At 65.0% G+C, this 66,398-nt stretch overlaps 2 protein-coding genes across 6 annotated transcripts; one reads left to right on the top strand and one right to left on the bottom strand.

Annotated features, from left to right (window-relative positions):
- Positions 1 to 7,091: 7,091 nt before the first annotated feature.
- Positions 7,092 to 34,919, bottom strand: FAM120B (family with sequence similarity 120B). 5 transcript variants are annotated; one of them, XM_037520720.2, is made up of 12 exons: positions 34,879 to 34,913; positions 33,695 to 33,899; positions 25,490 to 26,913; positions 24,822 to 25,002; positions 23,251 to 23,352; positions 21,582 to 21,754; positions 21,176 to 21,268; positions 18,245 to 18,451; positions 17,395 to 17,503; positions 16,349 to 16,441; positions 14,013 to 14,064; positions 7,092 to 7,144 (listed from the first exon to the last, which is right to left on the bottom strand). In XM_037520720.2, exons 3-12 carry the CDS (start codon positions 26,642 to 26,644, stop codon positions 7,132 to 7,134), a joined length of 2,178 nt encoding a protein of 725 aa, XP_037376617.1. In that variant the 5' UTR covers positions 26,645 to 26,913; positions 33,695 to 33,899; positions 34,879 to 34,913; the 3' UTR covers positions 7,092 to 7,131. The 5 variants fall into 5 exon arrangements, with proteins under 5 accessions (XP_037376617.1, XP_037376618.1, XP_037376619.1 ...); XM_037520721.2 differs by lacking the exon at positions 34,879 to 34,913 and adding an exon at positions 30,222 to 30,641 and having other exon boundaries at positions 33,695 to 34,043; XM_037520722.2 differs by lacking the exon at positions 33,695 to 33,899 and having other exon boundaries at positions 34,879 to 34,919.
- An 8,237-nt stretch (positions 34,920 to 43,156) lies between these two features.
- DLL1 (delta like canonical Notch ligand 1) lies at positions 43,157 to 50,608 on the top strand. The gene is made up of 12 exons (XM_037518810.2): positions 43,157 to 43,167; positions 44,020 to 44,656; positions 44,779 to 45,072; positions 45,502 to 45,562; positions 45,695 to 45,952; positions 47,428 to 47,488; positions 47,850 to 47,980; positions 48,086 to 48,255; positions 48,343 to 48,559; positions 49,101 to 49,896; positions 50,137 to 50,251; positions 50,318 to 50,608. Exons 1-12 carry the CDS (start codon positions 43,157 to 43,159, stop codon positions 50,321 to 50,323), a joined length of 2,757 nt encoding a protein of 918 aa, XP_037374707.1. The 3' UTR covers positions 50,324 to 50,608.
- The last annotated feature ends 15,790 nt before the right edge of the window (positions 50,609 to 66,398 follow it).

Here is a 66,398-nt window from a genome sequence, read left to right as displayed (position 1 = left end):
CCCTGTGGCATGGTGTTGGGGGCAAGGGACTCATGCCCACCCTCTGCTGGTGCAATTTGGCCCCTCACCGGCAACCCACGCTGACGGCTGCGGGGTCTCGTGCTCTCTAGCTGGGAAGTAGCAGCTGGCGGGGCCCGGGAGGCAGTCCTGAGCTCAGGGGCAGCCAGAGCCCCACAGATTCTCCCTGGGGAATGGTCTGAGCTGGGGCAGCCAAAGGCCTCTGCACCCCAAAGAATACATGTAGCCCCCCCAGGAGCGGCATGTAAAAGGGTCCCACAGAGGGAGGTCCGGGGGTACCCCTCCAGGAAGGGCAGGAGACCCCAGCTGGTGAGTGGGGTGCATCCCATTCTTCCCCAGCCACAACCCCGTCTGGTCATGGGGGGCACTGGACGGACCCCCACAGAAGGCTTCGGGGAGGCCAAAGAATGTCCCTGACACAGGACGTGAGGACCCAGGGCCCCTGCCCGCCCCACATGGGCCTGTGGGGATGCACGTGACCCAGGGACGTGACTAGGGGCACCCCACATGAGGCCTGGCTCTGAGGGCTGCCCTTTGGGCGTGGGGTGGGCTGGGAGGGGCCCCACTGTCCGCAACGTCCTCTACATCTGAGCGGTCCCAGACCACAGCCGCCCAGGGAGAGGCCGGTGCCCATCTCGAGCCTGGCGGCGGCGGTTCTCTGTGAGCCGGGGCGGCCCACCCGCCCACCTTAGGCTGCATCCGCCCACGGGGCAGCCTCTGTAGAGCCGAGCCAGTGTCCTGGGCAGGCACGAGCCCGGCCCGTCTGAGCTGCCGCAGGGCCACTCCCCCGTCCTCTGCAGTGCCCGGGCCCAGGTGCCTGGTGACCACGCAGGGGAGTGAAGACTTGACCGGCGCGTCGCTGGGCTGAAGACAGGCTTGGGTGGGCGCCGCTGAGATTCACGCAGGCCTGAAGTTCCCGGGAAGGGAGGCGGCTCGCGAGCTCCTGGAGGTGCAGGCCGCAGGGCAGCGGAGCTGAGGGGAATCAGGGAGGGGTGCAGGGCCGGGCAGCCCCGTCCCTCTGCCCAGCTGTCTCCCGTCCAGGTCCTGCTGGCCGTGTCTCTGCCCCCATCGCCCCCTGACCAGCTGCCCTTCTGGCCGTGGATAGATCCCAAAGCGCCCGACCTCGCAGGCGCAGGGGCCTGCCTCCATGGGGGATGTCCAGGCGCAAAGAGGGACAGTGCTGCTGAGCTTGGGGGCAGAGGCAGGGGCATAGGTGGGGGGCAAGCTCCCTCCAGAATCCCGGGGCTCAGCGCCCCCTGTGCCCGGGGAAGTATGTGAAGAAACCGAGTCTCGGGAGTTTCAGGTGCTCACCTGGGTTTGCTCAGCAGGACTGCCTCCAGGCCTCTGGGGGCGGGGCCGTTTGCGGAGGGGGGTCGGAAGTGCTGGGCCTGCGGTGGGAGGGCCTTGGCAGCCCGCAGGGAGGGGCAGGCGCTGGCCCAGGCTGGGTAGGAGGCGCCAGTGCAGGACCCCAGGGCTGCAGCCCAGCAGGTGCGCACAGGCCCCAGCGCCCCTAAGGGGCGGAGCCTGGACCAGGTGGCGGCCAGCAGGGGCCAGCAGGGGCAGGGCCCGCCGCGTGATCCACTTCCCATCCAGGTCCATCCTCAGCCGCCTGGAGGAGTTGCCATGGCGATGCCCAAAGTGATGCCCGTTGGGCTCTGCTTCAGGTAGCGGGGAGCTGGGCGTGGGGCCACCCCCCTCATGGGGTGCAGGGGCAGAGCTGCTGACCACGCGGGGGCGGGCAGCCACCCCACAGCCGGGGTGAGAACGGAGGCTCCCTGGGCAAAGCCCCCCCCTCTAGCACCGCCCCTACAGGGAGGAGGCCAAGGTCAGCTGAGAGCACAGCCCACAGGCCAGAAGGGGCCTGGACACGCGGCCCCGCACAGCTGCGGGCACCTGTGGCCGCCGCCTGCTCCCCTGGGCTGGCTCGTACCCGTCACTACGCAGCTGGGTCCACGGCTCCGGCACCTGCTGCTGTCACTGGGACACTTCCTCACAACCCGAGCCATGCTGCTCCTAAAACAGGTTTTTACAGGATCTGGACCTTAGGCCTCAGGGGCCTGCTTAGCTGGGGTTTGCTTGTTCCAGGGAAAGCGCTGACGGACAACAAAGCCGGGGCAGACGCCAGCGCCCAGGGCTGCTCTGCGAGCCAGGACCCAGTGGGCAGGCTGGCTGGGCTGGGCAGGGCCTGGCCTGGGCAGGGGCTGGGCTCCTGGCAGAGGCGGCTGCGCGGGCTGCAGTGAGTGCCCAGCCATCCACATCCCTGCGTGTGTTGTTGTTGGAGCAAAGTCAGAGAAGGGCCCCCGGGAGTGGGCGTCCAGGACCCCAGGGTCCAGCCCTGGGTGGCCTCGGAGTCTCTGGGAGCTTGGGTCAGCTGCGGACAGGCCTGGGCAGGACGGCCTCAGGATGCACGCCCTCCGGGAGGGGCCATCCCTTCATCCCTTTCATCCTGGGAAGTCCCCCTTGTCAAAGTTCATCCTTGCCGACCTTCTGGCCACTCTGCCCCAGGCCCCACACCCTGCAGGTGTGAGTTCCTGCCCCGGGGGTCTGGCCCCTTTGATCTCTGTGGCCTCCATCTGTGAGCGGAGGGGGAGGTGCGGAGGCCCCACTTCTCAGCCAGGTGTTGGTGGCCGCCCCTCCACACCTCCCTTCACAGGCTCCTGAGACCAAAGCCACACTGTGTCCACCACCCTGGTCCTGGCCTCCAATCAGGTGCCCTGGGCACCTGGGCAGGTCAAACCCAGAATAGGGGCCTGTCCACTGCTCTCTGACCAAACCAAGTCATTCACTGTTGCCCCAAAACCCGGCCCCACGAGCCCCTTCCCAGCTGTCCTAACCCACCATCCTCCACTTGACCCCACTACTGCGAGCACCTGGACGCGGGGTGACGGGCCTGGCCCGGGGGGCCATGGGGGGCTGCTGTGCACCCTTGGGTCTGGAAGGTGATCGGGGTCCAGCTGCACTAAGGTCAGGGAAGGAGTGTGTGCCCTGCGCCTGGGCCTGAATGTGTGTGTGAGGAGAGCGTGCGTGTGAGAAGAGTGTGGATGTGGGTGTCTAGGTGTGGCCAGGGGTGTGTGGGTGTGCATGTGTGGATGTGTGCGGGTGGGTGTGCATACAAGTGCACAGGCTCACGCATCTTGTCCTGTGCCCCTGACACCAGCCTGGGTGGGGCTGGGAGCGCCCAGCGGGGCTGCCTGTGTGTGTGTGTGTGGGGGGGGGTGGTGCCCATGGGGTTCAGGCGGCTTCCTGGAGACCCGCAGGTGGACGGACCACTGCTCACCCCACGCCGGGGGTTTCCTTTGCTCTGTGTATTTCCCTGTTTCAGGAGACGCGGCCCACCTTCGGGCTGCGGGAAATTGCCTGGCGCTGGCAGTGAGGGGGGCACCCCCTCTGCAGAGGCGGCAACAGTGACCAGCAGCAAAGCCAGGTCCCCTCTTATTAAAAATAAAGTGAAGCCTCCTCCCAGGGCCCATGGCAACGCCCTTTCAGTCTTGCTCGAAGCCAGCACCAGGGTCCACTGTGCCGCGGCGGCGGCCCTGCGCCTCAATGTCCCTCTGCATGGAGTTTCTGAGCCCTCTGGCCTCTCCTGCGCCCTGGGCCTGGGTGAGGCCCTCCAGAGGCCCTGGGGCCAGCCCCGTGTGCACTCTCTGGATTGCGCTTCTCTCCTGCCAGGGACTGCGTGCGCTTTGCAGTCCCGTCCACTCCACACTCAGTGGCGGCCTGGCTCTCTGGGAGGATGGCGCCCCCCTGCGGGAGCGGCTTATGGTTTGAGCGCCCTGATGCTGTGGACACTCTGGGGTAGGGCGACTGCACTGAGGCCTGAGGCCCTCTCTGCCTTCTGGTGCTCTGCTTAGCATTTGGCTGAGATGGGCTGCGCGGGGCCAGAGGCCGCAGTCAGGGGAGCCCAGCAGCGGGAAGACAAGTGTCTCCTCCCAGGTGACCCTGGAGCGTGGGCACAGCACCAGGCCAGGCGCCCCTGGCTGGCCCCACTTGGGGTCTGGGGGCCCAAGAGGTCCCCCGCGCCCAGGTGGCCCCTCTGCACCGATTGTGCCAGGCCACATGGGCACAGCGGCGGGGTGGGGGGGCTTCCCCTCGCTGAGTGGCCCCCACCAGCTTTCCATGCTCTGTGATGGCTCTGCCCTGCAGGGGCATCCAGTGAGGACCCTCGGCCTGAACCCCAGCGCAGGGGCTTCCTGTCCGGCGGACCACTGAGGGGAGGGGCGGGGAGAGGCTGTGGGCACTCCACAAGCCAGGACACCGATGGGCAGCATGGAGGGTAGGAAGGGCCAGAGAAACTCAGTCTGTTCGGGGAAAGGATGTCCTGAGTGAATTCCATAGGCTTCGTGGATGGCACCCCCACTCCATGAAGACACTGGGAACTACAAATGCCAGCATTCCCAAAGAGAAGTTGCGAGGACCTAAGGGCGGAATTAAGTGCCATTTTCTCTGTTTGTAAATTAAAACCAGCCATGTTAGTGGGGTGTCTCTCTCTCTCGCTCTCACTCTTGGTCTTGGCGGGTCATTTGGGGTTCCAGGTCAGCAGAACAGGTAAGACGCATTTAAGAATTTATCTCCCTTTTCTCCCTGAGTTGTACATTTCCTCATCCCCTTCCCTTGTAAATAAACCTGTTACCTTTGCGTGTGTGCCTGCAGTGTGAGTCCCTTTTAAGCACGTGGGTAAGGACCCACAGTCAGGCGACCCATTTTAGAACAGGGTTGCCCTGTAACAGGTCCAAACACCTACCCCACACACATGTGTCTCATGCCCTCGATGGGGGAAGAAAAGCGGGGGAAGCCACTGTGTGAAGAGCAGGAGGCTCTGGGCGTAGATGCGCACGATGCTGCCCCTCCAGCCACGCCCCGCAGGATGTCAGCAGGCACCGGGCCTTCAGCCAGGGCGCCTCCAGGTCCCTCGCTCGGCTGAGCCTGTCGGGCTGGAAGGGGCACCCATGGACAGGAGGCCCGGGCGGAGGCGGTGCGCCCAGAGGCGCCACCCTCCCCCAAGACGCCCTCTGAGCAAGGCCCCAGCTGTCTTGGGGGCACTGATTAAGAGGCACGGGTGGTTCTAGCAGCTCTGTCTGGACACTGTGTGGTCACTTTTGGGGTCACACAGCTGGTGGCAGCTCAGAAAGGCCTGGACTGGGAGAGTTTGTCCATGCAGCTCCTTGTCCCCATGGAACTCTCCAGGACATGGCGGAAGCACTAGGCAACCGTCCTCACACAGCAGAGCCTGATGCACCCCCCTTCCCTCCCCCCAGACAGTGCAACCTCCGGTGGGTCCCGGCTGGGCCCATCCCCAGGAGGGAGGCAGCTGCCTCCTCCCAGGGAGCAACAGCTCTGGCTTGGGGGGTGGCGCCACCGCCCCAGGATGCAGGAGCTCCACGACCACCAAGGCGTCCTGCGGTCTGCACCCGCGGGTACCACCCGCACCCCAGCCCCACCTGTACGGGGGACACCACCAGACCCATGTCAGGTGTGGCTCACCTGGCTCGGCTCCAAGAGAGCGCCACGGGGCCACCTGGGGGCACAGGGGTTAAAGACAGCACTGCAAAGCTGTCTCAGGGGGCCTCCCCAGCCTCCCGCTGCCCCCTCGGCAGTGGGTTCCAGTGGATCCACCTGTTCTGCTCCCCACTCTGTCTGGAGAGTCCTGTCACCCCCCAACCTCTGGCCTGCACCCCAGGCTCCTGTATGCATCAATCAATCAATCAATCTTTAAAAAAAAAAAGCGCCGCGGCTCAGTCTAGCCCGCTGGGCTTCAGGGGCGCTGGGGCTGGAACCCCAGGCCCGCCGGAGTCAGCGCCTGGAAGCAGCCCCTCGCCCGCGGGACGCCCGCCCGCCGGCCCGCGCCCCGCCCCGCCCCGCCCCCGGGGCCCGCCCCGCCCCGCCCCGGCCCCATTCCAGAGCACGATGAAAGCGAAACCCGAGCCGGGACGTTCGGGAGCCGCCGCCCATCGGGGCCGCGTTGCCGGGGCGACGGGGCTCCCGGCGCGGAGCAGATGGTCAGTGAGCAACAGGCGGCAGATGCGCCCTGGCCGCGCGGCCAGATGGAGGGTGGCGGGGGTGACCCGCGGGCCTGGCCGTGGGCGCGCGCCGTCGCCGGGGGCACTCGCCGCGCAGCGGCCCCGCGCGACCCGGTGTCCCCCGCGGGCATCTGCTCGCCGGCCCGGCCGGTCCCCGGCGCCCCCGCCCCCAGCCGGACCGCGAGCGGCCACCCGGGCCGGCGCCCGAGCCGGGGATCCCCGTCCACCCCGCGACGGCGCGGCCACGGGCAACGGCGCCGGCCCGGCCGTCCGGGAGGCCCCGCCCCTCGCGCCGCGGCCACGCACGTCCGACCCGGCCCCGGCGTCGAATCCCGCGCGCCGTGGCCAGTGACGTCACGGCCGCGACCCGGGATCGGCGCCTCCCGCCGGCCCGACCCCCACGCGCCCCGGCAGGCCGCGCCGCGCTTCCGCAGGAAACGGACACGCCCGGGCGCGGGCCACGCTGGTTTATTACCCCGGAGCCCGGCGGCCTCCGGGCAGGGCCCGGGCGGCGGAGGGAGGCCGCGGCGGCGGGGGGGGGGGGGGGGACCCCGGGTTCTCCGTGGCTCCGCACATCGGGGCTCGTCCCCCAGGAGGGGCACCCCCGGCTGCGCCGCGTCCGTGCGGGGGCGCACCGGGACACGGCGCTGACGAGGAGGCATTTCAGACCAGTTTAAACCAGGAAGCGACGCCCAAGGGGGCCTTGGCCACTGCAGGGGGAGGGACTTCGCCGCCATGAGGCTACCGCAGGGGCTGCCCTCAGAAGAGGCGGCACAGGCGCCCCCCTCCATCAGGAAGCAAGCTGGCAGGAGCTGGGCCGCTGCCCGCCTCGCTGACCACAGGGGGCTTTGGTGGTGGTCACCCAGCTTCCTCCTCTGTTCCCTTCCCGAAACACGTGCCCACCACCAGACCACGGGAGAGGAGCCAGTTGGACTTGGTGGCCTCCCCCAGCAGGGCGTGGGCTCTGCGGGTGGAGGCCTGACCTGCACCGTCCATCCTGTGTCTTGACTGCAGAATAAGCAAGACCCATGACTTCACCATCAAGGCCATGTCCTGAAGCGACCCGGTCCAGCAGGAAAGGTAGGCCCCGGCGGGCTCAGCTGGACCACCTGGAACACAAACAGCTGTCAGTCTCCTGCAGCCCCCGGGGCCATGGGCACCCACTCTTCCCACGGCAGCGGTCTTCCCTCCTAAGTGAAGGGCCGGCTGGTCTGGGTGTGGGAAGAAGACTGGGGCCCATAGGGGTGCCCTGGACAGATTGTACCCGTCCACTGCAGGATTCCACCCCCCCCCCCCCGCTACATGAGGCTGTAGCCCTGTCACCTCCCCACTGCTGGAGCCAAAGGCCACATCCGTCGTCGGGTTCACCTCACCTGAGCCGGCCGCAGGGCCCCAGGGGCAGCGCCGGGCTGTGTGGGCTGTCACCACAGCGGCCTGGTGGGGTGGACCCCTTCCCGATGAACTCCACCTGCTTCCCAGTCCTCCCAGCAGCTTCCTGAGGCTGCCCCTCTGAGGGTCTGTGGTGCTGGGGCCCAGAGGCTGCTCTTGGGCACACAGGGACGCTGTCCCTACCCAGCGGATGCTTCCAGGCTGCGGCGAGGGGGCGTGTGGTCTGACCACCAGGCCGTGTCACCATCCACCTCGGGGGTGGAGACAGCCAGCAGCAAACAGGCCCTGCCCAGGGGCACCAGTGCACTAAGCTCCATACCCAGGTCAGTCAGGCCCGGGGTCACCACTCTATGTTCCCCATCCCCTCTCCGGGCATCTGTCCTTCCTGAACCGCCTCCCCACAGCTCCTCTCTAGGGAGAGAGGGGGCATGGTGGCTTCTGGGGAGCCTGACAAGTCAGGAGCAAGAGCCCGGAACTGGAGCTGGGTTGGAGCTGCCTGAGGGCCCAGGCCGTGGCTGCAGGACGGATCTCAGCCTCCTTTGTGACGTGCAGTCCCCCCCTCCCCAGAGCAGGGAAGGCATGTATGGAGAAAATTAAGATCAACGACCAAAAACAAACAGAAAAAGAGACTTGGAGCCAACGGCCTATTAAAGAAAAATGGAAACTGCCGTACAGCGACGCCCTCAGATGAAGGCGAGGTCAGCCAGGAAGCAGAGGGGGTGGGAGTGGGCCCAGAGGCGCCAGCCGCAGACCTCAGGGTCAGGAAATCAGAAGCCTCAGGACGAGGAAGACAAACAGCCGACTAGCCTGGAGCGCCAGGCCCAGCTGTCCAGGCCCCCAGACCGTGATCCCACCAGAGCCCACCCTGCCCCCCAGGAGCCATCCATGGGGCAAGGTTTCCTGACCCTGGAAACGTGCCGGTCTCTCCTTGTCCTCCAGAATGCTGGCTTGGTGGCTGACCGGATTATGGGCTCAAAATTACCTTTTCTACAGAGGAAAGCAAAGAAAGGCCGCGATTGCTGGCGAGAACAGCTGGTGGAGGCCTGAGGTGGGAGGGGCCTGTGCCGTGTCCCTGGGCCGCAGCCTGCGAGCTGGCCAGGGCAGCGAGTGGTAGTGCACCGGGAACGCCCTCTGCTCCTGGCACCACTTGTGAGTTTAGACTGGGCGAGGCGTTGCCCACAGGACCGAGCTAGGTGAGGCCGAGCGGGGCGAGGGCTAGAAGTGCCTAACGGTGGGGCACAGACAAGGACGCTGGGCCAGCCGCGGGAAGCACGGTTGGCTGAGATCTTCCTCTGAGTGTGCTCCCGGGGCAGAGGTGAGGTCAGCGTGGACCGAGGTCTGTGATTTTCCCACGTGAAGGTGAGGGGCTGGGAGCGGCAAAGCAGCCAAGAGCGCTGTGGCATGGCCCAGGGAGGGCAGGTGGGCCAGGCACAGCACAGGCGCTGGCCAGGCAGGAGCGGTGCCTGGTCAGGGGTCACCAAGGCCCGCAGGCAGCAAGCTGCTGTTGGACAGTGGTGTCTGGGACCCGAACTCCAAGGGGCTGAGCTGTTGGTAACAACAAAGCCCACAGGGGAAGGGGAGACCCCGGAGGGAAGTCAAGGAACTGCCGCTGGGGTCGCTGCTAGAGGGTTGTGCCGGGAGGGGTGGGGAGGAAGAGTCAGAGCCCAACATCAGAGAGCCCGAAGGATGAGGCAGTGTCGTCCAAGAATGACCACAGCAGCACTCTGGCCCACGACGCTCCCCTCCCTGAGCAAGCAAGAGAAGGCCGCTGCCTCTCCCGAGCGTGGCAGGCCCCTTTGACCAGGGCAGACGTGACAGGTGACACCCTGACTGCAAGCTGAGGCCACAGAAGCGACGTGGCGCCTGTGTGGTTCTTTAGCTGCCAGTCAGCATGCTGGGGAGGGCCCCATGAGCTCCCCGGGTCAGTGGGGAGGTTCCTGGGGAAAGCGACTAGGCCCTGTTAGCACCCGCGTCAGCACAGAAGCAGGATGAGGAGCCGTCACCACACGGATAAGTGGGGTCTGCAGATAGGAGGGAATGGCACCCACAGGGAGGGGCCTCACTGCTCACGGGGTCCTGGAGGCACAGCACCCAAGGGTGCTTCCCCCCTCCCAGCGCTGGGACGCCAGGAGAAGGGCAATCAGGGACCCCCAGGTTTCTAGATGAAAGATTCCCAGGATGAGGAAGCGAAAAACAAGGAAAAACAGCCATGCCGTCAAAGGGTTAATACCTGCAATTTGTAAATGAGTCCCACAAACCAGTATCAAAAAATCACTCAGGAAAAACTGGGCTGAGGATGAGCTAGTTCATTGCAAGAGATGAAAATGGCCAGTGAGTGAGTGAAAAAGAAGTTTCACTAATATTCAGAGGAGTCAATGAAATTCCCTTTTTGACCACACGCGTCAAAATTGAGACGATGAAAGATGGTACCATCAGAACCAGGTGACCAGTGAACCAGCGGGCAATGGCCAGTGACAGGCCGTTTCAGAGATGGGCAGCGCCCAGCAGGCCCCACCCTTGACCTGGCCAGTGGGTCCTGGCTAACGACAGTGTAGAGAGAACATGTCCACATCTTTGTGTCCCTCTCCAATTATTTTTTCTGATTATTATTTGTCTCAAACAAAACAGAAACATGAAGTCTCTGTAACCTCACCCCCGACTCAAAGCAATACCCAGTCTGCTGTCCGCACTTTCTCACGTGTGTTCGGATCCTTCTGCTTCCTCCGCAAGTTTCACTGAGGTGTGGCTGACAACAAAGCAGCCGCACACATTCGAGGTGACTAGGCCCACATGGGCCTCCGAGCCCTGGTGACCACCCCATCATGGTCACCACCGTGCACATGGTGGGGACGCACCCAGCGCACTGCCCCCGCAGCCTTGACGGACCATGCAGCCACTGCTGTGGCTGCCACTATCACTCCTACCACCTCCAAAACTGTTCCCATCATCACCAGATCCACTCCCCCACCACCGCCCCCATCCACCAGCACAGCTGGCACCAGAGTCACCCAGTCACCCCCGTCTCATCCACGACCAAAGTCATCACCTCCAGGCCTACCTGGAGTTTCCAGAACCACTCTGGCCTCTCCGGCTAGGTGACATATTAAGTCTCTCTACTTAACCAGGCTCCCCACTTCACAGCTGTGGCCATTCACAGTAGGTCTTGCTGAATGACAAGCTTATCTACAGACTCAAGGTCATCAAAGGTCACGAAGCAGAGACTATATATACCGAGCAGAAGCGGTGGGCACGAGCACACTTGTCTGGTTTCTGATCTTAGAGGAAAAGTTTCCAACCATGCCCTGCTGTGCATGATGGCCGCTGTGGTCTCTCCATATGTGGCCTTTATTATGTTGAGGTACATTCCTTCTACACCTGATTTGTTGAGTTTTTACCATAAAAGGATGTTAATTTTTATAACTACATGAAGCGGATATTGACAGAGCAAAAGGCAGAAATAGACAGCGACATATAAGAGCAGTTACATAGAAACAGACAAGGTCATCAATATCGACTTTCAACAACAGACACACAGATCAATAAACATTGGACGTACAGACCTAAGGAACACCCCCGCCCCAGCCCCGCGCACTCTTCTCAAGCAAACACAGAATGTTCCCCAGGCTGGATTACACGTAGGGTACAGGGCAGGTCTTGAATATTTAAGACTGGAATTATATGCAGTATCCTTTCTGATCACCATGATATGAAACTAGAAATAAGCAATGAGAAAAATCGAAAGATTTACAAATCTGTGAAATTAAACGACACATTACTGAACAACCAATGGGCCAAGGGAAGAAAGTCAAAAGGCAAATTAAAGTATCTGAGACAAACAAAAATGGAAATACAACATATTAAAACTTATGGGATGCAACAAAGGCAGGTCTAAAAGGGATGTTTATAGTAAGAAGTGACTAAGAAAAAGGAAGTTCTCAAACAATGTACTTTATACCTCAAGGAACTAGAAGAACATGTTAAGCCCAAAGTTGGCAGAAAGAAGGAACAATAAATATTAGGGTAGAAACAAATGCAATGAAAACTGGAAGACAATTAAAAAGACTTGTTCTTTTTTTAAAATGATAAAATCAACAAAGCTTTAGCTAAATAAACCAAGAAAAAAGGGGACATGAAATAAATAAAAATACAATGAAAGAAAAAAAATTTTTTTAAAGATTTATTTATTTATACAAGAACTGGGGTACAGGTCAGAGGTGCAGGAGGGTGAGAGAATCCACCAGAGACAGAGCGGGGAGCAGAACAGGCAGATGGACCAAGGACACTGCTGAGGGGAGCAGCGGGCGAGGCAGGAGAGGTCTGCCTGCCATGTGGGTTTCTCCCTGGCCGGCTGGGAATCGAACTCTTGCTGCAGAGGCTGCAGACAGCTTCAGAGCGCGGTGCTCAACCCGCTGCACCACCAGGGAGGCCCCACGAAAGAAAAGTTTTAATTGGTACTACAGGAATGCAAAGGATCATTAGTAACTACCATGCACAATTATACACCAATGAATTGGATAACTCAGAAGAAATGGGTGATTTCCTAGAAACATACAATCTACCAAGACTGAGTCATGAAAAAACAGAAAAGCCGAACAGCTTGATCAATGATAAAGGTAACTCAGTAGGCAAGAGCTTCCCAACCAAGAGAAGTGCAGGACCACTTGATGCCACTGATGAATTCTACCAAAACTTCAAAGAATAACACCAATCCCCCCCAAACTCTTCACAACAAAGCAAGACAGAGGAACACTTACGAGCTTCTTTCCAACGCCAGAATTACCCCTCTACCTAAGGCAGAGAAGGTCGCTAGGAGAGAAAAAAAACACGGGCCAATCTCCCCGATAAACACCAGAGCAAAGATGCCACACGTAACAGCAACACAAGCACGTAGCACAAAGCAGGGGCTGCCGTGCCCATTGGTGACACCTGCTCTGCCAGGCGGGCGGCTCAACTCATGCCAGTCAGCAAGTGTCTGCGACTCACGAGGTCTCAGCAGGAGCAGCAGAACCTCCCAGAGACCCAGCACCTTCTCTTCTCTACAGAGGTCACTACGTATCACGCGGTGTTTTCCAGCAGTGAAAAATGTGAAATTCTACTTGCAATATATTAACTTTTAAGCCAATATGTAGAAATTTCTTCAGACTTGATGGCAGCTGTGACTTCCGTGTCAGGGTCACGAAAGTTTCCCCACATTGGATCTTTCAAATGTAATAAAGATGCTCCAACGCAAAGGTTTGTGCCAAGCTTGCTTTCGTGAATATTTTATTGCGAGGTAGAATTTCAACATCATGAAGCAGAAAGTGAGGGAGCTACTGTTTCAGTCTAAGGGATGACAAGTTTATTATGACGTCACACAAGTCAGCATGAGGACAAAGAGGCCCAGACACAGCTGCGGCCTCAGGTCAGCCGACGCGAGGCGGGACAGGATGCCACTACCCAGGCAGGACGTACTCTTAGTGGGGTGGAAAGACCCGTTTCCAAAGCTGGAAGGTAAAGCTGCCGGTGGGAAGACTCACGCGGGAAGGGACCAGACAGGCAAACGCACTCGAGGAGCCTGGCCCTGCTCTGATGCCCCGGCGCAAGTGGCACGGACGACGGTGTCCGTGTCTCCTCGGGGCAGCCTGGATGGGGCTTCATGGGGAGCCGTGGCTGGAGTCTGCACACGTGGGCTGTTGCCCCTGCCTGCTGCCAGCCTCAGGTCAGGGCAGGTCCTGCACTCTGGGGCGCAGGCCTGGGCATTCTGAGGGCGCAGGGGTCTCCAGCCAAGCGTGCGGCCGAGAGAGAACCTGGCAGTCACGCCACCCCAGGATCGAGGCAGTAGTGCCGCTCCACCAAGATGCCTCAGCTATGGGGCCCAGGAATAGCTCAGCGTGATGATGGGCTTCAAAGTTCCATTCTCAGGTTATCTGAAAATTCTTCCATGAAAAAGATTACTGGGAATTTGAATTCCTTTAAAAAGGCTTCTTAAAATCAATGGCTCCTCTGTGGTTGCGGACTAAGAGCACAGCTGCACCCCTTGCTTGTGGCCCGCGGCTGCCCCAGGCCTGGGTCTTCGCCCAGAGCCAGATCTGCGCGCGAGAGCAGCCAGTGGCACAGAAATAGTTGGAAACTTGACTCATTACATTCTGTGGCTAGAAAACGCGTGGGAAGCCACCAGACGTCCCTCTCCTAACGCCTGCCTAGTGGGGGTGTCTGACGGCAGCAGGCAGGACACGGCGAGGCCCACCTCACGCCTGGGACAGGGCAGTGGCGCTGAGGACGGCCGCCGAGGGCCGGGCAACGGAGCCAGGACAGGAGAGCGGGCTTTGGCTGCCCTGAGGACGGAGTCGCCAGGATGGGGCTTCTGCACCCCAAGGCCTCAGCCGCTGCTCTCCCACAGCCATGGTGCTCTGTTGGTCAAGCTCTGCATCTTGTTCTCATCACTTTTTCTGGAGGAAGCAAACTTACCTAAAACAAAGCTACCTTAGGCCTCCTTGGGAGGATATACCATCCGAAGCTTGGTGCTTGGTATGCCAGTTATGCCAAAGACATATTTCACCTCAATTTCTGGTAAACCCAATTTGTTCTCGAGACAATAGGGCGACTCACCCGGACGAGGACGAGTGTCTCCTCCACTGGTCGGGCTCGTAGGGTCTGCCTCCTGCACCAACACACGAAAACCAAACTAAGACGTTCCAACAGGCGAGCCCGTCCTGCCCCAGCATGCGCCGGCTAAGCTGTCCTGGAGGGCAGGTTTTCCTCTCCTCAGCATGGCTCCTGCGCCCCACCACAGCCTAGTCAGGTCCAGCCCAGCCCGCACGTGCCTCCCAACTGCAGGCACAGCCCAGGGCCCTCCCGCCTGAGTACAGCTGCCACCTTTTGGCCTTTTTTGCCCAGAAGGCAGCCTCAACCCCCCGTGTGCCCAGAAGAGGCTGCCCATAGCTCAGGCTGCCTCCCAGGGGCCACAGCGACGGGGGACAGAGACCTGCCTTCCTGTCAGCTGTGGGGCAGCAGGGCCCAGAGGTGCTGAGGTGCCCGCCAGGAGGGCCAGGCCTCCCCTGGCCCACCCCTTAGCAGTAACTGACCAGGCTCCCCATGAGGCTTCCAGCTTTTTCACTCACAAGGAGCCCTGCCCTTCCGGTCCTGGAAAAGGCAACAACTCTAGCCAGAAGACCGCACTGCTACCCCAAGGGTGCCGGTACTGAAAGGGACACTCAGAGCCATGGTGGCAGGCAGAGGTGGCCGTTAGCTGCAGTGATGGGACAAGAAGCAGAAGCCTGACCCTAGCATTGTGCTCCTAAGGGGGCTGCATTTCCCAGAAATGCCCGAGGAGGCCCCACCTGCTGCAGAGGAGCAGGCAAACCACCCCCACCCCGCCCCCAAATTCGGCATTCTGATAGAAATCAGCATTTATTAGTTTGCATTTAATCAGAGATCTCCCACACTGAGCTCTCAGCCCCACCCTCCACTACTTCACTGAGGCCTTCCCCAGTGGGTGGGGACTTCCTTGGGGGGGGGGGGTGCAGCCCCCCCCCAGGCAGTTTCCAGCCTCCAGCTGCAAAGGCATCCTGGTTTTATTATAACAGGTCCGTGGAAGGGGTGGCTCCGGCAGAGGGGAGAGGTAGCAGAGAGCAGGAGGCGCGGCGCGTGGCGCAGAGCCAGCAGGAGCAGCCGCATTGGCCTCTGGGCCCTGGGCCTGCATGGGGGACAAGGGGCCCGGAAAGGACACTTGGCAGAGACAGATGCGGCGAGAGCCCTAGGGGAGGCTGGCAAGGGTGGCCTTTGCCTTGACTGGGGTTTGACTTCGCTCCTTCCCTCCCAGCCCTGCCTGTTCCTGCCCTGTCCGGGGGGTCCCCAGTAGGGGCCTTAGATGGTGGGGCAAGATTTTGGGTTTCAATGTTCTGGTTTGGGCCGACCTGTCTGGCCAGGCATCTGCCCACCAGGGGACAGGTGACCTTGGGAGCTCTGTGGGAAACCATCTGACTCTATTTTTCTCTCCATTGTGCACCCGCTGTATTAAAAGTCATTTTCTGTTAAAGGCTGATGCACAGAACATGTTTGTCTCCACACAGCAAGCGGCAGAGCCCACTAAAGCGGGCAGGTTTTGGAGGTCCCGGGTGCTGTCTCGTCCTGTAACATTATGCTTCTGAGTGGCCACAACATGGTCCCTGGCCTGGTATCCAGGCCAACAAAACCCTGAGTTCCAAGTAGCTCCTGGAGTTCAGGGCTGTCCCAGGGTCACAGGAGGGGGCCCTCTGCCCAGGAGCTCATGCTAGGCAGCTGAGGCGTCCACAGCCCCCCGAGCCAAGGGCCCCCATAGGCCACAGGTCGGAACGGACATCTGGAGCCTTCTGGACAGGCCTCCGTCCTGGAAAGGCCTTGGCCTACAAGCCCGCGCTCTCGTGACTGGAGCTGCTGACACCTGCGTGTGCAGCCTGGGGAGGGGACCACGTGCCACCCCGCACTCACGGCCCCCTACAATCACTCGGGAGCAGCACAGGTCACCTGCAGGGGCCACTCGCAGGGAGGTAAACCCAGAAACATTGGTTTAGTTCATGCAAAAGACCTGCTCGACTTCAGGCGACAACTTGGGGGCTCCTGAAGTCTACATACCTGAAGTCTACATATCTGAAGTCGCCAAAGTAAAAAGTAAGTTTAGGCCCTTTGAAAGCATCCATTTTGGGTCTCAAACCCCTAAGGAACGTGGCTCACTGGTGTGAGGCGCCGTGGGTTAGCAAGCCCCACAGGCTTGGCGCCCCCAGAGCTGCTACCAGGAGCCCCTGCCTGAGGGCCGGGGACTGGGCAGACGAAGGGGCAGACGGCAGCGCCCAGGGGCTGCCCACTCCTGCCTCCTCCCGCGGCGGCTCGTGCAGGCTCCTGCTTCGCCCCACACGCCATCTCTGAGCATGCCCGGGGGCGCCGCTGCGGCACGGCCACCGCCTCACCTGGCCCCTGGTCTCTCCAGTGCTGTCCTGGGCTGGACCGGCTGTGCCCGGAGCTCGTGCGGTGGGAACTGGACCCCTGTCGTGCCCACCGCCCTGTGGGGACACGGGTCAGGACGTCAGCAGGCCTCTAGAGCTGGCCCCGATGGCGCGTTGAGGGTGCAGCGGGCGGCCCCGCCCCCTTCTCCATCACAGGACCCGTGGAGCTCGCGTGTTTCTGGGCCAGGACCCAGGGCAGGCGGGGAACGGGCCCTGCCTCCTTGCTGCCCGGGACTGCGCCGGGCGAGGACGGGGAGGGCGGCAGGAGCATCTGCCTGGCAGCCGGTGCCCCCACCCCAGTTGGCCAGCAGGATGTCCTGGCCCCGCGGAGCCCACAGACCAGTGGGCAAGACTCCCTGGCGCCACCGGCCAGGTCCAAGACCCCCTCCTGGAGGCCCTGCCCGGCACTTCCACCGTCTGCCTCTGCCAGGATTTAACACCAGAGGGTTGTGGCACATTTAAAGGGGATTTTAAAAACAGCCTGACGTTCCGGCTGGCAGGACTGAACAAAGCTGGGACACCAGCAGCTGGCCACTGTCCACACAGGCCCACGGCCCTGGGTGATCCTGGCGGGGTGGCGCCGCTTGTGGGGAGGGGGGAGGAGGGGGCGGGGAAGTGGGTGAGGAGGGTGGGGGAGGGGGAGGAGATGGGGGTGGCGTGAGGAGGTGGGGGTGGGGGGGGAGGTGGGGGTTGGGAGCCTGCTCGCTGCTCAGAGCAGGGCGCTCGGTGAGGTCCAGCAAGTGCCCGGCGGGCAGAGGGCAGAGACGGCGGAGCCACAGCCGCCAACACCTGCTCCTCTAGCTAACAGCGGGAAAGGGTCCTTGTGCCTTTTAAATTATTTTCTTTATATTGTAATAAACCAAAATGCTATCAAGTGGGCCAGCAAGGCCAGGCCATGGGCTGCAGGGGCCAGTGTGGGATGCAGCCCTGAAGCCACCTGGAAAGAGTCTTGAGGGACGGGGACCCACCCAGGCCTCTCCCCCTCAGGCCCCACCCCAGGCCGCGCCCACCTGTGTGGTGTGCCCGCCAGCGCTGCCCGCTCACGATGCGCCGGTTTTCCTTGGCGCAGGCCTTGCACACGGCGGACTTCAGAGCGTGGAACTGGGTGAGCCGAGCCCTCTGTGGGCAGAGCCGAGCGTCAGAGCCGCGCCCCCGCCTTGCCCAGCAGCGCCCAGCCTCCCCACCATGCTGCTGAAAAGGGCCTCCCGGCCAGGTCTCCTGGCCCTGGGTGCTGACCACACGGCCCGCGGGCGGCACCAGCTCCTGGCTGGGCTCCCACTGTGGGCTCCGCACCCGCCCTGTCCCCACAGGGCCGGTCATGCCGCAGCAGTCAAGACCTTCTACCAGGGGAAAAGGCCACGCTCACCCCTGTCCTTCCTGTGGTGCTCCCACCTCAGGGCGCTGCACACAGGGGAAAGCCTCACGTGTCCTCCTCATGGGGCAGCAGGCCCTACCCTGAACACCGGCCACGCCTGCCAGGATGGGCCAGAGTAGGTAGCTGGCAGGAGGGTCCACACCTGGGGCTGGCCTTGATCCAAGGAGGGGGCAGAGGCTGGGGTGCCCTCCCCGGTCAGCCTACCCCTCGGGGTCTGGACCCGGTGGGTGCCGGCAGGCCCTGTGGCCTATGGTCCCAAGTCCCACCCACCGCGTCGGAGCTGCGCGGCCTGGCCCAGGAGCCCCGTCACCTGGAAGGGACGGGTTTGTGTCCACCCGGCCAGGGCTCATGCCCTCACAGGAGGCCCCTGGGACAGGGCCTCTGCAGGCAGCATGGCTGACCTGTGACCTCCAGCCGAGGCCAAGACCCCGCCGCACTTGCCCCTGAGCCAGACTGACTGTTTCTGGACGAGGCCGGGGACTCACGTTCTGCTCCACCAGCTCCTCCGCCGTGTAGCCCTTTTCCAACTGCAGGTACTTCTGGTGGAAAAGCTTCCCGTCGAACAGGTGCCAGGGCATGAAGTGGCCCGTCCTCCAGGGGGAGCCGCAGGCACTGTTGACCAGCACCAGCGTGGTGAGGCCGCGCATCAGCAGGGCGCCCAGCTGCACTGCCCTGGAGTCCACGTGGTCCAGCTGTGGAGACAAGCGGGCGCGTGGGCACATATGCGGCGGGGGCCCTCCCTACCACCCTGCCACCCCTCCACGCTGCAGAACAGAAAGGGGCCTGAGACTGGCCAGGGTCCTCGAGCGTCCTGCAGAGGCCACACGCCCTCTCCGGAGTGCGCCCTCTGGCTTCGCGTTTCCCGCTCAGGGGCAGAGGCCGTCTCAGGGCCAGGGTCTGCAAACAGAGGCGCTTGCACCCGAACAGCTTCTGCTGCTGCAGTCTCCTGGGCAGCCCCGGCCCCTTTGCACGGGGACAGACACCCAGCACGGGCCTGCCTGCCTGAGGACACCTTGGCCGCACCAAGCCACACACTGTGGCTCCATGCGCTCCTCGCAGCGCCATGGCCATGGGGGCTACCACACAGGCCTCCCCGCTGCGCCCCACCTGCCCCAGCCTGGCACCAGCGTATCCTCCTCATCTCCACAGCATGGCCATTTTGGGAATAAAGTCAGTCACAAAATAAACAAGATCACAAAGACAGGACTCAGCGGCGCCCCTGCACCCCGTCCCAGCTGCGGGGGACAGCGAGCCCGTCCTCGCCGTCTGGTCCTCGTGGACAGCACTGAAGCTTCCCCCGCGACAGCCGGGCCATCCCCGCCTTTGCTGTCACAAACACAGTGACAGCCACACCCCCAGCCAGGGAGGCTGGCGACCCACCTTCCACGTGGCTATCGCCGCTCCTGACTCCGTCACCAAGAGCGAAGCCTGGGAGCAGCTGTCACTTGCGTGGCCCGGTGGCTGGTGCGGCTGGGACGCCCCCTCCTGCAGCTACTCCTGTGAGGCCCTGCCCCCCGCACCTAGGTCCTCCCAGCCTGCACCTTGTTAATGGATCGGCCTTGAACTCCATGAAGTCCAGCTCATCCACTTCTTTCAATTATGGATCATGCTTTTGTGCGGTCTCAGAATTCTTGGCGGGTCCCAGATCCCAAGGCTACATCCAGTCCAGTACTCTCTGCACTAACGTCCACGCAGGTGCGCGGTGAAGGTCGGGGTCCTCTCTGTCTGCAGCGCTCCACTGCCCCAGCACCAAGAGCCGGAGGCGGCATGCGCACGGGGCTCTTGGCCCGGCCGTCCTCGCCGTCTGCTGCCTTCTCCTCCCCACACACTCCGGGGGCCTATCTCGTCCACAAAGGCCTCGTGGACCCGTGGGACGCCGCACCCTCTTCCCGGGGCTCCCGGCAGCGAGCCTGCGCTCTCCGCCCACCGGCCTCACTGCTCCTCCCGCCAGCACGCTGCCGTTCTTGGCCGACATGCTGGGCCCACGCCTGGGGTTTGTCTACATGGCAGCTGATGCTATTCCTCTCGGCATCTCTGTTAGCGGAAGTGAAGCCATTTTGCGTGTCGGCCTCTTAGCCCCCGACAGTGACGAGCTCTGGCAGCTCTGGGGTCATCCCCGACTTGCTCTGTAAGGAGTCAGTTCTGCTTCTGGCTCGTGACCTGCCGGCCTCTGTCCTGCCTTCCCGCCTGGCCAGGCCCACGCTGCGGCCAAAGGGCTGTGAGCGCCCCAGAGCGGGGTGGCTGGCCACGGCCGTGAGGGGTCAGCTGTGGGTCCTCAGAGACATCCCAGCAACCTGAGTGAGGCCGTGACAAGCATTCTCACCACGCGTGAGCAGGCGCTGAATCTTGTCAAGTGCTAAGCCGGCCGCTGTCCTCCCCAAAGCGGCCTCTTCTCTGAGGCTCGTTTGCCTTGAAAGCCCTGATGCCAGCAGCCCTTCCGCCCTCCGCACCAGAGGGCGACTGGGCGGCCATGAGGGGCGGGGCTTCGCCGCTTGGGACCAGGTGCTGAGGGGCGGGCGAGGTGGCCAGCATGGGGACATGGGTCAGCGCCCTCACCAGCACCCCATGGGACATGGCCGGCCCTTAACTGGTTTCACCCCCGCAGCCTGAGCCTGCCCCTTGAGCACACAGACTGGGACGGAGGGGCCGCCCGTGCGGCAGAGTCCTCAGCTCATCCACCGGGACAAACCCACCAACAAACATGGCTGTCGTCTGGAGCAGGAGCCAGGGGCCTGGCTGTGGAGCCAGGACAGTGAGCGTGGGGCTTCCTGCCAGGCACGGCGCGTCTGCACAGGAGCAGGGGCCGCAGACCAGCCTCTCGTGGTCAGCGCTCAGCGGGGACAGCTCAGGTCATGCATCCACTTGGGGGTGCCCAGTCACTAGGGGCACCGGCGGGCCCATGCTCGGGAACTTCTAAGCAACGCGACCCCACGCTGGCCCGATGCAGGTCCCGCCACCACCCGGGGAACTGTGTCACAGCCATGGGGGGGTCCAACCTGGGAACACGCTGGACAGTGCTGGCCCGAGGCCCTCACGGGCGCCACTTGGAGCTGCAGCATCAGGCCCCCGTGGTCAAGCTCAAGGACCCCCGGCCCTCCCTGGTGTCCATGGCCATCCCGGGGTCGACACCTGGCGCCTCGGCCCTCCTTGCCTCGTCTCATGCAGCCGCCCACTCCTCCTCGGGCCGCCTGGGCACCACCCCCGCCTTGGGCAAACACAGAGCTCCACCCTCCAGCCCTGCCCCCAGCCCACCACTGCTGCATGGGTGCCCATGTCCAAGCAGAACCACCCAGCCGGGGCCCCCTGGAGCTTGCAGGATCCGGGGCTGCTGTCTGAGGGAGAGCCACCACTGCACACACGTTGGCCCCTGGACATGGGCCCTGCCCCAACGAGCCCGCAGCCACGCTGCTGCCTACCTCTAGGTCCGCGAGCTGTGCTGTAGACCACCCTGGCAGGCACAGTGCCTGGGCCAGGAAGGCGTGCAGGTCCTCCAGGGTCAGCGTGTCCACCTGTGGGAGGCAGAGGCCAGTGTGAGCCCCATGACAGGTGCCCAAAGGCCCTGCGCTCACGCAGCAGACAAGGGTGGGGCGCAGGGGTCTGGCCAGCCCCTGGGCCCCCAGGTAGCTGCCCAGGCCAGCAGACAGGGGTGTGGATGCCTGTGCCTGGCAGCATCAGCCCAGCTGGGCACAGGCCGCAGTGCTGGGTGCCTCATGCCACGAGGGGGCGGCCAGGCCCACCTACCGAGCAGGCGCCTCTGGGGCTCCAACAGCCCCTGCCATGGGCCCAAGTCGGCTCCACCCAGGCCCCCACTGGCCAGCTCACCTGCACAAACAGGTAGATCAGGAGGCAGCACAGGGCCTGCAAGGGGCCTTCCAGCGCCTGCAGCTCCTCGCGGGCGGATGACAGGTCGAAGCAGGCCAGCAGGGCATCCAGGCGCTGGGCCTGCACTTCGGGCTCCTGGCTCAGCCACAGCAGCTTCAGATCCGGTGCCCCCCCTAGTCAGAAAGGGGTGTCCATTTGTCGCTGCCCGTGGGCAGCGCGCCGGCGCTAGAGGGGCGGGAAGCAGTGCGGGCAGGTATCTGCAGGCAGCACCGCGGGCCACAGCCAGTACTCTCCGGGGCAGGGGTGGGGGCGGCGTTTCTGCAGCCTGAGCACAGGAAGCAGGGGTACCAGGGGCTTCCAGAGCATCTCCACGTGCTCCGGGGGCAGGCAGTGGCCCAGACGGCACTCGGTCACCGGCCCGCAACCCGTCCTCGTGCCCGGTCAACACTCAGGCTCTGCCAGGCGCTTTCCCAGAGGGGAGGACCAAGTGCGTGTCACACCCACGCACCAGGCGCAGCAGGGGCCGCAGACACCGGGCTGGGCGTGGGGTCTCCCCAGCCTTCCTGCCCACAGGTGGAGCAGAGGGGATGCCTCCCAGGTTGTACGAGAGGCTGAGCCGTGGCGTCTGGTCACCGGCACCGTGTCCCGGGCTGTGTCCGCCGTGCCAGCGGGTCACTGTGGGCTCACGCAGATGGATGAGCCCCGAGCCCGCATGGACTCACCAGCCTCAACGTTGCCCCAGCCCCAGCCCCCATGACCTTGGTGCTTCCTCGGGCCCTTCCACCTGCCCGCCACGGCCCAGGACCCGCCCCCTATGCGGCCCCACAGCGCTGGTTCTCCCTGCCGTCCATCCCCACCCAGCCCCACGCCCCACGCCCTGGTCACCCCGAGGCTGCCCGACTCCCGCAGCCCCGCACAAGGCACCGTGGACAATCACCGACGCACGCCACGAGCGTCCCCAGCTTGTTACGACAAGGACAGGCTGCTGCCTGCTGAGACAGGACCCCCAGCAGAGAGCCCACCATCCTTCGTCCCGAGGGGATGAGCCGCGTCACCTGCTCTGCTGCCGCTTAGCCCGAGACCCCTCACAGGACGCGGCTGTGCAGGGGTGCGTGCCGGGCAGGGGACAGCCGGCCAGGCCCAGAGCGAGTGCTCGGTCACAGGGACGCACACGGGGCGCTGTGGGTGGTGCGCAACGGCGGAGGCCCTGGGCGGCCTCACAGGAGGCTCTGGGCGCCGTAGCCGGCTGGCCCAGGGGTGCCGCTGAGGGCGGGGCTCCCGTCCCCACGGAGGGCTTTTGCCTTTCTACTCCCTGGGGGACTCTCGCTTCCCCCTTCCCGATACTGAGGTAACCCTGTCCTTTCGCCTGCCCCGTGTCTCCCCCCCTGCTGGAAACTCCCCGACTTCCTGTCTTGTCTCCACGCAGAAACTCACAGAAGTTCCCGTGCCCCTCCTTGCCCAGACCCTGCCCTCACCTCTAGCAAAACGAAGACTCACTGCCCAGTCACAGCCGCAGCCCACCCTCCTCCCGGCCCGAGCGCGCGCCTCAGCCCTGGGCGGTCCCTTCAGCAGGACCAGACGCCCCGGCCCGGGCTGGGCCGCGTGGAGGAAATGACCAAGACGACCCCACAGCCAAGGACCAGATGCCACCGAGCCACGGCCGCCATACCTGGGAGGTTCACCTGCAGGGGCCTGACGAGGTCCGGCTGCTTCAGCGGGTTGCCTGCGTACACGAACCACTCCTTGACCGTGGGGCAGGCGCCGGAGCCATCTGAGGAGGACAGTGGGGCTGGGGCGAGGCCGGGGTGCGGCACCACCACCCCAGCCCTGCCCATGGGGCCCCAAGGCGGACAGCACAGTGAGTGTGTCCAGGCCAGTCGCTAAGGGGGCCTCGGCCACTCAACGCTGCCCCCAGCCTGGGGTTCCTGATCTCGTTGAAATGAACCTGCGCCCCGGAGTGGGGCTGCCGGGGAGGTGAGGAGCAGTCCCGCGGCGCAGCCCCGTGGGCCCCCTGTCCAGAAAGCACTGGGGGACACTGAGACTCTGGGGCTTCTGTGTGTTGGGTCCTTTGCTGTCGCGGGAAACTCAGCCTTAGCTTCCTCCTTCAGGACCAGGGCCAGGGAGGCCGTGGCTGGAAGGATGGTCTGGGCGACCACTGCCTGCAGATGCAGCCCATGGAGGCGCTGCTCTCCCACCCGAGCCCGTGCAAGGCATGAGGACGAACAACCTCGCCGGGCTGCCCAGGGGCTGCCGGTCCCTGAGCTCCTGACCGTTCTTTTTGAGCTCCAAAGGCTCCCCCTGCACGAGCTCTGAAAGCAGCACAACACTCGCACAGTGAGGCCCGCCTTAGTTTACCCTCCGGAACGTCAAGAACCGCAGCAGGAGCTGAGCCTGCAGCTTGCAGGGAGAAAGGCTGACCACCTGCGTGCTGCCTGCCCAGCGCGCAGAGATGCAGACTTGCTCCCTCCGGCCTTGCTCTCTCCACCCCGTGTGGTCCCAACGGAAACCGGGCAGTCCCGTTGGCTGGCCTGTCCCCCCAGGGCCTCCTCCCATGCGCCTCCTGGGAAGACGGGGCACTGCCTGCAGCAACTGCCCGCCTAGGATACCTCCCAAGACGCCTGCGCTGTTTTCTCTGCTGTCCTGGGGTGGGCCCCGGGGGATGCATGCATTGGGGCAGGACACGATGGTGCTGGGCCCCGGGGTACTCTACAGGCCACTCAGCTTGTTTTAAATGCATGCCGACACCCCATGGGCCGGGTCAGCACCCAAGCCCACAGCAGCCTGCTCACTGGCTCCCGTGGCGGCCAGGCAGGCCAGAGTGCTGGCAAGTGCGGGCACCGCTGGCCGGCACCACGGAGCCCTCCGCCACGCTCCAGTCCGCCCTTCCTGAGAGGGGTCCAGGACTGGCTCTCGTGACACTGGTGTCAAAGGGCCTCCAGCCTCTGGCCTCGGCCACACAGGCGCCTTTCCCTCTGGCCGGTGCTGCTGCGCCACTGGGACAAGCTGAGGAGACAGACCCCACGACGCAGACGCCGAGGGAGAATCCAGGTTGCTTTTACAGAAACTTACTCGACTTAATGAGGCTAGTTCAAGAAAATTGCATCTGAGGGAAAACAACACTGCCTTGCAGCAGCGAAGGGCCCCAGGAGCGAGGTCCCGTCTGGGGCCTCTCACGGCCACGGCCGGGGCCGGGGACGCCGCACACGCAGCTGAGTCACCCGAAGCCCGCCCTGCTCTCACCCGCGCCGGCGCCCAGCAGGAGCGCGTAGACGCGCTGGCGCACAGGCCGGAACACGAAGGCCTGGCTGGGCAGGGCCTGGTCCAGAGCGTCCTCCAAGGTGTTGCTGCACTCGATCTCCCCGCGGCTCAGGATGTTGTACACCAGGTAGCTCTCACCCCGCACGTGCTGCTCTCGGGCCACCTGTCAGGTGCAGACAACGGTGCGCCCCCAACGCAGCCCGCGGGGTTGGGGTCCACTCAAGCACCCAAGCTGCGGGAGCCCCAGGCCCCATCCCTGCCCCGTCCCCCCAATGCCCGGGCCTCCCCCACCCACCCCGCCCCTCCCCCTCCCCCACTCAGTGGCCACCATGTCTACCCACCAGCAAGCCCCAGCTGCAGCCACGCAGCCCCCTTCTGCGCCTCGGGGCACAGGCCCAGTGACCACCCTGGTCAGCACCCTGAGGACAACCGCAGACCCTCCCGCCCACGCTGGGCTCGAGGCTCTGGCCTGGGTCATGGAACACAAAGAAAGGCTCTATGCCGGCCAGCAGCAGCGCACATGGCAGGAAGGCACAGCGGCAACATCGAGCCCAGACCGCAACCCCCCGCTTGGAGACCCCCTCCCCACAGACGTGTCAGCGTGCAGCCGCGACCCCCAAATGCTGGGCTGGCGAGTCCCCCGGACGTACCTTTAGAATGTCGGGGTCCGAGACCATGGCTGCCGGCTGCTGGGCCGCGTGCTCCGCGTCCTGGGGCTCCTCTTGTGCGGCCTGAGCTTCCAGCTCGGACGGGGGTGCTGCCCCCACAGGCGAGGGCGGTGCGGGCCCAGGGTCTGCACACACGGGGGCTCCCTGCGGGTCCACGGTGGCGGTGGGGGTGGTGGGGACGGCGGGTGCTTGGAGGAACCACGGGGACTGCTGTCCTGGCAGGAGGTAGGATGCCACCCCCTTGTAGAAGAGCTCCGCGTGCGCCCCCAGCGGCAGCAGCTCCTCCAGCCGCTTCTCGCCTTGCTGCGCGTGCAGGACCCTGGCTATGTGGTCGGCCACGGCCAGGATGGTGCTGCCCCGCTTGTCGGGGCCCTCCCGGGCGGCTGTGTAGGCCGACAAGCACTTGTAGCGGAAGCTCTCGAACAGGCCCTCGGGGACCACGTCGTTGCCCAGCAGGCAGGCCAGCAGGGGCAGGTCTGCCGGGCGCAGGCGCAGGGCCCCACACAGCTGGGCCCTGCAGAGCATGAGCGTCTCCAGGCGCTCCAGGCGCAGCCCGCCGACGGAGAGGTAGGGGCAGGTGTCGTAGATCAGGTAGTCGGTGTCCTCCCCCAGGACGCCCAGGCAGCCGTCCCGCAGGCCGTAGGCGGCTGCTTCGTAGTCGGCCTCCCGCAGGGAGCACAGGGTCTCCTGGCCCAGGCTCTGCAGGGCGAAGCGCGTGAACACGGCCAGCCCCGAGGGGATGAAGAACATGTTCCTGCCGGGCTGCTCCCTGCGGGACTTGATGTGCTGGAAGATCCTGGCAATCTCCCTGTTGTTCTTGAGCCTCCGCTTCACCCACTCCTCCCTCTTGCCCGGCTCCACCATGCCGTCGAAGAAGAACACCAGCTTGATGCCCACGGCCGTGAAAGCCTTAACGAAGTCCCGCAGGGCAGAGAAGTACTCTCGCCACTGACCGCCGCAGACCCAGGACTCGGGCGTGTACCAGTACCTGAGGCAGCACATGGCGTCCACCACGATGGTGGGCGTGCAGCCGGGGTGCCTGCTGCGGTGCTGCTCGGCCAGCTCCCTCAGGTTCACGACCATGCACACTTGGGGGCAGCTGCTGCTGATGAAGCCCTGCAATCCTCGGACGCCCATCACGGCTCTGGGAGGGCCTGGGGAGGAGAGTGAGCAAGCGGCCACACGTCGTCGCCGTCACAGCCGGCACGGACGCACCGGCGCTCTGTCCTCGAGCAGTCTCATCCCCCTGGGGCTGGCCCGGGGCCCCGCAGCCAGAAGCAGCACAGTCGAAGCCACCTGAGCTGAACTTCCAGGACACAGTGATGTCACGACCCTGGAGGACGTGGGCTATGAGCACGCCAAAGACTTCCAGTCACGTGTGAGGTTTTCAAAGAAGTATTTCCCGTCTAGAAGTCAAACGGAAGTTATTTTTAATACCCCAAGAGAAATCAATACTAGTAACTGGATGTTTCTCAAAACAACGTCACTGAATAGAGGAAGTTGGCCCAAAAGTGCACGCGGCTGCACAGACGTGAACACGAGGCCGGGGCTGGGCGGCCTGTGGCGGGGTCGGGAGGCGCACACCTGCTGTGCTGGACGCGCCCTCCAGCCCACACCCCTCAGAGAGTCAGGAAACACCCTGAGATTTACTCTTTAGACGCAACATCTGAGGTGGTGAATGGCTGACTTTGAACAGAAAATTTCCCACCCTCAATGTTCAAAACCGCACAAGGTGCGACACAAAGAGCCGCTGATTCAAACCCCAGAGGGTGGCCCAGAAGTGGGCCATGAATAAATTGTGTGCATGAATAAATCCTTTTTTTAAAAAAGATTTATTTATTTTTATACAAGAACTAGGGTACAGGTCAGAGGTGCGGGAGGGTGAGAGGATTCACCAGAGACAGAGTGGGGAACAGAACAGGCAGATTTAACGAAATGCACTGCTGAGGGGAGCAGCGGGTGAGGCAGGAGAGGTCTGCTGTGCCATGTGGGATTCTTGCTGGCCGGCTGGGATCGAACCCGCCCTGCAGAGGCTGCGGACAGTTTCACAGTGCGGCGCTCAACCGCCTGCACCACCAGAGAGGCCCATGAATAACTCTTAAAAAAAAAAAAAAAAAAAAAAAGGGCGGGAAACTGTCAGCTGCGCCTCGAGATGGAGGGCACCTCTTGGGGCCACCTCTGAAGAAAACACCGCATTCGGGCCCCACAGGAGAGCCTGGAGTTAACTGCCCAGCTGCCAGGGCTGACAAAGACGCGCGGGCCCAGCGGATGGAGAACAGACTGCACTGAAATCTGGGCGAGCCCTGTTCATCAGCGGGCAGCACGGGCCCCATGGTCCTCAGCCCAGCTCCATAGTGCTCCTCCCAGCACAGCCCCCAGTCGCTGTCTGCTCCACGGCCGGGCAGGGTGGGCCACACAGCTCCACCGTCCATGTGCCACAGGCCAGTCCGTGCCCTCTGACTCCCTTCTGCATGGCATGGCCCTCACCAGGCTGCGTGCAGGGTGCGAGGGCCCAGAGAGCATGGAGTGCTGGGGATCTCCAGGGTTAGTGGCGGACTTGCTCAAGGTGCTCAAGCCTTCCCCCATGCACACTGGCACACGTGCCTGTGCGCACACACATGCATGCACCTGTACACACACACGGTGATGCCTACCCTTGCGCTTGTGCACACACACGCACACAGCTGTAGGGACAGTGGACAGAGGACCAGTGTGGCCACTGAGCAGCGGCCGCATGGGGGCTGCCATCCTGCCCCGAGGAAAAGGAATTTTTGCTGCAAGCCTTTTACTAAAACTGCAACTGCAGACTCGGCCTCCCAGACGGCGTCCTCTGCCTCCCCACGAGTAACACTCGGCCACCACTGTGCTCTGCTCGGGGCTTCGCCTGTCTCACCGCAGCAACAGCGGCTCATTTCTTGCCGAGACACGGGTGGCTTCTCCACACGGCCATTTCTCGCCTTCTGAACCACAGATCCCCTGGGGGCATCTGGCAGCCACGCTCTCCTGTGGCGTCTGGGGGCGGCAGAGACCTGGGCTCTGGGCCCAGCAGGGAGTCCAAGGGTACAGGTGCGGGGCCGGACCTGTTTCCCTCCTCCTCACTGCGCCTGCACTTCCCACTGTGAGGAGCACACTCTGAAGCCTCTCACTTTCCAAAGGAAATGGCCCGTGATCACAGACACACGTTAGGGTCGCTGGCTCCACCTGCCTGTCGCGTGGCTGCTGCTGCTTACAGAGCCGCACTGGGCAGGCTGTGGGGGGGCGGGGGCGGGGGTGCTGGTGCTAGTGTGGGCGCCAGGCACCAGCACTGAGGTCAGGAGTGAAGGCAGCAGAGGTGGGTGGGGGGAGGTCAGGAGCTGATGCTGCAGACACCAGACACCCTGGCACAGCAGGAGCATGGAGCGGCCGGCCAGGAGGGCTCTGTGCCCGCAGGCCCTGCCAGACTCCAGTGACGCTGCGGGCGAGGCGGCGCTCCCTCCCGGCCCCACGGCGACGGCCCGGCCTGTCTTGGCAGACGCCTCCCCACAGCCAGGGCGCCTCCAGTCTCACTGGGCAGTCAGGGCTGGGTCGTGGCACACCCAGCCCCCAGGTCAAAGAGCAGCTCCCAGAGCAGAGGGGACCTGCCCAGCCAGCGCGGATTGCTGGGCAGTCAGGAAGGCACTGGCCAGACACGTCTGGGGCCAGACTTGGCTAAAACAAGCTTTTTGAGTCAGAGGCAAAGCTGTGTTCGTCCTACAGACATGGAGCGCCACTGTGGGCTGCTCTTCACCAAACAGTGACCACCTGTCCCCACGGGAAAACGGCTACGACTGACCCGTGACGCCCGCGCAGACATGAGCCAGCAACCGAGCCTGGGGCACAGCCGCCAGGATGACGCCTCCTGGGTCACCTGCTCACGGGTGGAGCCAGCACGTCCAGGCCCCGGCCAGCTCCCGGCTCGGAGCGCCATCTCCTCTCCTCCCCGCGGCCCCTAGAATGGAGACACGGCGCTCCAAAAGTGAGGTAAGAGCAGGGACGGGAAGCCCCAGGGTAGCAGCCGGTCCAGCCGGCAGGGCTCCAGGACGGCCCATGAAGCGCCAGGGTGGGAAACGGTGGTGCTGAGACAGGCTGGTCTTGAGGACGCAGGCGCCTCCCCGGGCCCTGGACATGCTCCTTGACCAAACTGGCCAGACACCCCTGAGCCTGCTTCTCGACCAGGCCTGGCCTCCGGCCTCTGCATTCGCTCCTGCTGGGCCAGCTTTAAGGAGACCCCCACTAGGGTCTCCCTCCAGCCAGCCAGAGCCCCACCCACCTCAGGCTCAGGCCCCGCTGTCCTCACACGCCCCGTGGACCTGAGCCCCTTCCAGGCGGCAGGCCGGCGCCCACAGCTGTCTGGAGCAGAGCCCCGCTCACTGTTTCAACAAGTGTCAGGTGGTTTTCTCTTTAAAACCACCGCCTCAAAGACGTTTATTCAAATGAGAGCAAAAAGCCAGCTGCGACGATGCTGAAAGAGCCGGGGACAGATGAGCCGTCCAGTCTCAGGCTGCCTGGACAACCTCCACCACCAGAGCCTGTGAGACAGGCTCGGGACTGGCCAGGCACGCGGCAGCTGGGGGTGCCCCAGGGACACCGCAGCAGCGCCACGACAGGAGGAGGGTCTAGAACAGAGCAGCACTGCGTCCCTCCGTTGTCCGGGCTGTGCCTTTCTAACCCGCAAAGCGAGGTTCCACAGGCTTACCTCGTGGATCGTCGTGACCCAACTTTATTATAACTTATTCATCAAGCATTTCACTGCCTGGTTTAGTAAAATCTGCCCAGCCGGACGAAAGCCTTGAAGAAAGGGCATGACGGGCTGCGGGAGCCAGGCAGCGGGGCCAGTCCAGTCCTGGGCTCTCGACCGCGGAGCGCGGGTCCCTGGGCATGTGGGGGGCAGCAAAGGGCGGGGGACACAGGTTGGCTCCGCCTCCAGGAGCTGAGGGGTAGATGGAAGCTGGCGTCAGAGGGCGGCAGAATCGTGTTCGGAGCCCCAAGAGCCAAGAGCGGACGCGCTGGCGGGGGCCTACCGCGCTCCACCAACAACACGCCGGCCAGCGCAGGGGTGCGGCAACCTGGGCGAGGCCCCTCCTGTCCCAGCTGTGACCGGGGACACAGGGCAGAGCTGGAAGGCAGGAAGAGACAATGAGCTGGGCGACCTCCGGCTGGAGTGTGTCCCTGGGGCGCCCACCGACACTGGCGGGGAGACGGGTCCCAGAGTCAGGACTCCTGACTGGCTCTGCTTGGCCACCTGCCCGCAGCTGCCCCCAGGGCTGGGCAGCCTGGTCTCCCGGTCCAGGAGCGCAGGTCCCCATCTGGGAGGACAAGCTCATGGCCAACCACAGATGCAGGGTGCAGCCAGGAGCAGGCGAGTGGTCGCGGAGGAGGGGGCGGGGCAGGTGCTGGCGGTGGGGTCGCATCTGAGAAACATCACTGTACAAAGGTGGTCAAGTTGGGGCCTCCCTGGCGGCGCAAGGGGTTAAGCACCACACTATGAAGCAAACCGCTTCTGCAGCACGAGTTCAAGCCCCAGCCAGGGAGAAACCCACACAGCACAGCAGACCCCTCCTGTCTCCCGCTGCTCCCCTCAGCAGTGGATTTCAGTCCGTCTGCCTGTTCTGTTCCCCACTGTCTCTGGTGAGTCCTCTCACCCCCCGCACCTCTGGTCCGTACCCCTGCTCTTGTAGCACAAATAAATAAATCTCTAAAAAAAAAACAACACAAAGGTGGCCAAAAGGTGAGATTAAAAAATTCAAAAAATTAAAGATATATAAAAAACCCAAAATTTTTAAGTACCTCAAAATTTAAAACAGCCATAAAAGAGCCATTAAGTCTTAGGTGATTCTATTCTACGGTTTTATAAACTAGCTTTAAACATTAGCAACGTAACTGTAAAATAATTCTCTTCTGATTCAAAAGCGGCTGTGTTGGGCCTCCCCAGTGGCGCAGCGGGTTGAGCGCCACGCTGTGAAGCTGTCTGCAGCCTCTGCAGTGCTGGTTCGATCCTGGCCGGCCAGGGAGCTACCCCTGACAGGGGGACAGGACGTCCTGAGCAAACTCCATACAGGCTTTGTAGACGCCACCCCCACGACGCTGGGAACCACAAACCCATGATCACCAAAGGGAAGTTGCCAGGACCTGAGTGCGGAGTTAAGCAACGAGGCTCTCAGTTTGAGTATTTAACTGGCCAAATGGCCGGGGGGTCGCTGGCTTGGCCATGAGGCGTGCTAGGTTTTCGCCAGGCTGGCGGGTCATTGGGATTCCAGGTCAGCGGGACGGGTAGGACGCTCGCGTTGACGAACATATCTCCTTTTTCTCCCTGAGTTATTCCTTTCCCCAGTTCCCCTTCCCTTGTAAATAAACCTTTCATCAACCTTTTGTGTGTGTCTGCAGTTTAGCATTCGTAAGTCCCCTTGAAGCGCGTGGGTGAGGACCCACGGTCAGGCAACCCCATTTTATATCGGGGTTTGCCCTGTAACACCCCCATGGCGCAGACCTCTCCTGTCTCCCCGCTGTTCCCCTCAGCAGTGTATTTCAGTCAATCTGCCTGTTGTTCCCCACTCTGTCGCCGGTGAATCCTCTCACCCCCCACACTTCCTGCCTGTACCCCAGTTCTCGTGGCAAACAAATCTTAAAAAAAAGCGGCCGTGTTCTTTGCAGAAAACCTTCCCCGTGTTTTTAAAACCCAGGATCACGCCCTCTCTCGCATCCCCCGTGCTGAGCACCCTGCCAGGCGGTCGTCAGGCCCTGAGTTCGTGGGGGCGCCCCCAGCGCGCCTCTGACCAGCTCCAGAGCGGCTCAGGAAACTGCTGAGTCGCGGCAAGGGTGCCCCGTCCCTCTGGGGCTCCCCAACAATGGCACAGCCCAGCCTCCTCCTCAGCCTGCACTGCAGCCCCACGGCCACTGCAGGCCGGAGGAAGGGCCATGCTCCCAGGGCTGCCGGCGGGAGCCCCAGCCAGCCAAGGTCCAGCCGGGCAGCGCAGCCCACGAGAGGGAAGGGAAGCAGTGCAGCAGCCTCAAGTCCGAGGCGTCTTTGTTATTAAGTGGATATTTCTAAGGTGCTTAAATTGCCCATGCTCTTAAGTATCTTAGCCTGCAGCTTCATTTCATTCATTTTAAAGATTTACTTTATTTATGCATACAAGAGCTGGGGTGCAGGCCAGAGGTGTGCGGGTGAGAGGACTCCCCAGAGACAGAGCAGGGAGCAGAACAGGCGGATCCACCGAAGTACACTGCTAAGGGGAGCAGCAGGGAGACAGGAGAGGTCTCCTGTGCCATGTGGGGTAGCTCCCTGGCCGGGGATTGAATTCGTGCTGCAGAGGCTGTGAGTAGCTTCACAGGCTGCATCTTAACCCCTGCGCCCCCAGGGAGGCCCTGCAACTTTATTTTAAATGTGCTCTTCAAACAAGGGAATAGCAAGGCCCTGTGCTGCCACAAGAGCAAGGAGGGGCGGCTGCTGCAGCCAGGCCAGATGAGAAAGATGCCGCCGCCCAGCGTCCCTTGGGGATGAGCCCTAACACTGGAAGGGTGCGGAGTCCAATTCACTGCAAAGACAGGCTTGGCGCCGCGTCCCCCAGCAATTCCTGTGCGAAAGGCCCCATGCAGGCAGCTGTGGACACAGCAGCAAACACAGTCCCCTAAAGGACCCAGACCCTGAGGAAGGAGTGGGTCGGTCAGGGCAGAAAGGGGTTGCAGACAGGACAAAGGGCATCCACACTTGGCCTTCCCCTATACCCCCCAGTCCACGGCTCACTCCAATTTGGTTCTCTCTGTGGACAGCCCAGGAGGCAGGGAGAGCTCCTGCAGGTGCACCAGCCCGCTGAGGCCCACAGGCGAGGCCTGACGGGAGGCGGCACTGGCATCCCCCAGCCCCGCAGCCCAGGTCCCTTCTCGAGGCCCCTCCCCCACAGGCGGCCGCTTGTCAGCGCTGAGACCTGCCTCATCACTGCAGAGCCAGGGCCCATGCTGAACCCTGACGCTCTCCTTCGAGGCCCGTCCACCGCAGGGGCCCAACAAAAGCATCAGGACAGAAGCAGCGACCCAGAACTCCGGACCCCCACGGCTCTGAGAGGCCCTGTTCAGGTTGGTGAAGCCCAAAGTGAGGGTCCTGGCCACTGGAGGCAGGAGCAGGGAGGCCTGGCACACAGAAGGCCACCAGGGAGAGCTGGGGCAGGGCACCTGTTCACAAGGGACCTCCTCCCTCAGGTCTAGCGAGGAGCCAAGGGCCGGCACAGGCGGGAGGCCCCAAAGCTGGGCAGGAAGGCTGAGACAGGAGACCCCACCAGGGACGGGGCAGTGGCTGTCCCTGCCTTGATGAGCCAGACATGGGGTGCGCCTGGACGGTTCCTCAAAACACGCAGCGAGAGTTTCTATCACGTTGCCACTAAAAAAGCAGAGAAACACTGTATTTTAGAAACACCGTCATTCTGAATGGGATCTCTTGGTGCTTAATGAGCAAAAAGCAAAGGTGAAGTGTCCAGAAACCTGCTCCTTGAAGAGCCCCGGCCCCGCCCCGGCTGGCAGCGACCCCTCTGTAACACCCCCGAGCTCCCCGGGAACCGGGGTGAGCCCCCGCGGCTGCAGCACTGCCGGGAACGCGGGTGGCGCGACGGCCCCTTTCGGAGACCGCGGGTGTGCGGGCAACGCAGGGACGCGGGGCGCTGGGGGGGCAGGGCCAGGGAGGGGGGCGGGCGGGCCGACGCCTCCTCTCTGGCTGGTGTTTACTGGCGGGTCCTCGGGGGCAGGCGCCGCGGTCAGGAGCCACCTGAGCGCCCGCAGCGCCCTGAGAAGCCCCGTGTCTGCGCCCGGGACGCCCCCGACAGAGCCCGCGCGGAGACAGGCGCCGGGGCGCGCCGCGGCCCACAGGCGCCGGAAGAACAGCGGGCCGGGCTCCCTCGTGGGGCGGCGGCGGGCCGCGGCCTCTGCAGCGCGGGCTCGGCCCGGCGGGGAGCTACCCCCACGGCGCGGCAGACCTCCCGGCCCCCGCCGCCCCTCGCAGCGCCCGCGCCGCCCCGCGCGCCTGGGGAGCCCCCGCGCCCGCGGCCGGAGGCCGCAAACCCGCAGCAGACCCCGCCGGCCCCGCCTCGAGCTGGGGGCGCCGGCACCTCCGACGCCACGTCCGGGCCCGGCGCGCCCGCGGGGCCGCCCCGCGCAGGCCCCCCCGGCGGGCCCCGGGCCCTTCGTGCCCGCGGAGCCGCCCGTCGCGGAGCGGCCGCCCCACAGCGCGGCGGGGACGCCGCGGGGCGCGGGGGGGCGTCGGCCCCGAGGGGCCCCCGCGCGCGGCCCCGCCCCGCCGCCCCCGCCGCCCCGCCCCCCCGCGCCGGCCCCCCGGCCCCGGCCCCGGCCCCGCCGACGCGCCCTACCTAGACGGCCCTGCCCGCCGCGCGCCGCCGCCGGGCCCGCTTCCGCCCGCGCTTCCGCCCGCCGCCCCGCCCCGCCCCGCCCCCGCCCCGCCCCCGGCCCGGCCCGCGCAGGCGCAGGGGAGCGCGCGCCGGCGCCCGTCCGCGCAGGCGCGGCGCCCGTTGCCTCGGAGACCGCGGGGGGCGGCGGCGGCGGCGGCGGCCCGGGGCGCGAGGCGGCGCGACGCGTCGCCGACGGGCTGACGCAGAGCGTCGGGGTCGCCGGGGCCGGGGAGAGGGGCCGCCGGCCCTGCCCGGCGGCGGCCGGGCCCGGGCGGCGCGGCCAGCAGGCTCCCGGGAGCTCCCTGCGCCCCGGCGCCCCCGGAGGCAGGAAGGGCGCAGCGGGGACCTCGGTGCTGACGCCAGGAAGCCGTTCCGGGACGGCGGAGCCCCGGCGGGCGAGGGAAGAGAAAACCAGGAAATGAGAAGACTCGGAGGCGGGCGCCTGAGAAACGGCGCCGGCAGGAACGACCGCGGGGGAGCGAAGAGGCGCGAGCAGTAGCTCGGGAAGACGCCCCACCCCGCGGGCCCGCCCTCCTCCCGAGAGGGCCCGCAGCCCTGGGGGAGCCCCACCACACGCAGCACCGTCGAGTTTCAGGATTTCCGCAAGAAAGAAAAGAGGTTTGGAAGTTGATACAGAAACTAGTTTCTGAAACAAAACTAGTTTCGTTGTAGTTTAGAGCAAGAGTGAAATATCAGATTAAGGGGCTGGAAATCTGAACGGCAGGGAACTCTCAGTGCACCTCCAGGAGCTGAGCTTTACCATAGAGAATTAACTTCGGCATTCTGAGCACAGTGGCTCTGACATGCAGTTCTCTCAATTGAAATGTTTGTTAAGTTTGAGGGTAAACTACCTTCAGCCGTGCAGCTCAAAACTATTATCTACCAAGTCCTTTAACTCAGAGACGGAGTGGAGGATTTTCTTCAAAATTGAAAGTCAGGAAAGAGACTATTTAGGGCCGAGACAGCAGGGAGTTCGAGCAAGGAGGAAGGAGGAGATGCAGGACACAGGCAGAAACCATCTAGATGGAAGCAGGAGGTATCCTGGAGAAGAGACACCCACAAGACACCCCGTGTGTGGATATTTTAAAAGGGCATCTTCAGCATGTGGTGATAAGTAATGAAAAAGTCAGTAAGCAATAACTTCAGCAACTGTTGAGTCAGTAAAGACAATGGAATTATACAGAAAAGCGAACACTCATCACCAGCGCCTCCATTATAAATAGTGATCCGTTTCAGCAGGGTCAGCGCCAGTCAGCCCCGGGGATGCGCTGCTGTTCCCGCAGGATGAGGGTCTTCCATGGGCGTGTGTCTGGGAAACGGGCAAAGAGTTCCAGCCTCACCTTGCAGGGTTAGGGAGTCCATTGAAGAGAGAGTGAATTGTTGAGGAGAAGACTCGACTCCACGTCGACTGTGAGGAAGGAAAGAACAGGGAGGAGGGACCAGGAGAAGGGGAGGGTGGGGACAGGTTTCTCTTGGCAACAGATTGACCCTTGAAACAGCTTTCAAGATTTAGTTGGAATTGGTCTTCACTTAGTGAGTTCAGCTGAATTTCTTTGATCAAAAACTGAAAGCGCTCAGATTGTGAGAACAGCTTACCATCCAGAGATTGGGGAACAAGAACGTCTCAACCCTCAGGACGTGCTGACTGACCTGGGAGATGCCCATGCAGCCGCTCTGCGGTGTGTGGTGTGATGGAAGGAGACACATGGGGAGAGACATCCTCTTCTTTGCTGGCCTCTGTGGTGCCCGTGCTGCTGGAACCCATTGGGGCTGCCACCATGTTTGAAGCCAATAGGCCAAGAGCGGGGGCAAGAAAGGGGGAGGACTTTGCACCTTGATGATGCAGTGAGCCAAAAATCCACACCGAGAAGATGGGAAAAGGAATCTTCTTCATAGCTAAGAGTATCGAATTCCAGTTTCCTGTTATTTGCAGCCGAAAGGATGCTGGCTCTTTCAGCTCCTGCCCACGAAGGAATGTTCCTGCATTTTGTCCTCCCGCTCTAACTAGAAAAGTAGACACAAGGTACCAGGTGGCTGTTTCAGACAGTGGACACTCAGGCAGGGCATGGGGAACCCTGAAAGAAAGGCCCATGTGAGGCCGAGGGGCCTGTCTCCACCCCGGGCAGCAGGGAGCAGCATGGCCGGCTCGTGGTGGTCACATCGCTAGAATTGATGGGCCTGCAGTGGTGGGCCAGAGAGAAGACCGGCATCCTCCCTAGCAAGGACGATGCTGTTGCAGCTTTCCCTGCACAAAAGGGTTAAGCGAGTGTCTGGGCATTAGACTCGATGAAGATATTCCTTTGAACCATACAAATCATCAAACCTGACCAAGGAATAAAAAGTCTGAGTAACTCGGTGTACATTAAGCCCTTTATTTATTACATGGAATTAAAATGTCCCCGCGAAGAAAAGTTATGCCCAGATGGCCTCGCTGGTGGAGTCTGTCGAGCATTTAAGGAAGATGTACCGACCTGACACAGAGTCTCTAGGAAAAGGGAGAAGGGCCGTTCTCTCTGGTGTCGTCACGCGGGGCAAGCGCTTCCACCTTCCCTGTGGCCTCCAGCCCCGGGCCAGTGGGTGGTGAGAATTGAGGGGCTTTGTCGCTGCCGCCGGGGGCGAGCGTGGTGGAGAAGCTGGACAGTGGGGTCAGGGGCGGCCTGTGACTCAGCTGTGGCCATAGAGAAGCGTGGGGCCTGGCTGGGCCCTGGCCGGCCGGAAGGGGCTACGTCTCTTGCCTCCGTCGGCCTCCAGGTGTTAATAGGTACGGTTCAGCTCAGACCCAAACAAGTCACAGTGACCATTCCTGAAAACTCCAGACTCACCCACCTGCCCTGCATACCTGGCATTAAATGCCCAAAGCTGACATTTTGAAAGGACTTCAAGTCTGTCTCAGGGCTGGTCACAGCGCCCCCACCGTGCATCCCCACATCCCTAACCCTCCCCTCTTCCTTTGGAAACAGACCCAGGGGACCCAGGGCTGTCTGCTTCTCAGGGGCGATTCCTGGGAGGCGGTGGAGGGAGGGATGGAGTGGGAATTAAAACGTCAGCGGGAAGGAAGCTGCCGAAAAGCGAGACAGGGCTGGGACGTGGGCTCGAGGACGGTTGCGAGGAAGAAACGTGTTGATTTGAAAGTGAAAAAACACTTGCCTACATTTGGCCTCTTCTTTCCTCCAATGTTTAGGCTGTTTATCGGGTCCCTTTCTCTCTGGCCCGGCCCGTTTGCTGGAGCGGGCTCTGCAAAGCCGGTCTCCTAGCAGCAGAACGCAGAGGGCCATTCATATTACAATGGGCGGGAAGGGAAGAAAGAGCTTGGTTTGTTTAAACGGCCTCTGTCTTCATTCACAGCCTGATGTCCGTCTGCATTGTGACGCCCACAATGGCACTAAAGGAGGCATTGTGGCTGAGAACAAGTCAAAACAGAATCAGGGGGGCCACGCTGAAAGAGTCGTGCCACAAGATCGCTAACAAAATCCAAGTCTTACATCTGAGATTTATGTCACCTTTTGGCTGTGTGGCCTATTGACCGTGTTTATAACCACCCTGGGCTCCGACCAACAGCAGGCACGGCCCGGCCGGCTCTCCCAGGCGCTTCTCCCAGGGAAGGTTGGGTGTGCTGGGCGGCTTGGAGGCTGTTTAATAATTACCCCTCTTTGTTTGCACAACATTTGGGGAGCCACGCTCTGCACTGTGTTTATTTTCCTCCTGACAAACATGCCCGCGCTGTGCCCATGTGGCCCGAGAGCGGCCGAGGCCCCGCCCGCCCGCGTCAGATGTGGCAGGAGCCCACGCCCAGCGCGGGCAACAGGTGGAGGCTGAATAGCTTCACACGTTTTCGGGGGCGGGGCGGGCAGAAGGAGAAAGAGGGGGGCGGAGGGAGGCTTTGGGAGCCGGTTTAAGGATTAGATCAGATGTTATTGCTGGTGAAAAATTAAACAGCCCGTGCTCTGGGGAGCGCAGATTAATATATGTAGTGGCCGCGCACAAAGGCCGCTCATTGTGGCGCGTCTGAATGCCCGTGAATGGGACGGAGCATATGCGGCCCGTCACCGCAGGTGCCACATCTGTTCTCCCCGGGCAGATGCTCGCAGAGAGGGGGCGGGCGGCGGCGCGAGCGAGCGCGGCCTCCTCGCGGCTCCGCCGGGTGCGGACGGCGCCCCGCGGCCGGGCGGGCCCGCGGGCCCTGGGGGCGGGGGCGCCCCACGCGCGGCCGGGGGCGCGGCGCCGCGTGACGGGGGCCGCCGGCTCGGAGCCGCCGCCACGCGCACGGCCGCGGACGGACGGACGGGCCCGCGCGCCCCGCGACAGGTGCCGCGCCCCCCGGCCGGCCGGCGCGTCCCCCGCCCCCGACGGCGCCGGGCCCAGGTGCACGCGCGCGGCTGCGGAGGCCCGGGGCGCCCGGCCCCGCCTCGCCGACCTGGGCGGGTGCGCCGCGGGGCCCGGGCGCCCTCGCGGGGCAGGGGGCGCAGCTGGCGGGGCCGCGCGCGGGCCCGGGGGGAGGCCGGCTGACCCCCGCGCGGCCCCGCCGCCCGCGCCCGCGGCCCCCGCGCTCCGCCCCGTCGCCGGCGCTCGGCCCGCGCCGCCGCCTCCAGGAAGCCCGCGGGGGCCGTCCGCGTCTCCGGCCCCGCGCCCGCAACGCGCGTCGCGCCCCCCCGCCAGCGGCCCCCACCCAGCGCCCCCCGCCCCTCCCCCGCCCGGTCCCGGCACGTTCAATCGGTGGAAAGTTCCGAGGGGCCGCTCGGCGGTGCGCGGGGCGGCGGAGCAGCTGCCGGGTAATCTGATCCAGGACAAAGGCGGCCGCCGGGGCGGGCCAGGTAAACAGAGCTTTGTCATGGAGATGAGGGCAGGACAGCCCGGAGCAGATGATGCGCGGTTTGGGGGGGAAGCGCGGCGCGGCCCAAGAAGGGGGGCTGCCGGGGTGAGGGGCGATCCGTCATCTGCGCTTGGGGCCGCCAGCTGAGCCACGCGACTCGGCCTTTCTCATGCAAATCAGCACATGCCTTTGCAACTTCGTGCAGGCCTGCGGCCGCGCCGCTCCACACCCGAGGGTGGCGTGTCCCCAGTGCAGCGCTCCCCGAAACAGCAGGGCCAGGCGGGGGCTGCTGGGGCACCGTCCTCCCTTCCTGGCAAGGCCACCAGTCCCACCACCAACGCAAAGGCTCTGTGACAGCTGTGGCCCCTCAGGGGGGCGGGGGGGGGCGGCAGGAGACCTGGGCCGCAGCGGGGTTAGGAGGCAGAGGCCCAGGGCGTGCCCAGGTTGACCATCTCTTCCGTCCTGTCCCCATCGCCTCTGCCCAGCCGCAGCCCTGCGCCACCCCTCACTTTGAAAGGCTGCTGGGCAGGGAGAAGCTGGACTGCGGGCCTGGCGGGGCACCTGGGGGTGCCGGGGCGACTGTGCCTTTGAGCGAGGGGAACCTCCAGCATCTAAATATAAGTCAGCTCCGCTGCCCACGGGCTGCTCTTTCCTGGCATGGGTGAAGGGCCCGAGGTCCCAGTGGGTCTTCAGCCAGAGAGCTCCAGGCGCGGCGCGTCGAGTATGGGCACGTCTGTGTGTGCCTTTGGCTGGGCGCGCCCTGCAGCGGCAGTGGCCACGGCGGGGGCACCGCGCGGAAAGCAGGAGCTGCGCCCGCGGGGTCAAGGCCCCGACACGGCCGCTCTCGGTGAGCGGTGCTCCTCGGGCTCCTCCCCGCCCCTCTGCACCCGCCCCTTCCTCCCCGCCCCTGCCCTCCCTCTCCCTCCTCCTCTCCCTCCTCCCCCTCTGCTTCAAGTGAGCTGGCATGTTTGACCAACACCAGATTTGTTGCCTGGAAGTCTTTCATTTTGCTGCTCTGAACAAGGACCCCAACTCTCCCTGGGAATAGAGCCCTTTTCTGGTGGGGATGCAGCTTCACCCTGTCTAGGAACACAACCCCGCTCGGTCCCCAGACTTGTTGCCAAGGAGAGCTGAACCGGTGGCTTAGAGCCTGAGCCTGTCTGGGCGCTGCTGACAGCAGCCTGGCCAGACCGCCCACCCCACTCCACACCCTGGGGCCGGGCCTGGGTGGGGGCACTCAGCCACGCTCACTCCGGGACGCGCACGCTGGGGCCTGGGGCCTTTATTCCCAGGCCCAGTGGGACCTGCCGGCAGCCGGGGGCGCTGCGGGTGGCCGTGTGCTCGGGGTTCTGATTCTACAACCCAAGCGCTGGGCTTGTTCAGGCGGAAGGAAAACACCCAGTGCTGCCGGGCCCGCGCCCTCCTGGTCTGGGGCACCGGGCCTCTGAGCGCTAATCAGCCACTTTGTACAGTAAATTTGCTGAGACATCAAAAAGTATTTAAAAGAAAGTTTCCTGCTTTTTCCTAATGAGCAAGGTGAGGATTTATGGTGTGTGGAGAGGAGGGATCTGGCTCCTGGGGCCAAGGCGGAGGCAAGTCTATTTAACATGCCCTGGCTTAAGTCCCTCCTGCATTTAGGGGGTTCAGAGCGCTTGGTTGCGGGAGTATAGAGACATGCAGTTAGGGAGTGAAAAAACGCCATTTGGTTTGGAGCAGATGGCTGGCTAGGGGGCTGATGGCGTCTAAAGGCGTGTCATCCCCCTTCAGCCTGAATCCCCAAGGGCTCCCCTTGTCTTCCCAATCAATGAAAATTAAAGTGCAAAGAAAGGATGAATAGTCGGACCTCAAGTCTCCCCTTTGTTCGTCCCAGCTACTGGTGTGCAGGAGTTAAACTACAACAGCCCCTACAGAAACAGTGAAGTTAAACAGTCTCCCGTTCGCTGCGCTTTGAAAGGGAGAGGGGAGAGGAGCCATGGGGGGGGGGGAGAAAGCGGAGGAAAGAAGAACAGGAGGAGCAGGGAGGAGAAGAAAGGGCTTTCTGCTTGATTTCCCCAACACAGAATCGCGTGGCATAAATTAAGTCGGAAAAGAATGAGTGCTTTGGGCAGGATTCTGATGGATTTTACGACGCCTTTCAGTTCCGCTTTGCCGCTGTAATCGAGAAATCTGTGCCATGTCAATTTAACAAATACTTGATCCTGAGGGGGGTTGTTACAGATTTGGGGCAAGCCTTCCCCCCAGGTTTAAGCCCCGCGCGTGGAGCTCGCGCTCCCATTCAGAAGGCCGGTCCCCACCCCAGTTGTCTAATTAAAAGGTTCCTGATATGTCGCTGCTCTCTGAAATCTGCTCGTCCTGGCGACAGAGGGATGGAGGCTGTGAAGCTCCCACGCCTGTCCTCCTTCGCCCCTCCCGGCCCTTGCCCCCCATGCAGCCTCCCTTCCCACGCAGGCACCCGCTTCCACCTGACGGGGGGCAGAGTCCTCAGGCCTCAGCTCTTCAGGGCAGCAGGACGTGGTGAAGAAAGGAGCTGACACTAGGTGGCAAGATTAAATTAGGGTTCGCAGGCCGGGCCGGGGATGCAGCGAGCCCTCACAGAGGCCTCGCAGGCGGCCGGGCGCCCCCACCCTGGGGGCGGCAGCTTCTTCTGAAGCCTCCATTTGTCCTCAAGCAAACAGCAGGGGCTCGGGCCGGGGGCCAAGCCTGCCCTGGCCCCAGCCTCACGTGCTTCTCGCGCGCTACTTTCTGTGAATTCTTTGCTTCTGGCCCAGGCTGCAGCGGAAAGCTGAGGTGCAGGTGCCGCCCACCCTGGAAGTTTGAGGCGTTCGGGAGCCTCTGAGTCGGGGTCCGGCCCTGGGGCCAGAGCGGGCGGCGGGCGGGGCCCCGGGCGGGACGTGCCGTCGCGGGCGCCGGCGCCCCGCGCTCCTCTCGGGCGCCTCTTCCCTGCGCCTGGGGCCGGGCCGCGGGCGACCCCCCGAGGGCCGTGGGTTCCCACGGTGAGGCGCTGTGACACGCCCCCGGCGGCGCCATTGCGGCCGCGCCCGGAGTGCGGGGACCTTGGCGACACCCCCATCCCCGGGCCTGGGGTGCGGCGCGCGCCCACGGAGCCAGGCCCTCGGGAGGCCGCCCACCCGACCCGCGGGCGTTGCAATAATGCGGGGCCCGGCAGCCGTTGCAATAACGCGCCGCGTAACGCGAGTGTCCCCGGCCCTCGCCGTCAACTCGCTTCCCTTAAAGAGAAGTTGCGGGGCCGGCCGGCCGGGCCGGCGGGGCGCGTGCGGGGGCGCGGGGCCCGCGCCGGGCCCGCGCGGGACATTGTGGCCGGCCGCGCGCGGAGGGGAGCGCTTGCTGCGCGCATTGTGCCCGGAGCAGGTGCTGCGCGCATTACCATACAGCTGAGCGCACAAAGAGCCAGCGATTCAGCCGCGCACAATGCCGGCCGCGTAATGACAGCCACGCGCGCGACGCACACCGAGCTCGGCCCGCCGCGCGGAGGGAGGCCGGGGGCGCCGAGGGAGGCCGGGGGCGCGGGAGGCCGGGGACCCAGAGGCCGGGGACCCAGAGGCCGGGCGCGCGGGAGGCGGGGGACGCGGGAGGCCGGGGACCCCGAGGCCGGCGGCGCGGAGGGCGCGGAGGGGCGCGCGGGCCCGGGGCGCGGGGAGCCTCGCGCGCTGCGGCGGGGGACGCGCTCCCCGGGGACTCGCCGGCCCCCGCGGCCCGGGCCAGGCGCGCGCAGCCTGGGGTCCGGCGGGCGCCGCGCCCGGGCCGAGGGGCCGTCCTGCGCCCGAGGGGCGCGGCGCTCGACCGCCCCAAACTTCCCGGGGCCGCCGCCGCGCGCTCGCCGCCCCTGGCCGGCCCCCGCCGAGCGCGCCCCCGCCCCGCGCCCCGCGCCCCGCGCCAGAGGCCGGCCGGACAGCGGAGGCCCCGGGGCTCGGCCTCTCGCGGCGGCCCCGCCCCGCGGGCCCGGGGCGCGTCCGTGGGCGCGGGGCGCGGGGCGCGGGCGCGGGCGCGGGGCGCGGGCGCGGGCGCGGGGCGCGGGCGCGGGGCGCGGGCGGGCGGGCGGGCAGGGCCGGGCCGGCGGCGGGGCTCGGCCGCGGCGCTCGCAGGAATGTAAATGAGCGCGCTCGGCGTGGGGGGGCGGGCGCGGGGCCGGCGGAGCGTGGGGGCGGGGAGAGGGTTGCACATTTTACAGCTCACTGACCATTTGGCGAGCCATTGAGAGGAGGGCTTGGAAAAGTGGCTCCTTTGTGACAGCGCTCGCCAGATTGGGGGGCTGCGCATTTGCATCTCATTAGCCATGCGGGCGGCCGGCGGGATATAAGGCGCGGGCGCCGGCGAGCGCAGCCCCAGCGCGCACCCGCGACTCCCGGCCCCGGCGCCGCACACCGGCCCGCGCGGCCCGCCGCCTCCGCCCGCCGCGGCGTGCATGGCCCTGGCCGGCCCCGGCGCAGACACGCGCGCCGCGACCGCCGAGCCGCCGGGCCCGGGCGCCGCCGCCTGACACGGCCGGTCCCGGCGCCGCCGCGCCCCGCCGCTCCCGGGCCGGGCCGGCCGCGGGCTTGCCGGGCCGCCGCCCCCGAGGCCGCGCGCGAGGGGCTGCGCCGAGGACCCGCCGGCCGGCGCGGCGCCCCCCGCCCGGGCGCGGCGAGGAAAGCGAAAGTCGCCCCGCGGGCCCGGGTCGCCCCGCGCGCCCGCCGCGGCCGCCGGAGGCGGGCCCGGGCGCCGGAGACGGGCCGCGCGGAGAGGCCCCGGCCGCCGCGGCCCGGGGCGGCGCGGGGCGCCGCGCTGCCCGCGCTCCGGGGCGCCCCGGCCCTGCGCACGCCCCGCGGCCCGGCGGCGAGGACGGGAGGCGGCGCGGGCGCGCGCCCGGGGGGCGCCATGGGCCGGCGCTGCGCCCTGGCCCTGGCCGTGGTCTCGGCGCTGCTGTGCCAGGTGAGTGGGGGCCCGGGGCGCGCGGGCGGGCGGGCGGGCGGGGGCGCGGGCGCGGGCGCGGGCTCGGGGGCCGCCGGCCGCCCGCCCGCCCGCCCGCCCGCGCCCACGGCCGCCTCCCGCAGGTGTGCAGCTCGGGGGTCTTCGAGCTGCGGCTGCAGGAGTTCGTCAACAAGAAGGGGCTGCTGGGCAACCGCAACTGCTGCCGCGGGGGCGCGGGCCCGCCGTGCGCCTGCAGGACCTTCTTCCGCGTGTGCCTCAAGCACTACCAGGCCAGCGTGTCCCCCGAGCCGCCCTGCACCTACGGCAGCGCCGTCACGCCGGTGCTGGGCGTCGGCTCCTTCAGCCTGCCCGACGGCGCGGGCGCCGACCCCGCCTTCAGCAACCCCATCCGCTTCCCCTTCGGCTTCACCTGGCCGGTGAGCGCGCCCCCCTCCCTCCGCGGGCGGGCGGCCGGGCGGGCGGGCCGCGGGGCCGGGGCGGGCGGGCGGGCGGGCGGGCAGGGCCGGGCAGGGCCGGGGGCCGGGCAGGGCCGGGGCCGGGCGGGCAGGCGGCCGGGCGGGCGGGCGGGCGCGCGCGCGCGCCGGGCGGGCCGCCGGGTCCGGCTGCCTCCTGGCCCGGAAGGCTGGGACAAGCCTCCGCCCGCCGGCGCGGCCTTTTTCCCTTTAAAAACGTGATATCCTGTGCTGCAGGCTGGAAAGCACGCCAGGAAGCTGCTCCCAGAAGTTCTTGTTTCCTTAGGGAAAGTGGAAGCAGGCAGAGGGGCCGCCTGCCCAGGCCACGGGGCTGCCGGGCTGGGCTCCTTCTGGCACGTTCTGCTGGTCTCATGTCCGCTCCCCCCCCCCCAGGGCACCTTCTCTCTGATCATCGAGGCGCTGCACACGGACTCCCCCGAGGACCTCACAACAGGTAAAGGCAGCCGCCGCCTGCCCTGCGCACACACCTGTGACTCCGTGTCTCCCCCGAAAGCCCGGCCTCGGGGCCTGGGGAGAGCAGGGGCCTGGCCCCGGCCCGCAGGTCCTCAGCCAAGCTCTCCCGCAGAGAACCCCGAGCGGCTCATCAGCCGCCTGGCCACGCAGCGGCACCTGGCCGTGGGCGAGGAGTGGTCGCAGGACCTGCACAGCAGCGGCCGCACCGACCTCAAGTACTCCTACCGCTTCGTGTGTGACGAGCACTACTACGGGGAGGGCTGCTCCGTCTTCTGCCGCCCCCGGGATGACGCCTTCGGCCACTTCACCTGCGGGGAGCGTGGCGAGAAAGTCTGCAACCCTGGCTGGAAAGGCCCGTACTGCACAGAGCGTGAGTCCCACCCTGCCCCAGCCTGGGCCCGGGCCTTCCTGGGGCTCAGCCCAGGGCGCCCTGGGGGGAAGCTGAGGCCTGGGGGCTCCCTGCGGGTGGCAGGCATGTGTGGGGGCGGCCGAGACACCCCAATTTCCACTGTGGGAAGCTGCTTTTCTTCCTCAGGGAGGATTTTGGAGACAGGGCCGGGGGTCAGGAAGGAGGCCTGCGCTGCCCGGCGTGGGCATTGGAGGGGGTGGAGGAAGGAAGGGAGGGCCGGAGAGGGTGTGGAGGGGCAGCCCTCCCCAGAGCTGGGCAGGGGATCCTCTGGCACTTCGGTCGGGCCTTTGCGGCCTGACGACTCTGCTGGCGACACGTCCACCTGTGGGTCTCGGACACTGGAGGGTGTGGCCTGGGCCTGCCAGGACCTCTGCCCCTTTGCGTGCTCGCGTGCTCCTCGCCTGGGAAGGAAACACCTACACAGAAGTGACACAGGCCCCCCCGGCCCGCGCGGCGCCTGCGCTCAGGCAGAGGTCTGCCGGGGTGGCTCAGCCGCACCCAGCAGGCACCTGGCTGGAGGTCCTGCGGCCGGTGGCTGGCCCAGGAGTGCCCCAGGCCCCAGAGACCGTCGGTCTGCTCTGAGCAGGGCCAGCGCCTGCTCTTCTCCCTCAGGTCAGAGCTTCTCGCCCTGCGAGTGGCTTCGGGGCGGCACCCGCTGGTACCCTCCTGAGGCTCGCCTGGCCTGAGCTCTCTGAGGCCTTAGAACCCAGGAGCTGCCAGTTAATGAGTCGCATAACCAGGCGAGGAAGCTGCCTGGACCGCAGCCTCAGGGCCCGCGCCCCGGGCCTTGGGCCCGGCCTGTTGCCTCTCGTCTCCACTGTCCTCTGCTTCTTCGCCATGGGGTAGCCATAAACTTAAAACTTTTTTCTTCTTATTCAAACACTGGAGTGTCTCCCCGCCCCCTGCTCGCGCGTGCCGTAGATTAGCTCTCTCTGGGGGTAGGTGGCAGGGACACACGCCGCTGCCATTGGTGGAGGGGAGTGCGCGCGCACCCGGGGCGTGTGGAGGTGGGGGCACGGGGTGGGAGGCTGGTATTGTCGCACGGGGGCAGCTGCTGGGAGAGGACAGACAATAGGGCAGCTGTCTGCCCTGCCCCTCTGCACACCAGCTGTCCCCTTATCTGCACACACACTTTCTGGGTATTAAGAGGTGGAGCTTTGTGCTTAGAATTGGGAAGTGGGGGAGGAGGCGGGGAAGGACTTCTGACCCTCTCTTAGAAGAAAAGGGGGTGGGTGGGGGCAGGGGCTTCCTCGCCCTTTTGTCCGGGCCGGGCCGCTGTGTTAAGAAGAATGCTGTCCTGGCGGAGGGGAGCCAGGTTACCAGGCGGCCCCGCCGGAGGTGAACTCCGCCCGACCCTGGCCGCGTCCACGCCGAGCAGCGCCCGTGCTGGCGGGCGCCCCCGGGCGGGGCTTGACCCTGGTTCTCTCCGCTTGCAGCCATCTGTCTGCCGGGGTGTGACGAGCAGCATGGGTTCTGTGACAAGCCAGGGGAGTGCAAGTAAGTTTGCAGCCGCTGCCCTTCTTGGGCTTGTCCCTCCCTGAGCCCTCCCGTGGCGGGACCTCCCGGACCGCGGGTTAAGGAGATGTGGCACAGAAGTGGGCATTTGTTCCAGGGGTGCTGGGCCCTGAGCCCCCTGAGCGTCACCCGGGCATCTCCGCAGTGCCATGGGGCACAGGGCGGGAAGCGCGGGCGCGGGGCGGGCTGCGGGCACCACATGTGAAAGCACCTGCAGCCGCTGCCGTCCCTCACTTGAGCTGAGCTGTTGGTGGGGCCGGAAGATCCTTTCTGAGCGCGGGAAGGGGGGCCCCGCCGTACCCCGCAGCACGGCGCCAGTCTGACCGTCCTGCTCTCTCCCCAGGTGCAGGGTGGGCTGGCAGGGCCGGTACTGCGACCAGTGCATCCGCTACCCGGGCTGTCTCCACGGCACCTGCCAGCAGCCCTGGCAGTGCACCTGCCAGGAGGGCTGGGGGGGCCTTTTCTGCAACCAGGGTAAGCCCCACCCCGGCACCCCCGGCTTCCCTCTGTTGCTCCTCTGGGAAAGTCTCCTGCATGTGACACTGAGCGTCCCTCTCCCGCTCTTCCCTCCCTCCGCAGACCTCAACTACTGCACGCACCACAAGCCCTGCCAGAACGGGGCCACCTGCACCAACACGGGGCAGGGCAGCTATACCTGCTCCTGCCGGCCCGGGTTCACCGGTGCCACCTGCGAGGCCGAGGTGGACGAGTGTGCCCCCAGCCCCTGCAGGAACGGGGGGAGCTGCACGGTGAGTGGCGGGCAGCTGCCGGTGGAGCATGGGGTTGCGGGCACCCCGACCAGCCTCCCGGAGCTGTCCCTCGTGTCCGCCCTGCAGGACCTGGAGGACGGCTACTCCTGCGCCTGCCCGCCTGGCTTCTACGGCAGGGTGTGCGAGCTGAGCGCCATGGCCTGCGCTGACGGCCCCTGCTTCAATGGCGGCCGCTGCTCGGACAACCCAGAGGGGGGCTACTCCTGCCGCTGCCCCCCGGGCTTCTCGGGCTTCAACTGTGAGAAGAAGATGGGGCCCTGTAGCTCTGCCCCTTGCGCCAATGGTAAGGGCACCTGGGACAGCGCCGCTGGCCGGCCTTGGCAACGCCATGGCTGGCCTTGCTGCCGCCCGCAGCAGGAGGCCAAAGACTTTGTGGGAATCAGGCCCTGAGTCTGGAAGCCCTGGGCGGGCGAGTCTGGCGGGCAGGAGCAAGGCCTCGGCCAGGCAGGGCACCCCCCCCACCGCCACCTCCAGGGCCCGGGACCGGCCAGACCATTCTGGACGCTTCCACCTGCTTTCCATGCTCTGGGCAGAAGGGGCAGGCCCTGGGCAGGGGCAGAGCAGCGAGTGGACTTGACAGAGAAGCTCCCTCCCCGCCCCTCCTGTCCTCCATCTCCGGGCCCTGCTCGTCCCCCTCACAGCCCAGGCAGCGCCACGGCCTCCTCTGAGCTGGGTCCTTTGCGGGGGGACGGAGGCCGAGCAATGGGCACGTGCCCGCCAAGGGCATGGGCGGTGCCCGGGGACTCCAGCGGGACTGGACTCTGGGGGCGGGCTGGGCACCAGCTTGGGCCGGCAGCGCGCTGACTGTGGCTCCTGTGTCCCAGGTGCGCAGTGCGTGGACCTGGGCGACGCCTACCTGTGCCGCTGCGCGGCCGGCTTCTCCGGGAGGCACTGCAGCGACAACGTGGACGACTGCGCCTCATCCCCGTGTGCGCACGGGGGCACCTGCCGCGACGGCGTGAACGCGTACTCCTGCGCCTGCCCGCCCGGGTACACGGGCCTCAACTGCAGCGCGCCCGTGCGCAGGTGTGAGCAGGCGCCCTGCCACAACGGGGCCACCTGCCACGAGCGCCAGGGTCGCTACCTGTGTGAGTGCGCGCGCGGCTACGGTGGCCCCAACTGCCAGTTCCTGCTGCCCGAGCCCCCCGGCCCCGTGGTGGTGGACCTCAGCGAGAAGTACGCGGAGGGCCAGGCCGGGCCCTTCCCCTGGGCGGCCGTCGGGGCGGGCGTACTGCTTGTCCTGCTGCTGCTGCTGGGCTGCGCGGCCGCCGTGGTCTGCGCACGCCTGCGGCTGCAGAAGCGCCGGCCCCCCGGGGAGCCCGGCCACGCCGAGGCCGAGACCATGAACAACCTGGCCAACTGCCAGCGCGAGAAGGACCTTGCGGTCAGCGTCATCGGGGCCCCGCAGATCAAGAACACCAACAAGAAGGCCGACCTGCACGGCGACCTCGGCCCCGACAAGGCCGGCTTCAAGGCGCGCTACCCATCCGTGGACTACAACCTGGTGCAGGACCTCAAGGGCGAGGACCCGGCCACCAGGGACCCCCACAGCCAGCGGGACCCCAAGTGCCAGAGCCAGGCCTCTGCCGGGGAGGACAAGGGCAGCCTGACGACAAGGGGGTGTGTGCTGAGGGCCGAGGGGCGCAGAGGGTGGCCTGGGGGGGCGTGCTGGCACCCAGGGGCTGCGGGCGTGGCACCCCCACATTCAGGGTTGGGCAGAGGCCCACTGGAAGGGTGTCCCCACACCCTGGGGGCCGTGAGGTGGGCGGCAGGTCAGCCGGTGTCCCCCTGAGAGCTCCGGTCGCGGGCTGTTGAGAAGCGTTTCTGGAGAGTCATCAGGGTCCCTTGCCTCCCTCCTAGTGGGGAAGTGTCAGAAAGGAGGAGGCCGGACCCCGCGTACCCTGCGTCGAAGGACACCAAGTACCAGTCGGTGTTCGTCATCTCTGAGAAGGACGAGTGTGTCATAGCGACTGAGGTCAGTGCGGGCGGGGCGGGCGGCCGGGCCGCGGGCGGGGCCTCACCTCCCTCTTGTGGCCCTCAGGTGTGACATGGAGGTGACGTGGCGAAACTCCCGCTTCTCTTGAAATGACTAAAATTCCAAGGATCTATGCCCCCACGAATGCTGCTGAAAGGAGGGCCCGGCCCGGCCGCTGGGCGCCGCCCGCTGCACTAAGACACTTGCTGGAGGAGACGCGGCCAGCGCCGCCGGGCCCCGGCGCCCGCTCCTCCGAGCTAGAATCACAAACACGGCCTTTATCGTCCTTTTGATACGAAAATGTGTTTTTTCTAGATGAAAAAAATGTGTGTTATTTTTTGGATTTGTAAAAATATTTTTCACGATATCTGTAAAGCTTGAGTATTTTGTGATGTTCATTTTTTATAATTTAAATTTTTGGTAAATATGTACAAAGGCACTTCGGGTCTGTGACTATATTTTTTGTATATAAATGTATTTATGGAATATTGTGCAAATGTTATTTGAGTTTTTTACTGTTTTGTTAACGAAGAAATTCCTTTTTAAAATATTTTTCCAAAATAAATATTATGAATGACGCCGGCGTGGATTGCAGGCCGCACCCCCTCGGCACACGTGGCCCTCGGCTTCCCAAGTGCGCCAGCCTCTGGGCTGTCGGGTCCTGCTCCAGCCGCCTGTGCCAGGGCCGCCAGCCTCCTCTGCGGAGAGACCGGGAGCTCAGCGGCCCCTCGCGGCTATCGCTGGCGGACACCGCCCACTTCAGGACAGTGATTATTGACTCCGGCTCGTAGGTCATTTCTGGCTGATGGCAAAGCACGAGTCGCCTCTGTCCACCTCTGTGTGGGGTCAGATTGCGGCCACCATCAGGGGGTAGCACAGGCAGGGCCCTTGCAGCCCCACGTCACAGCGGGGGACACGCAGGCCCCACGTGGCCCGGGCTCAGGTCTGTTGCCAGTCAGTGGCAGCCAGGACAGGTGCCTGTTGAGAGGTGCTGACCCCCGGGGCCGGAGGGGCATGGGCTGTGGGCAGAGCTGGGCGGCAAAGGCGGAGGAGGAGTTGAGGAACTGCCCTGTCCAGTGACGGCGCCGGCCTGTGCCTGGGTTCCAGGGCAGTCGGAAGTTCTGGAAGGCTCAGGAGGGGACACAGTGTGGGTGATGAGCTGCCCTCAAACCTGTGCTGTCCTGTGTGTGAAAACGAGATGCCACAGCACCAGCCGGCTGGGCTTTGCACCTGGCGCTGCTCAGCCACCACCTCCTGGGGCTGCTCCTGGAAATAATGCTTGAGGGCGAGGGTGCCATGCAGAGTCCACCATGGCGAGGCCTAAGTGTGGTCAGGCTCCGGCCTGGCCCGGGCACCCAAGTCCACAGAGGGCATTGCCTGCACGGCATGCTGGACGGCCCCTGACCTGGTTGCTCGCGTGGACCCAGGAGCTCAGCAAGCACGTGAGGTGCAGGGTGATGGGGTCGGGGCCTGTGCATCAGAGAAGACGTAGCCAAAAAGCAGCTTGAAAGGTCCCCAAGCCGCCTGGAGACGTGGACATTGATGGACGCCATGACGCAGTGTCTTGTTAGCTGGTCATGTGCGAGTGGTCATCATGCAGCTACACTGAGAGTCTTTGGGAGAGAGACTCTGGGCGCTGGCGGTGAAATGCCTCCACGTCTGGGCTCTGCTGCGAGTTGACCTGCCACGGGCACGGGGCGGGGGCGGGGGCGGGGGCGGTCTGAGCCGGAACTTTGCTCTTGTCTCCTCTGGCTCCACAAGCGAACTTTGCATAAGTGGGAGCGGGAGCGGCTAGTGCTAGCCGTGTGGGTGTGGCGGGCTGCTCCTGCCTCACACATGCACATCCAGACATGGATGAGGATCCTGTAGGACCGAGCCGAGCAAGGGCGGTGGCGGGCGGGCAGGGGTGCCAGAGCTGCTGGGCTCTGCGGGCTGGGACCCCGTGTTCCGCTCCGGGGCTGTTCCCAGCTGGGCATCTGAGCCTGTCACTCTCTGCTGAAGGGCAGCTCACAACTTTCGAATACTTTAAACATAAAGTTCAAAGCCCTTAACTTGCCGGCCTGGGCCTGGCGTCAGCCAGCCCGTCTCTGCTGGGTCCCCGCGGTCTCCCGGCCCCTGCAGCTCCTGGCGCCGCCGCTGGCCTGGGTGTCTGGACCTCCCTAGTCCTGAAACTTCTTCCCACATGACTGTCCATCTGCCGGAAGGAGGGTTCCGCCTGGCCACCCCCCTCGGAGGCAGCAGGCCCGGGAGCCTCCCCGCCTCCCCCAGGGCCTGTGTCCCAGGAGGCCGCAGCTGCCGGGCAGGGCCTGTGGGAGGGCGCCCGCCTGGGGCGGGACGGTCTCCAGTGGGAGCCACAGCCAGGGAGCTCTGTTGGCGCCTCCCATCCTTGGGCCCGAGCGGAGAGCGGGGGCTCCAGTCATTGCCACAGCAAGCCGGACACTGCCGGCTGCGCGGCGTTTGCCTGCTTCTGCAGACAGCAATATGCAGACAGCGGCTCCGGGGACTGACAGAAAAGCACAGGAGCGAAAGGGTTTTCCTCAAAAGCGGCTGAATGTCGTGGCGACATCAGATGAAGAGCAGCTTCCAGCTCGAGAACTCCGTGGGAGCCGCGGGGGGTGGGGGGGTGCAGAGCTGAGTCCAGGGGTCCTCGGGTCCAGGGGGCCCTGCGCCCGGAGGGCCACGGGCAGGGCCGGGCAGTGCCAGGCTCTCATGGCCTGGAAGCAATTCAGTGATAATCTTTTTAAAGAGATTTGTGTCCATGCAGAGATTAGCATTTCCCCCGAATAATCTTGAACAAATCACCTTCATTTGCTCAAATAAACAAATCTTCACATCCTAGAGGCGCTGTGTGACACGCGTCCCTTCCTGGCGGCGTCCCCCATTTTCTTGGCTAATAGGCCTTAAAACCAGCTCATCTCCTCCTCCTTCTTCCTGTGTTAACCACCCCCTCCCCAGGTTCTGGGGACCCCGTGGAGTGGCCCCGGGCCCAGGGCAGAGCAGCAGGCAGGCTGGCCAAGGCGGGGCGGGGCGGGGCGGGGGCCCTGAGGATGCAGAGGCCACGGGCGGGTTAGAGACGAGCCTTGGGACTGCGGGTGAGGGCGGGCGACCAGGGCGCCGTCACCCTGTCAGAGCTGGGCGGGCGGGGAGCAGGAGGCACTTTGATGTGGTTAAGAGCTGGGTGGATCGTGCTGGCCGGTGAGTGGTGGGCGGCAGGTCAGGGCTGTCGGTCGCTGGTGCCCTGCGTGCTACTCTGCCCTCCGGCCCTGCTCGGCCTCCCTCCTGGCCAGCGTGCACAGGCCACAGATTGGTCAGGCCTCAGAGTGGCTCCTGGAGCACACCGGCGGGGCACGCTCCAGGAGCCACTCTGAGGCCTGACCAGAGTGGGCTGGGCCTTGAGGCCCTTGGCCCTGGGGCAGCACTGGTGGACTCCAGCCCCTCCAGGCTGCTCTCCCTCAGTGTCCGCCCCCCTGGCCTGGGGCTGCGGCCTCGGGGGGCCAGGAGAGTGCGTGGCTTTGTCTGACTTTGTGAATTTCAGTCTTTCTTAGAAGCTTAGAAAAAAATTTGGCATGAAAGGTCACGTTCTCTGCAATATTAAAAAGGGCGTGTTTAGCAGGGAAACACCCTAACCTTGGGCCTTGCAGTGAAGGTGGAAACGCCCCTCACTCCGCTCGGTGGCTACTCAGCTCTTCTGTCTGAGGAGGCTGTGCAGGGAGACGGGCCGGCCAGCAGGGCCGAGGGGCAGGGCAGGCAGTGAGGTCAGGGGTGCCCAGTCCACCCTGGGGAGGCCTCGGGCTTTGAGGGCCGCTCCCTGATCCTGCCCCACACCGTGGAGGCCCCCAGCGGCGACAGGCCCAGGCCATGCGCCGGGGGCTCTGCCTGAGGTCGGGAGGCCCGGGCTCCCTGGTGCTGGCCGGGCGCGCGATGACCCCCTGGGAGAACGGGCTAATTTTGACAAACTGGCCCCGCAGAGTGGGGCGGGCAGCCGCGCTGCCCTCTCCTCCCCGCCGCGCAGCTCCCAGCGCTGAGTGCGCTATTTTTACTTTAATGGCTATTTCCGGAGGCCTCCCCACAGAGGCCAGGTCGGCAGCGGGGGTGAGTGAGGCCCGGTCTCGCCACAGTCCACACCCCAGGCCGGCCGGTGGAGAAGCGGGTCGCGGAGAAGGCAGCTGTGTCCGCGGGGCCTGAGGGCGGTGGTCGCCGGGCGGCGGCCTTGGCCCGGTCTGCCCCCCATCCCCTCCTGCGCTTCCAGGGTGTGGCCCTGCCCGCTTCCTCTCTCTCTGGGTCGGGGAGCTTGGGCCGCTGAGCTTCAGGATGAGGCCAGGCCCCCTCCCCCCAGGACGCCTGGGGCCCAGGAAGCGCCCCCGCCCGCGGTGGCTTCCATGACCCAGGCGGTGTCCGCGACTGTGGGGGTCAGGAGGGTCCCTCCAGATGGGTGTGTGCGCGTGCGCGTGTGCACACGTGCTTGGATGTGCACGCGTGCCTGGATGTGTATCCACGCACATGCGCATTCATAAGTTTGTGTGCTCATACTTGTAGTGGTGCATAGATGCACCTGTGTGCATGTGTGCATATATGTGCACATACACATGTGGACACACGTACACGTGTGTGCATGCATGGGGGTGTGTGGATGCACATGTGCATGGATGCGTATGCTGGTGCGGCTGCATGGGTGCATATGCGTGGATGTGGATGTGGGTGCGTGTGGATGTGGGTGCGTGTGCATGTGTGGATGCATGGATGTGTATGTGCGTGTATGTGTGTGTGCGTGGGTGCGTGTGGGTGCGTGGAGGCATGCACTGTGGGCAGGCTCAGAGGCAGGATCTTTCCTTCCTTCTTGAACAGCGTCTGGCTTTGGGTGACGACGCGCCTCTTGGTCACTCTGATAAACTGGCCTGCAAACCCTGCGGAGGGAAGCAGTTGAAGCCGTGTGGCCCCTTGGCCGGGCTCCCCATTTGCAGCCTTTCTCTGGAGAGCTCCTTTGCTCTTGGATCCATCCAATCAGGTCTCCCTGCGACCAGGAGTGGCTGACCCAGGCCCTGCTGAGGCCACATGAAAACAGGTGGTGAGATCCCCACCCGCTCTCCGGCGCCGCCCTCCAGAGCTGCTTCTGGAGCCGCCCGAGCCCAGGCGAGGGGGCCAGGCCTGAGCCTGCAGCGCCCACTCGGGGATGCTCAGACGAGCCTCCCGCCCCGCTTCAGCCGGCCTCACCGGCTCCCCCGCAACCGCCGCCGACACGACTGCCCAGCTTGGGCAGCCCAGGCTGGCAGGCCGGCTGGGGCTCCCCTTTGAACATGGTGCCAGGACTGAACAGACTGGCCAGGAGGCCGGCCACGCGGACTGCTCCCCGGGGCCGTTCAAGGGTTTTGAGGCTGTTGAGAGTTACAGCTGGATCGATCTGATCTGAGCTTGATAATCACACAGCTGGCGGTATAAAGGGACCCATCGGACACAAAATGGGGAGCCCTGAGGAAGAGGCAGCCAGACCCTGCAGAGCAGACTCAGGGGCTCCCGGAGAGACCCCGCAGAGACCCCGCAGACTTCCAAGCCCCGTCGGCTTCGGTTTTGGATTGTTGGGTGCTGTGGATACTCCCTGGATGGGACAACTGGCCATTTGCGTCCTTAGACTCGTTCCCCCCCCCCACTCCCCTTTGTCAATAAGCCCTGTGGGTTTTGCCCTGAGTGTCTGCATAGGTGAGAACCCGCCAGCAGTGACCTGACCTGTCCCCGGCTCGGCCCTCCGGCCGCCCGCTGCAGCCCGTGCTTTCTCTCCCAAGGGCAGGGTCAGGCTCCTCAAGCCAGACGGGCAGCGTCGGGGGCAGATCTGGCAACAGAACAGGCACAGACTGGGCCCCAGGACTGACACAGCCGCACGGCTCACGCAGGGACCCTGGGGTCAGTCCTGGGCCGGGCCCTGGTGCTCGGGGTTCCCCTGTTTGCAGACACGTGAAGAGCCCCGTCTTCACAGCCCAGGTGGTAACTCATCGCGTGTCCTGTACAAAGACCCGTGTCGCCTCTTTCCACTAATTCCTGCAAGTGGGATTGTTTTGCAACAAGAGCAAACATTTAAAGACGCTGATGTATTAATAAGCTCCCACTAGAAAGTCTGCACCAATTGATGACTCCACCAGCTGCTCCTCACCAACAACACGCTTGATGCTTTAAAGGTTCATTTGCTAATTTGCTTGGAGAAGCAAACGTGATATCAAACGTGCGGGCCGCGTTTATGTGCCTCAGGCCCCGGTGCGTGCTGGCCGGAGGGGACGTGGATGGCCCCCGCCCTCGGGACAGGAAGCCCTTCGCTCCGGGGTGCGGCGTCCTCCGGGGCCATGTGTTCCCGTCACTCTTTGTTTCTGAAAAGCCCATTTTGCTGGTGAAACCCGGCGCCTGCTGCTTGAGGTCAACACCGGCGCGCAGCCCACCTCTGGCTGGACGCTGCGGAGGCTTCTCGTTGCCCTTAGCTCACGCCCTCCCGCGCCTGGCCTGGAGCACCGAGGCCCTGCTGGCATCGGGCGCTTCAAACACTCAACTCGCGGGCATCTCCTGGTGACGCTGAGTGTGTCCTCTTCGCAAACGCCCATCGGGATCAGAGTGTGTGTGGCCACGCCGGGGAGTGCTGGGGGCCAACGGGGGAAGGGGCAAGGCCTCCATAGCGCGGGGTCCCCACAGCTATCCCCATGCTGGACCTCCTTGGGCGAGCAGCCCATGCAGCCCCCAGAGCGCATGGCCCAGGGACAGAGCCAGACGGCAGAGCCCAGGACCGCTCTAGGTGCCTCAGAGGACCTCGCGCCTGTCTCCGGCGCACGTCAGGCCCGTCACGTCTGTGCTGGACGCCAGGGACAGGGACAGCATGTGTGTGCCCAGCCAGTGTGCCCCGTGCCCCCCCAACCCCTAGCATTGCCCAGTTCCCCTCCAGGCTCCCACTTACCTGTGGGCGCCTGCACCCTCAGGGCAGCCAAGGCGGGGGCCGCAGCAGGCCGCGAGGCCGGGCAGTCAGGGTGGAGCAGAGGGGGCTGCTCCTCCCGTAGGACGGCAGGCGTGACGGCCACTGCCAGTCAGTCCTCTTCCCCGCAGAGGCTCTGAGTGCAGCCACACGCCTGGGCCTTCCCAGGTGACCCCAGCTCTGAGCTGCTGGCCCTGTGAGGACGGCAGCTGGGCTGAGCTGACCAGATCCCCCTGGGTGCAGCCTCCAGAGACCCTGGCTGTCCAGCTGGACCATGGTGCAGCAGGGCTGGACTTGCCCCCATTGGCCACTGAGGCTCCCATGTCCCTCCTCCTGGTCTCCCCATGGCCCTGGTCTCCCCACGGCCCCGAGGACTCTGGGCCGGGCTGTGCATGGGAGACTGCCGGCGCCACCCTGGGGCGGCCAGCCAGTGGCCAGCACAGCCCGGCCCCAGGCTGCCCGGGGGCATTTGCTGCTCCAGGCCTGCCTCTGGGTGGGAGCTTCAGGCACCCTGGCTGGTCTCCGTGCCGCCCTCTGGAGCCTGTGTAGGGTAAGTGGCCCCCTCCTAGCCTGTCCTGGCTGCCCCCAGGAGAGTCCACTCGGGGCCCTGACCGCTGGCTGCACTGTGGCCCTAATGTCAGGTAGTGCCCAGGTCGATGGCTGGTGGAGGGTGGGGAGGGCAGGCTGCTCCCCAGGCCCAGCTCTGCCTCCCGCCCCAGCCTGTCCCTGCCCTGTCTCCTGCGGCCACAGGACCTGCAGGTGGGTCAGGTTGGGGCTCTTGAGACAGGAGGGGGCCCCCCATGCTCCTAGCGCCCCCGGCACCGCAGGGGGCAGGGGTGAAGCCAGTGGTGCAGCCCAGATACAGATGCCCCCGACTGGCCCTCGGCTCTCGGCACTGTGTGCTGGGACGGCCGGGCTCCCTGCGGCTGTGGGGCGGTCTGGGGCAGCCCCACGCCCGCGCCCGCGCCCTCGCCTGCCCACAGCGGGAGCCGTGCTCCCGGCCCAGACGCCGCTCCGGGGAGGCTCAGCTCTCCACGCGGCCTCGTCAGTGCTGGGAACACGGAACAGGTGCCGGAGCAGCTGCTGCCGTTCATGACTCTTCTTTTTAAATATGCTTTCTGTGGGGGAGCCAGGGGCTTTCAGAGGCGTTTTGCTCTGAAATATTCAAGGAATGTGCCTTTTCTTATTGCCACCGGCTCCGCGGGCTGGAGCTGAGTCACGAGCTGCAGCCTGCGGAGGGCCAGGCGGTGGGAAGGGCTGAGTCACCAGTGCCCTCCTGGGACGGCCCGGCCGGCTGCGGGGTGCCGGTGGGGCTGGCACAAACGTCGTCCTGGGCAAGCTGCACCCTGGGGCCGCCAGACGCCCTTGTGCCGGCGGGAAGGAGGCTCTGCCTGAGGACTCAGTCGGGCTCAGACTGCAGCCACCGCCCACCAGCCGCTTGGCCCTCACTGTGCACGCCCCGCGCGGAGGAACTCAGCCGTGCCCGGCCCTGCGGCAGCGCGTCCAGGGCAGGACCTCGGCGCGTGGCCACGGCATGGCTGTCCCCTGTGTCCTGACCTGCTCTGGCTGGCAGCAGGTAGACCTGAGATTAGCCAGGAATGTCCCCCGGGAGGGCGCAGGCCACACCCCCCGCCCCCCGCAGCCCTGGGGCAGGGCCTTCCGCCTCCCCACAAGTCAGAGCAGGCCCCGCAGATGGAATCTCCGACCCTGCCTGCCAGGGCGGGCGCTGGTCTCACCTTTCCCTGCTGCATCGACTCTCTGGGAAAGGCAAAGGCTCCATGAATCCCGCAGCACGCTCAGTTGCTCTTGGGGACGCCTCCCTGGGGGTGCTGGTGTGTGTGCCAAGGCGCCTGCAGGCTGGGGTGCGCAGCCCCAGCGCCTCCCAGACCAGCAGCGAGCAGCGCGTGGCCGGTCTCCACGGTTTCCAGCTGCTGCTGGTGCACTTGCGGGGCTGGGCGGCAGGCTGGCCTCCAGAGCACGGGGCTCCCCAGGCCTGGGTCCAGTTGCCCCGGCAGGCTGGCGGGTGGCCCCCGGGCTCACCTGACGGGGGGGTATGGTGAGGAGGGTGTGGTGCCTGCAGGGCACGCCTGCCCCTTCCCAAGGATGAGCCACGGCCAGGCGATGACCCCAGCGTGATCTCCACAGGGCAGGTTCTGCCGTGCTAGGGGAACATGGGTCCTGGTGGACAGCACTCAAGCCCCTGAAACTCGCCCTGGCCATGGGACGCTGAGTGCAGCTGGGCACCAGCCTCCCTGCGGGGGCATGGGAGGCGGGGGAGGCCCTAGAAGCAGCGGGAAGCCCAGACCCTGCTGACAGCCCGAGGCGTCCTCCCGCAGCCCAGGCCCACTGTCTCACAGGACGGCACAGGCCAGGCCTAGGGCCAGCTCGCGGGACGTGTGCTTCTGGCCAAGGGGCTGTGAGCGGCCGGCAGGCTCCTCTGCACTGCAGCACCCGGAGGGGCTGGGTCCAGGCCACCCCCCGGCCTGGCCAGCACCCCCCCCACCACACACACCGCCCCCTGTTGCAGGACCAGGCAGGGGAGAAAGTGCTCTCACTTTGGGCCTAGAAAAATCCACTCCACAGTTTTCACCGGCCCTTCCTGACAAACAGGATTTAAATCCCTTTATCTGGAGACAAACAGAAAAGCGTGTGCTTATGGCGAGTCCTCTCCTCAGCGACGTCCTTGCCAGCTGCGGGGCACATGGAGGACGCGGGTGACATCTGGTCGGCTCCGCTACTTCGTGACAGAAGCACTTTTTCCTGGGGGGGCCGCGTTTCCCCAGAAACCAAATCTCAGAAGCCTCGTGGCTTCATCCCACAGCCCCGACCTTTGACCTCTTTGAAAAATGAACAAGAAGGCGCTCACGTTGGCGCCAACGCGGCCCCAGCGGAGAGGGGCAGACGCGAGTCCTCAGCAGCCGCCGGTCCTGGGGCCTGTGGCCGGCCCCGCCCCCTGGTCCCAAACACAGAGAGTTGGGGGGCTCAGGATGTCAGTTTTAAAGACAAATAGGGCCTCCCTGGTGGCGCAGGCGGTTGGGCACAGCGCTGTGAAGCTGCCCGCAGCCACTGCGGCGCCGGTCCCATCCCGGCCGGCCGGCGAGGGCCCCACCTGGCACGGCAGACCTCTCCTGTGGCGCCCGCTGCTCCCCTCAGCAGTGGATTTCATTGGTCTGCCTGTTCTGTTCCTGCTCTGTCTCTGCTGAATCCCCCCACACCTCTGGCCTGTACCCCGGTTCTTGTATAAATAAAAAGTAAATCTTAAAAAAAAAGAGTTGTGTTTAAAAAAAAAAATAAAAAGACAAACAACGTCAAGTAAACACACACTGACACGGGGCCTCTCTGAAATGTCACGGCCGCTCCGCCCGTTCCCAGGCGCTGGGGGGTCGGAGGCCATGCACAGAGAGGGCAGCTGGACACGGTGTCCACGCTTGGGGAGCCTCTCTCGGAGGTGGCACCGGGCCACTGCTGCCCCTGCCTTTGGGACATGTCCCCATGGGGCGGCGTCCACCACGGCCTGGGCCCAGCACACGTGTGGTCAGCTGAGGCCACACGAGTGGGACAAGCAGAATGTGTCCACTGCTTGTCAGGGGCAGGCCCCCAGCTCAGAGGACAGCCTTCTCCAGGGATGGGGCCACGCCCTGGAACTGCACAGCCACCTTGACAGATGGCAGAGATCTCGGAAGCCTGTGGAAAAGCCCTTCCCTGGGGGCCCCACAGGCAGGGGAGAGCCAGCGAGTCCCCCCAGGACAGAGCTCCAGGGCAGTCTACGCCCGGGTGGACTCCCGATTTCAGGGGGGCCACAGCTGCCAGCCAGGACCTGTGGGGTCTCCACTTACCTCCAGTGGGCATAGCGGTTGCGGGGTTTCCCAGCGGACGGGCAGACGCCTGGCCAGACCGGCTCCTCCTCTGCCCGGGGTCCCCCTTGGGGACGTCCCTGATTCATCTTGGAAAAGTGGCGAGTCAGGTGTGGAGTCCCTGCCGCGGGGCCTAGCCGGCCCGAAGGAGCAGCCCGGGCCGTGGTGGGCGAGGGAGCCGGGTTCCAGAGTCCAGGCTCGGGTCTTGGCACCAGCTCGGGTCTCCCGCCCAGTGCGCGTGGGAGCGGCCCTGTCGCATGGACCAGAGGGAGATGCGGGCAGAAACCAGAACAGAAGCGAGTCCTGCGGGCGCAGGTCCACAGCGGCGGGTGCAGGTGGTGGAAGCAGCTCCCGAGTGTCCACCCGCCTCGCGCTGTCCGCGTTAACAGGAGCCGCGAGCAGCTGGAGCTCGCGGGCGGCCAGGGCTGGCCGGGCCGGCAGGCGGGGGCTCTCCGGAGACTCTCTTCCAAGCACGTGGCAGCAGCGCCACGTTCCCAGCCTGCCCGCCGGCGCCCTCGGCCCGCCCGGCGCCGGGTCCACCTGTGCACGGCCTGGTCCTCCGTCCGAAGCGCCGGCCCCAGGGAGCCGCAACCTCTGGACTTCCGCAGGCCCCGTGGGGTCGGGGAGGGGCTCTGGGTACTCTTGATGGGGCTGCACGCCCGGGGCCACACTCGGCCGGCCGCGGCTGTCCCCCTTGCTTCCACAAGTCCCTCTCGCTTACTCTTTCTCACTAATCTCAGCAAGCTCAGGAAGGTCAAGTTCTCAAAGAGCCGCAAGAGGGGCAAGAGAAGGCAAGCGGGGAAGTGTTTTAAGGGTTTATTATCAAGAAGAGCCGCGCTAGGGGATTTCAGCTCTAACTCCAAATCGACTCAGCCACTTACAGACTATTGGGGATGCGGGGCCCGCGACCCTGCACCCCAAAAGGGCCTGCCCAGCCCAGGGGCTCCTGAGGAAGCCGGGGCAAGCTGGGCAGTCTGGGCAAGCGCTCACCCCACTCTTGGCCACGTCTGTGCTGCACCCAGCCTCCCAGCCCTTCTTCAAGACTGCCCCACGCTCCGGAAGCCCCTGTTTATCCGAAAAGTCCCACCGCCCCAGCAAGCGGTCACAATACCGCCCCCTCCCCACTGACCGCTGTGTCTAGGAGTGGGGGCCTGTTCCCATGGCCTGCATTTAGGGAACAAGGCCTCCACCCCCATGGAAGCCGCCTGGGCCCCACCCAGGGCACAGGGCCCTGGCAAGAGTGGGCGCTGGATTCCCGGCGTGGGGCTTCCCTCCCACCTCCTGTGTTAGAGCCTGAGCGTGGTCTGTGGGTCGCCCCACCGCGGTGGCCTCTGTGGCCATCAAGCCCGCAGCGCCGACCACCTTCCCTTGCTGCGTCTCACTCTCTGCCCACAAAGGCACACTCTGCTTTGACAGGGCGCAGCTGCTGTGTGTTGGTGACCAGGCCCAGCGCCGAGCCTGGACGGCGTGGATCTGCCACGGGGCTTGGGTCTGCGTCACCATGTCCCTCTTGCAGACCGGCCACGGGCCGTCCTTGCCCTTCATGGACTTGGGGGCACTGCCGTGGCACCAGGCCCTGTCCCTGGGCCAGGGTTTGGGAAGGCAGACTTTCAGTTGCTCTTCTAGCCTGTACCCCAGGCCTGGGTGCAGGAGTAGGAATTCACCCACTTGTGCAAACACGGTCGGACTCAGAGCTTTGGGGAATCGTGGAAACCCTCCAGGTAATTTTTCTGCCTCCAAAGAATTGAGAAAGTCAGAAAGATGAAAACCAGCGCTTGCGGCTAAGCGCTTGGCCCCCAGGGGGTCGCCGCCCCAGAGGTGCCTGCGTGTTTCCGCCCCTCGCCCTGCCCCACTCCGCCCCGTCCCCGCCCCCCCAGGCCCCCTCCACAACCCCCCAGGCAGGTCATCCTGCACCCTGGGATTTCCTTTCTTCGCGCTTCTGTGATTGGGAGACTTTCAATGATCACCTCGTTGGAAAAGTGTGATCGGCGCTCTGACCGTTTTCTGGGAAGGGGGTCCCTGATAGAGGCCTCAGTGCCTCCTTCCCTGCGTCCCCACTGTGATGAGCCGGGGACGAGCCTGGGGTGCCTCTCCTGGGGCTCCGGTTCCCCGAGCACCTGCGCTTCGGCTCTGCCATGGCCATGTCCCGCCTGCCATGGAGCTGCGCTGAGGAGTGCCCGGTGCCGGTGGCAGAGCCCGAGCTCATGGAGGCCTCCGAGCTGTCCACTGCCCCCGCTGGGCGGAAGGAGACCCTGGCTGCTGTGTCCCCTGGAGGGGCCTCCTCCTCCGCGGGGGCCTGACCGGGCGCAGCCGCCGCACGGCGTTAGTGGGCCATGACCTGGCTGGCGAGTCCGCGCCTTCGTCAGACCAGAGCGCCTTCTGCTGTGTCCGATTCCGTCTGCTTTCCAGGCCCAGATCAGGCCCGAGGGGCCAGCTGCCTCTGGGCCAGCTCTTTCGGCGGGTCCCAGCGCCCTCGTGGGCATCTGGGGAGGTGGCCGCCCTCCGCAGAACCTGAACTGCTGTCCGGAGTCCTCTGTACTGTCCTTGGGGCCCATCGTGGACCAGGGGCGGAGCAGCTGTGGGCTCCGCGGCGGGTCCCAAAGAGGCCTTTGTGTGGCAGCAATGAACCAAAAAAAGAAATTCTATTTTGATTTGGTCACTTATTGGCATGAGGTTTTATTTTTGCCACATTGGGCAGAGGCAGAGCTGAGGGACTGAGGACAGGCCGCGGGGCCCGCTGTGCCCAGGGCTGGACGGACGGGAGCAGCTGGTGCGGAGGGCCTGGGTGTCCACTGCTGACATCACCGCAGCCGGCCCTGCGGGGTGTCCGCTGTGTGAGCCGACATCAGCGGGCGTCTGCATGGCCTTGGAGACAGGGTGGGGGTGATGCCAGTAAGGGGGGCGGCGAGGAGGGGTGAACTCTGGCTCCTTTTTACAGAAAGAACATTGAGAGGCCAGAGGGGGAAGGGGTGGGGGAGCAGGGCCGGATGGCAAAGGGCACGGAGGAGGCGGGTGTCCAGGAGGGTGTGCAGGCTGCCCGGCCCTCATCCTCCTCTGGGAGGCTGTCCCTGGCCGGTGCGTCCACGCTGCGCCGGCAGCTCGGCCAGTGGCGTGTGATTCCAGGATACAACTGAACTTCAGTCAGGCCCGACGCTTTGCCTTCTTTCCGACGTAATCCCAGAGGACGGAAGTTCTTGCACCTCCACCTTGTTCAGGCGGCCCGTCGGACGTCCCCGGCTTCTTCCCTGCCGTGTGGGCCCGAGTCGCCGTCCACTTGCAGCTCAGCTCCCCCTGCCCAGGGCCGGGGCTGCCGTCCGGGGCCCAGACCTGCTGATGAAATCAGGGCCTCGGAAGAGCCTCTGCCAGGGTTTCTCTTCTGGTGTCTGGCCCCTCACCGGGCACTGCGACTCTGGTGAGCCCCATGGGCGGAAGGCTGTGACACGCGAGGACACGCACCCTCCCTGAGCAGACCGCCCGGCCCGAGCAGACGGCCTGTTTGTGGGGCGCGAGGCTGGCGTCACAACGGGCCCTGGGGGCCCAGAGAGGGGCTTTCTGTCTGAATTATTCTCCTCCGGCTATTTCACAGTAGGCTGCGTGCTCCGGGCCCCTGCCTCAGGGGAAGAGCGGTGATGGGCAGACGCTTTGTAGGATGGTCGGAGGATTGTCCGTTAGGTGGCTGCAGGCCTCATGGAGCCCAGTGGCCAAGGGACACCAAGTCCACCGCTCTCCGGGAGGACCCTGAGCCGGCCCGGCCCCTGGCATTGGATGTGTGGCCCATAGGGCCGTGTGCCCGGCCTCCACCCACCACGCGCAGGCCGCTTCTCTGAGTCGTTCCAGGCCTTCTGGTGTGGGTGCCAGCCCAGCTGACTCGGGCGAGGTGAGTGGGATGGGCCTGCAGGCGGGAGAGCTGGACCAGGGTGCGGCTGCTCCCAGCGCCACGCCAGCCGTGGGTCTCTCCACTTTGGGAAGGGCGGCCTTGGGCCGAGTTCCCCGGAGGCGCTGGGCCAGGGCCCCTGGTCTCTAATGCCCACAAATGTGGCCGCTGCACTTGCACCTGTCCAGGCCCGGCCACTTCCTGCGTCCCTGTGCTTGTCCCCGACTCAGAAGCGGCCCCTGGCCCGGCTGGACTTCTCTGTGGGCTGGGCGGTGCTCTCCCGCTGCAGGCGCCACCATGTGTCCAGGCCCGCTGAGGAGAGGGGCTGGAAGGCTGCCGGGCAGGCACCGGGGACAGTGGTCAGTGCAGCTTGACCGTCAGATTAGCTGCGCAGGGCATGGCAGCGCATGGCCAACACTGCCCAGGTGGCCTCGGCTGGATGCCCTCTGAGCGCCTTTGGCTGGAGCTTAGTTGGCCACGGGCATGGGGCGTGGCCGGGCCTCCTGCCAGGGGCATCGTGAGAAAAGAAGGTCCAAATGGCAAAGCCCAGCGGGCCCGGGGTGAGCTGAGGGCTGGAACCCCCTCCCCGAGACGAGCTGCCTTCCGCCCACCTTCAGCGGCAGGAGGCTGGGGAGAGGGCAGCACGCCCAGGGGAGGCCTCTGCCTCCCATCGCCGCAGCACAGGCCTGCGGAAGGGGGGCTCTGGTGAGCTGCTTCCCAGCGTGACGGTCAGCGAGGCCTCAGCCGCCCGCCTCCTCTTGGTTTGTCTGAACATCACTGGTTGCAGCGGGCGCCACTGCTGGACACAATGGGCCTCTGCTACGCCAGGCTGCCCTGGCCGCTCAGGGTCACACAGGCCCAGCAGGGCTGGGGAGGCTGCCTTGGGAGAGCGGCTCGTGGTCAGCGGTGTCTGTGCCCCATCTGTTTCTGAGAGAAGGCTGGACGGCGTGGTATTGGTGTGCTGGGCCTGGGCTGGCCTCCAGCCCCACAATGGACAGCGGCAGCTCTGCCCACACAGAGCAGGCCAGGTCCATCGCGCCAGTGCTGGGCAGCTTGCAGCCCTGGCCAGCCGGGGAGGGACAGGGCATGGCCATGGTGGTCAGAGCCAGCAGCCATGGGCAGAGCCCTCCCTGCCCCCACCCTCCCCATCCTTTGCCTCATCAGCCTCTCCTGCCCCATCCCCTTGGGCTAGCGGGTAAGAGAGACGGGCCCTGTGCAGGTGATGACCACGCTGGGCGAGGCGCTGTGGGCACCTGAGCTGTCTGAGAAGGGGTGGCTGGGCTCCCCCCGACCCCCCGCAGTCCAGGAGAGTGTGAAACTGTGTGTGTGTGTGTGGTGTGTGTGGTGTGTGTGGTGTGTCTGTGGTGTGTGTGGTATGTGTGTGTCTGTGGAGTGCCTGTGTGTCTGTGGTGTGTGTGTGTGGTGTGTGTGTGTGTGTGTTGGGTGCTGGATGCTGGTCCTCCCAAGTGAGGACCT

This window comes from Talpa occidentalis, unplaced genomic scaffold, assembly GCF_014898055.3.
Source record: "Talpa occidentalis isolate TD23 unplaced genomic scaffold, MPIMG_talOcc4v2.1 talOcc4.2, whole genome shotgun sequence".
NCBI lineage: Eukaryota > Metazoa > Chordata > Mammalia > Eulipotyphla > Talpidae > Talpa > Talpa occidentalis.
This window is presented reverse-complemented; position numbering and strand designations above follow the sequence as displayed.

Coding starts and splice junctions, on each gene's coding strand:
- FAM120B (XM_037520722.2), bottom strand. CDS start 26,644: ATGGGCGTCCGAGGATTGCAGGGCTTCATCAGCAGCAGCTGCCCCCAA. Junction 21,269..21,581: donor TGATCTACCTGTTTGTGCAG/GTGAGCTGGCCA, acceptor TGCCTCCCACAG/GTGGACACGCTGACCCTGGA. Junction 18,452..21,175: donor CACAGCTCGCGGACCTAGAG/GTAGGCAGCAGC, acceptor TTGTCTCCACAG/CTGGACCACGTGGACTCCAG.
- DLL1 (XM_037518810.2), top strand. Junction 45,953..47,427: donor AGGCCCGTACTGCACAGAGC/GTGAGTCCCACC, acceptor CTCCGCTTGCAG/CCATCTGTCTGCCGGGGTGT. Junction 48,560..49,100: donor CTCTGCCCCTTGCGCCAATG/GTAAGGGCACCT, acceptor CCTGTGTCCCAG/GTGCGCAGTGCGTGGACCTG.